The sequence below is a fragment of the Euprymna scolopes genome, chromosome 9 (assembly GCF_053919585.1).
Source record: "Euprymna scolopes isolate OS-2025 chromosome 9, ASM5391958v1, whole genome shotgun sequence".
NCBI classification, from domain to species: Eukaryota; Metazoa; Mollusca; class Cephalopoda; order Sepiida; family Sepiolidae; genus Euprymna; species Euprymna scolopes.
Window position 1 is genome coordinate 18,614,351 of NC_136490.1, and position 72,089 is coordinate 18,686,439.

The following is a 72,089-nucleotide window of genomic DNA, read 5'->3' on the forward strand; positions in this document are numbered from 1 at the left end:
CACAAATTTGATTGCTCTTATGATTGAGATCTTCCTAAGATTCAAGTCGTACTTAAGACCTTGGTACTTCCTTATCTTTTCCGTGTCAGCTCTGCTTAAACAAACATCATTAGTGATAGTCTTTTTCTCAATCTGTGTTAATTCAAGTGAATAAACATAATTCATAACGTCGTCTTTTCCATTACAAAATTTCTTGTTGTATTCTTCCAATCTATTTCATTTTGATGTTCGTAAAATGAATAAACGGATGCCAAGACTGTATGTTGTATTACTTGTTCCTCTATTGTTGCTTTTTGATAGGAATAATAAGATTTTCCAATAAGATTTTAATAAGTAGGTAAAAAACATCAAGATGAGAAATTTAAACGCTTTATTCACAAATGGTGATTATTAAAAGTACAATAACAAAAATCTCTTTAAGTTTATAGCAGATTAAGAAATGAGAATTACTGACGAGAAGACTCATAACCAGCAACCTTGTGCTGGATTAGTGTAGGTGCAAACAAAAAATAAAATATTAACATGCAGTCAGAGTTCTTGAACAAAAACAAAAAAGTAAACAGATTAAAAAAAAGTCGAATGGCAGTCAGACTGCACGAATAGAAGGAAAAAAAACAATGTTGGTCTTTTTTTTTTTCGCAGATGGATATCAAAATCTATGTCCTCTATCATCTTAGCCTGCATACAGATCAGCAAAAATAAACAGAATGATGCAATGAAAAGATTTCTGTGATATTTCTATTTGACACACAAGTTGATATTTGATAACAGGTTTAACAAAAGTAAAAGAAAATTGGACCAAATGTTTTGGTTTTGTGATTTGAAAATTCATTTTAATCATTTAATTTAATTTTTTTTTTTTTTTTTTAGTGAAAGGCAAAAAATTTTTTTTCTTTTTAACAAAAATTTCCAAAATATATTTTTGCAATAAGGTAATAGTAAAAAAAAATGTTCAATTTATATTTACCAGAATAAAATATGAATCTAGAAAAATAAGTAAAAAGACGGCAGTGTAAAAGACACAAATGGTCGCTCCTTGATTAGGACAAAGAAACATTTTTTTTTTTTAGTCTGGAGGAAGAACTAAAAAGACATGAACCTGTAACAAGAGTGACAACATTTTTGTTTAATATCACACAAGTTTGATTTTACTGTTTAATGGCAAATCAATTCCTTTTAGGTTATTTAATACTGAAAGACATACCTATTGAGAACGATTTAATGTGTATAATTAATTAAATACAAGTTACTTTTACACAGAGGGGAAATTGGTGGTTCATACTTCTAATAGTGTTAGTGCATAAATGACCAGGACATACTGATTGGATTTGAGCTTGACATGTCCTATTCTGTAGTCTACAGCAGTATCCATTAGGCCAATCGGACACTTCATGCATACACACACATAAGATTAGAATTTAATCAAACTTGTATAAATGCAGCAAGAAAAAAAGCTCAATATAATGAGTTTAATATTAGAAGAAGAAAAATGGTGGGGGGCAGCTTAGGTATGTTTAAGAGGTTTCCATTAGATTGCCACAACACATTTTATTGTCAGATACCCCCCCCCCACTCGGCAAAAAAAAAAAAAGTCCTTAATTCACCAACAAATTCCTGTTGTATAAGTTTTTGAGTATTGACAAAATAAAACATTGTTTCATTTCAATTTCTTTATCACATCTGACAATCATTTTCTTTGGGTTTTTTTAATCCAAACACACATTTAGTCTCAAGAAGAGAAGGAAAGACAGATATGCTGACCTACACACACTATATATATCTCACACACAAATATACAAGAAAAAATTTACACAAAGAAAATACAAGGCAAGGCTCTGCTTATATCAGCATGGATATGGCAATCCTACAAAGTGACCCCAATTCAAAGTCTGGTAGTATCATGAGATACTGCTGGGGTGTTCTGTGCTAGTGGTTATGATGCTTCCCTTCCCAAACCATGCCTGAACTTAGTCATTTGATAAAGGCTTTGTTGGAAGCAATGCTTCTGTACAAACAACAGTTAAAATTTGAATTTCTTGGTGCCAGCATAAATTGAAACTGCATTATATGAAAACTAATCATATATGCATAAAAGTTAGTGGAAAGAGTTTATGAAATGCCAAAAAGAAATGAAAAATGCAAATGAAAGGATATACAGTAATCAGGTAGGTTCATAAGATATAATGCTCACATAAGTAGTAATCAGAGTTATAATAGCGATCCAGATTAAGAACCCAAAAATGTGAACAATCCAATTATTCAGCATATATTATGCGTATATGATTAGTTTCATATGATGCAGTTTCAATTTGTGCTAGTATTAGAAAACTCAGCTGCGCTAGAACAATCATTTGCTAATACCTTTTCCTCTGATGAAAAGAAGACATTCTTTGAAACTGCGAATTAAGGAATTCTTAATATTTTATTGAGTATCCTGTCGAATAATAAATTCTTATAAACTATAATTTACAGTCTTTGTGTTTTTTTATACATATCCTCATGAATGGCATGTGCTGACTAGGCTTTACAAGGCAATGATTTGTCCCCACTTGGAATACAGGTCCCTAGTGTTCGTTGGAGTTGGCAAAATGTTCCGATTCTCTTGAGCATCTACAGCATTGTGCGAACAGATATATACTACATATTCCCTGCCGTGATTTTGTTCCCTCTGGAGTATATGATCTGTTTTGATTATATTTGCTGTCTACTTGCCAGAATGTAACACTTGCTTTTTGTTGCCTACGGATTATTTCATGGTTCTTTCCCTGCCACAATGCTTAAATTCCGCCCTGTGCTGCAGCTGAACAGACCAAACCTGTGACGATATACATTAACATTAGACTCTCTGCATAATCAATGTTTGCTCAGAGACATAGCGATTTCCTTTCATATTGTGTTCTGCAGTCCTGAATGTGCTGCCTCAGAATTGTATTAATAAACATATATCACTGTCACATTCTCTGAGTTCTGTATTGTCTATCGTGATGTTCCTAAATTTTATGCATTCCCTAGTTTAGCAACCTGTCTATTGCTAAAGGTTTTATGACCATGACTTAAAGGAATATTATATATATATATATATATATATATATATACACACACACACACACACACACCCACCCACTAGATATCAATAAAAAGATATTAGATTATTTGTGTATTTTAGAGTTTGGATTTGCCAACAAGTTTAACAAGTTGGATAAAAAGTTACTTTTTTTATTTGAAATTATTTTCATTGCTAAATGTAAATTTGATTTTAATGGATGAGGAACAAATTTTTAAGCAATTGTTTAAAAAATGTAACCAACCAAAAACATTTAATAAATATAACTCTAGTTTGGCATCGTTCTTTCCATTTCATTGAATGAGACATTCCATGTCTATTTTATCTGTTATTTAAATTCTAACACTTTTACTATCAGCCAAAAATGTTTTTATTCAACTTAGAGTCTGAATGATATGAAAAGTTGTTAGAATTTTTGAAAGACTTATCAAAATACCAAAGAGACAGAATGGTTGTCTTACTCAATGAATTATATGGAAAATAGGTTCTTTCTCAGAATTCCCGTAATATTAAAAAACAAAAATAAAGAAAAATCTGTATGATGTACATACTTATGATTAAACAAAAATATCATGTTCCAAAAATTATGTAAATGGATTAAGTAGTTTATTTTTAAATAAGCAAATCAAATTTTCTGATTAAAAAAAAAAACTGGCTGTCTTGTCCACCAATTTGAAAACAATCTAAAAAAATAAATAAATAAAAGAGGCGATAACTCAATCATTCACCTTGCTGTAATGCCTAAAAATTCCCATTAATTGCTTAAAAATGATTTTTCTTTAGTAAAAAAAGCTATCAGATCAAATTACGTAATTTTTGGAATATATTTTCCTTTCATCATGGTATAGGGGATTCGAGACGAGAACCGGAAAATATATTATGCTATTCTTTTTTTTTTTTTTTGATACTCATGTTTGCATGGGTAATATTCCATTAAATAAGCGATTTATTTAATGATATTAATTGTACAAACAAACATAAAAAATCAAAAAATATATTGTCAGAAATAAATTCCAATTCAGATAATTTTAGAATAAAATCATGAATCAACAAATTTCATAAAATGAAAAAGCAAAACTTTTTTTATTTAACATCTAAATAAAAGTTGATATGGCAAATTTATTTTTTAAATTACTTTTAAATAATAAACTTTGTTTTATTGTTTAAAAAAAAAAATGAGAAATAAGTATTAAATCAGTTTTAACAAAACAAAATCTATATTTTTCTGTTCTAATGACAAAGCGAATGACATTCAAAAGCTTGCTGCAAAACCATCAAAATTACATTTTTTGGCATAAGAAATTAACTTTTACATAACTTGTTCTTGCTAATAGCACTTTTTTTTAATGCTTGCCATAGATTTGAAACTTTATAAAAAAGAGTTTATAGCAATTCAAAGTATAGAACATAACAATTGTTGCTCACACATAATTTTACTGGTACTCAAAATATTTTTTTAATTGCTCCAGACAAGGCATGAAGCCACTAAATATAAGGAACTAAAAAAAACAAAAAAACACTACTTCAAGGTCAAAAACTAGACAAGAAAAATTGTTAGATGGGTAGATTCCAACCCAAAAAACAGCAATTCTTTTGTTAGAAAAATCGCTCATGGAATGTGAGGACTAAAGGACAAAATAAGCAAAGTGAGACTTATTTACTGAAGATTATTTGATAGCATTTGAGACATTTTATATATATACTAGCACGGCTGGCCAGCATTGCCTGGGGTCATTAAAAAACAAAAAAACAAAATAGATGTTAAATAATGTGTGTAACATCTGTGCCTCCAAAGCGCTAAATCAATGCCCCCCCCCACCACCACCCCATAGAAGAGAACTTTGAAATTACATAAAATAAAAATAACAGTTTTGAGTTACGATCTGCTCTTTGCTGGATATTGGACACTATGGATTACAGCTTCCGGGTAACACCAACAAAAGGACAGAAGTCCTTTATCCAGGTAACACAATGTTTAAACACATGAAATTAAGGCAACCTCCAGAGCATTACTAAAACGAAGCCTCCCCTTCCTCCCAATAGAAGAGAAAACTTATCTCTAAACCATAATTTGAAAAAAATGTTTCCTATATGATAACATGAAAAATCATGTTTGATAACAGAAAGAATCTTTACTAGGGTTATATGCTTACTCTATTTTTTTTTTTTTTTTTTTTTTTTTTTACAAAGGAATCACCACTTATCAAGGCCCAGAGACCACTCGAGGATATGGGTTAAAAAATGTACAGTGGTCTTTATTTAATGGATTACTTCAGCACAGCCCATAAACAGCGGAAAAGCTTTTTGTTTTGTTTTTCTAACTTGGTTCCTTTCAAGTTTTTTTTTTTTTTTGTTTTTTTTACAAGGGAGTTATCATTTATCAAGGCCCAAAGGCCACTCGAAATATGGATTAATAAATGTAAAATGGTAGTTTTTTTAGTAATCATTAATGGTGTAGATTGGGCAGAATTTGAATTATTTAAGGGGACAACTCAACAAGAATTTGTTTAAATTGGACATGAAGGCTACCATATTGTAATCGGTCAGGAAGTACACCAGTTCCACATGTGGGCAGTTCCAAGAAAGAAGCTTATTTCATGGAATCTGTGTTTAGATTTAACAACAGATATAGAGTGGGAGAAATTGTTGATAGTGGTTGTAGCTAGTCATGTGTTTTTTTTTGCGAAATTCTGATATATATATATATATATATATATATATATATATATATATATATATATATATACATACACATATTAGAATTTAAAAGGAAACCAAACTTTCACATATATATATATATATATATATATATGAGCAAACAGTTAATGAAATATGTTAAACACTTTGAAATGAGTTAAAAACATATTTAATCTGAAAAGGAAACACTAGATAAATGGATAGTCCTTAATCCGTGGAGTTTCGAAGAAATACTCTCCTTCTCATCAGAGGGTAGGAATTAGCAAAATGCAGGATCGGATTTTGCATGCAGAAGTATTTGATGAAACAACAAATAAGTCAAAGATCTTACTTGAAAACAAAATAAGTTAAGCAGAGGAAATATGGTAAAGAAAAAGGTGATTACACATTAATGGATAGTCTGGTGGAAGATAAAAAAATCCAGTGACGGTAAAATCCAAATGTAAAACTTCAAGAAAGTTAAAAGAATTTCCATTTGTACAAGTAAAATCCAAAGAAATCCCGTAATTGGAAGAAGATGGTCCATAATAATCCAAACGCAGAAATCCATGGAATAATTCACAAAAAAGTGTGTACAAGGAAAAAATAATATTAATAAAAGAAAAATAAGATGTGCTTTTCACTCTACTTCCGAGACATAACTATAACTGTATATATATATATATATATATATATATATATATATATATATATATATATACAGTAAAATTATGTTTTTAGAGTATATATATATATATATATACACACAGTAAAATTATGTTTTTAGAGTTATTTGTGACAAAAATCAGAAATGTAACAATGTTCTCCCTTAAGAATACAAACAAATGTCTGTAAATTGTATCTGATTGTCAATCTAACTTTTAATCTAATTTGCTTGCATATTTTTAATGTTAACGGAACATATTGTTGCAAAATGTTGCACAGCTGAAAATCAGTTTTTTTAATTTTTTTTAAGAGTGCAATCATTTTTGCTGCTCAATTTTAAGATTTTAGAAACTACTAACCACAACTAGATATTCTCCTTTACATGAAAAAATTATCATTCAAATGTTAAAAATAAAGAATTATTATCTAAATGTTTAAAATGAAAAATAATTATTTAAATCTTAAAAATAAAAGAATTATCATTCAAATATTACAAATGAAAAAAATATTATTTGTTAAAAAAATATTATTTAAATGTTAAAAATGAAAAAATAATTATCATTCAAATGTTAAAAATAAAAATTTATTATTCAATAGTTAAATATTATTCAAATGTAAAAAATTATCATCCAAATGTTAAAAATATTCAAATATTAAAATAATTATCATTCAAATGTTAAATTTTTTTAAATTATCATTTAAATATTAAAAATTAAAAAAATATTATTCAAATATTAAAAATGAAAAATTATCATTCAAATCTTAAAAATAGAAACATTATCATTCAAATGTTAAAAAAAAAAACTATCATTCGAAGGTTGAAAATAAAAACTTATTATTCAATAGTTAAAATAATATTCAAATATTAAAAAAATTATCATTCACATGTTAAAAATAAACTATTATTCAAATATTAAAAATTAAAAAAATCATCATTCAAATGTTAAAAATAAAAAATTATTATTTGAATATTAAAATGATCATTTACAATTTAACAATTTAGGAAAAAAAAAACACATTTTGGAACTCCAAAAAAAGAAACGTCTTTTTCTTTTTCATTAGATTAAAATGTAGCAAATAAAAACAGAATACATTGATTATAATCTTTTATTTTCATAAAGCTCCAAAAAATCACCTCTGATTGTCAACAAAAAAGCAAATTAAATTTTTTTAAACAAGACAAGAGTATTTTGTTTAAAAGAAATTATTTTCATGGATTGTCTCCCTTCCTTCTGACTCCGTAAAATATCTGTACATTTCTTTGTAAAGTTTTAAGTAGTTTTCATTTTTCTTTTAGTACTAAAAACATGACAAAAAGAAAATACTCATTTGTCAATCATTTTTATACAAATTAAAAATAATAAAGATTTTTAAAACTGTATTTTTTTAAATCATAAATTGTAGCTTTGTTTTATTTTTGTGGTTGTTGTTCCATATTTATTTGAGGAAAAAGAAAATGATTAATTATGACCCTTTTGTTTTAAATCAACCTTAATTCGAAAATAAGTACAGTGATTTCATAGGAAGATCCTTCAAGAATGCACTAAGGGGTTTTCACAATAAAAGTAATCGAAAATTATAAAATATATTGTTATTTGTACATTATTTAGTATCTGTTTAACAGTGTCGTTCATAATAAGTATTTAGCTCTCTCCCATAATGAGAAATGTGACACAAAGGTTGGAAATATGGGATTCAAGAGTCAGCACTCCTAAGGAAGAGCACTCCGACCTGCAAAAAATGCTTAGACAGCCCTATCAGCGTTTTCCGGTAGGGGCGTCTCAAGTGATTAGCAATAAACTAACCCCTCAAAAAGATAAGGAGGGTAGACCTCCTAGAATTGCACAGGACCAGCATCATACTGCTATTAACAGAGAAAAGGCCAATAGGGGTAGACTGTTGATTTTGGTATGGAAGGAACACGTTCTGAGGCGAATGTTGTTCATAATGATTAGGTGTTTTATAGAAAGTAATGTTGAAAAAGAAACAAAAAATCAAGATGGCAGACAGAGAACTGAACCACACCAGGATGAGAGCTAAATTTAAAATTATGAGTTACAACAAAGAAAATTAATTATTTAAAAAAACCTCCATTCGAGTAAAGACTGACAATTTGGTCTCAATTATAAAAATGAGCAATCTCTTAGTAATATGAATATAAATACAAAAAATATGTTTCTCAATAACATACAAATTTGTAGGGGTGGGTGGTGAGTAATCATACACCAACGAGAAAACATTGTTAACCAATCAAAAACATGTTGAATTTTAAGAATAAAATCCAATAATTTTCTTACAGTTTGATCATTTCCATATATGGTAATACCATATATGGTAATACATACTGAAATGAAAACTTTCTGCCTAAATCATTATGTAGTTGTCTGATTTGTAAGGCATATTTTTCATATATTGATATTTCTTAAATATCAGATATTAAGTCATTTAAAATAATAGTAGAAGCGGCAAGATGTTCATCATGGAAATCAACCAAATTATCAAACTCATGTTTTGTTTTGTTGTTTTTAACATAAACCAAACACTGATCTCAAATGGCAATCGTGAACTTATCATCTGTGCCAATATGTTGGCCTTTAAGAAGATGTGGAGATAAAACTGAATCATGTTTGAATATTTTGATTATTCATCACACTGTTAAAAAAGACATGGTCCTTTAAAATGATCAACATTATACCAGTTGTGACAGGAGCAACTGGCCTAATGAAAAAAATCTTAAATACTTAGAAATAATCCCTGGAAGACCAAACTGTAATGAAATACAGATAGCAACCATAAAAGGAACAGTGTCTATTCTTAAAAACCCTCTGCTAGAAATTTAAATCATAATGAAATCAAGTGTTAGCTGGCTTTCTTCGAAGGAGGAAGTTTCTAGGGAATATTAAATTCAGAAGTGGTTCTCAGTTGCATGTATATTCCAGACAAAGAAGATGTTAAATTTTGCAGGTCTTGCAAGATGTCACTTTGAATTTTTAAAGGGTCACCCATCTGGTACTGGCCAGACTCAATGTGACTTAACTTTATTGATTGAACAAGAAGTGGAGTTTTAATGTTATTATGCCATACTAAAAAAAAGGAAAATATCAATTACAGGATATTATCTATGATGGAAATTATGCTGGATGTTGAGGTTTATGTCAACTTTTATTGGATTATTTTATGTTGCAATCAAATTTGTAATTTTTAGACGTTTGAAAATATTATAGAGATTGAATTTCTTCAGAAAGTTTAAATGATATTGGAATTAACCTCATTTGATAGAAACCAAAACAGTCATGACAGCTGGAAGCTAGTACAGCTAGTAACTAGAACGAGGTTGCTTTCTCAATCAGAATCCATGGACTTTGGATTAGATTTCCAAGAGATGTAATAAATGCACCAATAATGTAGAAATTTAAGGTGTTATTAAACAGGTGATGTGCCACAGCTTTTCTGTGTAAATTTCTACCCCCTCCCATATCCTATATGGCAACAGAAATATACTTGTTTTATATTTTCTGCCAAATTTATTGAATTGGATTAAAGTCTCCTGAATAATAATAATAATAATAAAAAAAGGTACTGGAATTGACCTTATTTGATATAGCCTAAAATGATCACTACATTTAGTAATAAGAGGAGGGTAGATATTTCGATCAGGATCTTTGAATTTTGGAATAAACTTTTAAGAGATGAAATAAATACACCAACAATGCAACAATTCAAGATGAATTTGACCAGGTGCTGGACTACTGTATCCTCTTTTGTGTAAATTTCTACCACTCTTTCCTTATGTGGTAATTGAAGTATGTTTTATTTTTATTTTTTGTCAAATTTATGGAACTGAATGTAAAAGTTTCTAGTTAAAAATAAATTGATTAAAAAAAAAAAAAAGATACTTTTCTGGTACAACTAAATTCCTGGAACTTCAATAGAATGTATAAGAAAATTTGTATATTTATTCAGACATGACAGAAAAAAAAACAGTCATCATTGCCCAAACAAAACTTGCAAATTTATCAAATCGTTAAAGATGAAAATCGTTCTCGTCACCAGATGAGATATTTTGAAGCTTCACAAAAATATACATTCACATAAGTCTGGCACAGCTCAACCAGATATCATGATCTTGTTTTCTTTTCTTTCATCTCATTTTCTTTCTTGTTAAATTCATCCACTCATCTCTAGAAGACAGTCTGTCCATCTGTCGTACTTCAATTTGAAATAGCATTTTCATAGATAACTGCATAGACTGAATGGGTTTACCTAGCATAACTCAGACAAATGTAAGAATTTTTTTTTTTTTTTTTTTTGAAATGAAAGAGCCGGCAGGAGTGAAGATTATGATAAAATGCTATGCAGTTGCCCAATTCGTTTCCACATTGCATCAATTTTACTAAAACAAAAACGAGCAATCAACGTTCATAATAATTCTACTTTTGGAAGTTCAATATTTCTGTTTTCTATAAAAATAGAATTCGATTTTTTTTTGTTTTGTTTTTTAAGAATTTCACAATTTCAGTTTTCTCAATAATTCGAAAATGATTATTTGCTCTCACTATGTGCATCCCAAATCTTTTTTATAATGTTGTAACCGACGCCTATCGCAAGGGCACCCACGACCATTCCTTGTGCTTTCACACGCAAATGCATCAAATACACAGATGTTGACATATCCCCTCGCTTCTTGAAATTATAGAAGCCATATGCAACTGCACCAACACAACCAGCAATTCCTGAAAAATAAAATAAAAACACAAAGTTTTTTAAGATCTAAAACATTTTTGAGAAAAAAAAATTATTTATTAATGTAGTTTTTTTTTTTTAATTTTTCAGCTAGCTTTTTTTTTTAAAACTCAACTACATATTAGGTTGACAAGAAGGTTCTTGCGAAATTTTTAATTTTGCTTTCAAATGATGTATTTTCAAATAAGTTTCTGTTATAATACCTTTACTTTGCTTTTCGCTCTATCTAATCGTTTAAATTACCATAGTTTTAAAACAATTATGTCTTCTTTTCAGAATGTTGAATCCAAGATGGGAAAAAAAACAAATTCGCACAATTTTCTTATTTCAATTCAAACTAGGCTGAAAAGTTGCTGAAACAGCTTGCAATATAAATGAAACATATGGCACACTACTGAATGCACAGCACAATGGTGGTTTAAGAAATTTCATGACGGCGACAAGAGTCTTGAAGATAATGAGCATAGTGGTTGGCCATCTGGATGTCGACAATGATCAATTAAGAACCTAAGTTGAAGCCAATCGACGCACAAATGTTCAAGAACTTGCTTCTGAATAAGATGTAAAGGATACGATTTCCAACCACTTGCGGAAGATTGGAAAGACAAAAAACTTGATAAATGGGTACCTCACGAATTGAACGACAACTTAAAGAAATGCTTTTATGAAGTGTCATCTCTTCCCTTTTTTTATGCAACAAGAATGACCAATGTCTTGACCAGATTGTGACTTGCGATGAAAAGTGGATTCTTTACGACAACAGGCGATGCTCAGCTTAAACGCCAATGAAACTCTACAACACTTCCTGAAGCCAGAGTTGTACCAAAAGAAGGCCATGCTGACTGGTGGTCTGCGACTGGTCCCATCTATTAGTTTTTTGAATGCAGGCGAAACCATTATGGCAGTGAAGTATTGTCAACAAATGGATGAAATCATCAAAACCTTCAACAACACCCAGCATTAGGCAACAGAAAAGGCCCAATTCCCTCCACGATAATGCCCAACCACACGTTGCTAAACCGACTCTGCAGAAGTTGAACAAATTGGGCTACAAAACTCTGCCTCATTTGCCATACTCTCCAGACCTGTTACCTACCGACTACCACTTTTTCAAGCATCTAGACAACTTTTTACATGAGAAATGCTTAAAAAACGTAAGCGATATCAAAAACACCCTCAGCGCCACCAGAATGCAAGATTTTTACGCTATTTTTTATGTTGTTTTGCGTTGACAAAAGTGTGTTGATTCTGATGGTGCTTATTCCGATCAATAAATTTTTGTTGGAGCCAAGATATGTTCATCTGAATTTAAAAGTTAAAAACTGCAAGAACTTTCTTGTCAACCTGATATTAACTTTAGAGAAATTCAATAAAGTGTTGCTTGATATCATTTCAAAGCAACTTATTTGATAAAACCATTATGTTTAATGTCTTTTAGATAAAAAAAATATGTTAAATATAATTTGATAAAATATTACAACTGATGATTGTTACATAATTGGAAGCCATTTTCAAAATTGAGTTTTGTCTTTTTTTGGGGTTTTTTAAAATTTTATTTTGAGAGAGAGCACATAAGTACACTTTCATCCTAACAATTTAAAAAAAATTGTTTGAAAACTTTTGTGTTTAGGGTAATATTTTTAAAGTAAAATGAAAAAAAAATTAAAACAAGCCCATGGTGCTTTAATCAGAATGGAAAACAAAATAAGATAAAGCATCTTTATTATTAAAATAGTTTTCATTTTTGTGACAAACATTGATTGTAATTTTTTCATATTAAAACATATTACACCTATTTTTTTTTTTTTTTGTCAAAACAGAAAAAAAACATTAAATAGTTTTATAAAATAATGAGTTATTTTGAAATAATGATTTTTTATGATTTCCCTTCAAGTTAATATTTACCAACTTTTTTAGTTCCAGTAAAGCAATGAAAGTGATAGATTTGACATTCTCAGAAACAACAATCTCAAGTAATTACATTAAATCCAACCATATGTCTTTTGTTATGAGGATATTTTATTGTTTAGAAAAGAAATATTTCAAATTTAATGAAAAAAAGTTTTTTTATTTTTTCTTCTTAGTTTCAGAAATCTTTGAATCTGAAGTCGAGCAGTCATTTTGAAGATTAAATCAGGATTTAGTCTAACTGAGTTATCTTTTCTTGCCAATTGTATTTGCCTCATTCAAAATAGTAATCATTTACAAAGACTTTTCTGAAAATTTTTTAAATTTGCCAAAACTTGAAATATTATCTTTTTTACACAATGTATTATTTGGATTCTTTGGACTAATGATCTCATCTTAAGTGCTATATCACAACGTTTCGGTCGGTGTAATCTACAAACTTCTACAAGTTTATTTGGAATCTGCACAGAATTTTCAACAGAATCGTTTATTTAATTCATTGAGGTAGCATGCACTCCTTCTGTAAGCCCAAGTAGAAGTTCCAAGTAATTTGCAATTGTATTTTGAGTGTCGTCAAACCTTCAACCTCCAGAAGATTGTAACTTACAACTGAATTTTATCAAGTACATTATCCACTGCACCATAAGTTTTTGTAGACAATTCTAGCATAAATTATAAGATCCTTAAACCTCTATTTTTTTTAATTAAAAAATTCATAAAATCTATATAATACAAATATTAAACTTGTAGTTACTGAGGATTATTATAGAAAGAAAACTTGTAAGGTTGTTATAGAAAGAAAACTTGTAAGGTTGTTATAGAAAGAAAACTTGTAAGGTTTTAATGTAGTGAGTCTGGGGGATGCATATGTATCAATTTTAATGATTTAAAGTTCTGATTTTTTTAGATGAGGGGCTGATTGTTTGCATTACTTGCTTTGATTGGACTATTGTTCTCATCATGAGTGTTATTTGTATGTTTCAGTTAATGTAGCCTTTGACCTGCGTCAGACATGTTGGTCACCATCTTGAAAAAGGAGAAAAGTTACTGGTTCCATAGATGGTTTTGTATTCTTGGAGTTGTTTTTTTTTTTTTTTTTTTGCTGTGCTTTCGTATGAGTGAAAAAAATATTTGATTGATAAAGGGAGGTAACTCTAATAAAAAAGTGACAGGGGATTATCTCCCTTTTATTGTTGAAATTTTAAGCGGGGTTGTACAATTATTTTTTTTCATAATTAGGTCTCATATATTGTTGATCTCCATGCTCAGTAATTTTTCTTTTTTTAGCATATGTGCAACTTCTTTAAGTCATCTAACACTCCATCTTGCATGCTTGTCAATTATTTTGACTTCGTTCCATAAAGGGAAGTGTGTTCTTTCCATGTGATCAGTTAGTCCTGACTTTTCAAATGATTTACTAACAAATTTAGTTGCTCCTAAAAGTTTCTTAACAAATTGTAGTATTGAATGTAGAACTTGAAGCACATTTTTTTATCATTATCTTAAAAAAATATTTTAATCATTTTAAATTACTTCAATGAACAGATTTTTCCCCTTATCTATATAAAGAAAACAATAGATGTATGTTTATGTGTGCGTCTGTGTGAAAATATTTAACCAATAAACTTTTAAACTACTGGTCACATAACACTGAAATTAACAGGAAACAGTAATCATACACCAAGGAGATGTTATAATAGATAAAATCTTTGTTTTAGATGAATGAATACCGTGTACAGACATATATTGGCAAGTTGAAATGCAAAATGTTCATTTCAACTTGCTAACATATTCCTATTTTATGCATGAGCAAATTCATTCATTGCTTGAATTGATTTAATTTTAAATCTTATCTGTCATTGGTAAGGAACATGGCTGAAGCGTTAAATGTTTTGGTTTTAAGTCTAGCTGATGGCACCCAAGTCGATTTTTTTAACTTTTGAAATCAGTACTATATATATAATATTCAATAGAGAATTGGCTCTGTAATAGTAAATACGAAATCTGTGTGAATTAAAATATATTTAAAGCGTGACTGGGCAGTTAAAAAAATATATATCAAACCTCAATTCAAAATAAAAGCAACCATGTCACAATTCACTCAAGCAACTTTTTTTTCTTTTTTAAATAATAAAATTTTTTGTCAGACAATAAGAACAAACCAAGGTGTGGTTCAAACACAAAAATGCGGAAATCCTTCAGATATATTTCAGAGTTAATTTAAGAAAAGGAAAACCTATTTGATTTGATTTTTCTTTTCCATTTCACCCCACCTTTTTTTTATTTTTTTTTTTAAGTTTCTAACATTAAATTCGCTAGTTGTGGTTAAGATAACAAATTACTATTCCAGTTTTCTTTTTTTTTCTAAATTTTAACTCAATCTCAAGTTTAGAGGGGGCACATTGCTATATAATCTTAACATGAAATAAACACCTCTATTACTTATTCCAAAGACTAACTCGAAAAAAGAAGGAACTAAACATTCTGACAACACGAAGTGGAATAAATACATAAAAGATGCTGCCGAGTCTGTTGTCAAGAAGGTAGGCTTCCTCTATCAGGCTAGAAAACTTCTCATAAATATCAGTATCCTATACCTTTATAAAGCCACCATTTGCCCATCTACAGAGTATTGCTGTCTGGGGTATAGGCAGGTGCACAAACTATTAGTCTCTCTCTCTCTCTTGACAGGGCTGAAAAAGGAATTCCTAACCTAATAGATCCTGCACTGTCTATCAAGCTACAGTACCTGTTGCATCTCTGTGTTCATTTTACAAGTATTTAAAAGAAAATAAAAAGCTATAAAATCACTCTGACAGAACTAGAAATATAAAACATATTCCTAGTTCTTGGCATAACAGTAACTCCAGCAACACATAATGCTGACAATTAAACTTGGCAAAAAATTCCTTAATCTTATTGAAAAAACACTTTCTTCCTTGCACAAGATATTCAATAAAAATAACTCACAGTTGTCGTTAAAACTGATAACCAAAGCACACATTTATATATATATATATATATATATATATATATATATATATATGAGAATATAAGAGAAATAAATGGATAAGAAAGTGATAAATAATAATATAGAGAATAATAATATAACTACTAGAAATAATAACTCAAATTCTAATAATAATAACCCAAACAGAAATAAAAAAAATTAATCATAAAAAGAAAAAACTGTAACTGTAAAACTTGTGCACTTTATCCACTATAAAATAACTGCTTAACCAAAGCCACAATATTTCTCAAAAAATAAAAATAAAAAAGAAACTCGAATAACAAAAAATACTTTTTAGGTAGATGGAGATGTGAAATCAAAATGAAACTTAGTGGTATAAATTCCCCCCCCCCAACTGGCATCTATTGGACCGAAAAATATTTATATTATTTAATTGTAATTTATTATTGCAGACTATTATCCTCATCTTTTTTTTTTATTTGTTGTTTCACAACGTTTCGGCCAACTATTCCTCTGGCCTTCATCAGGTGGTGACTACGACAGGATAGGAACTCCGAATCTCCTAACTACATCCTCAGCTACTGCCTTCCATAGTTGCTATCTTCTCACCACGTTTTGCCTAAGTAAGCCTCTGCCTGGCTTGGGGTAGGATTGAAATGGCTATCTTCAGACAATGCTCACCTGGAACTGTAGAGCTTCAATGTATCTATCCACTGCGCCACAGGCTCCGAAGAGCGATCAAGGTTGGACAAAGACCAGAGGAATCATTGGCCAAAACGTGAAACAGCAATTAGAAAAATATTTGTTTGAATGAAACAATATTTAGACACTAGAATGAACGATTAACCAATGAAAACGAATAAACTTTCCTAATCTGAAAATAATGAAACATTCTAGCCTTAATATAAATCAACATTTTAGTATTTTTTAAAATTTATTAACTCAATTGATCATGCAGTTGAGCACTCACTACTAAATTCTATAGAAGTAATTATATTTTAAAACCAGATATAATAACTACAAAAGCACATACAGTACTGAAATTTATTCTGCAGCACAAAAGGTTGTTCATTTTAATGGTACCACACCTGTATACGTAGCTCTTCAACTTTTTAAGTTAAAAAAAGGCTTTAGTTTTGGAATGAGCCTCGTATGTGTGTATGTGTATATATATATATATATATATATATATATATATATATATATATATTTATTTATTTATTTTACTTTATTATCTATGATGTGAGGTTACACTTCATAGTAGTTTGCTCCAAATCTAAAAACACGCCAAATCCTTACTTAGAAAGAAGACAATCGTTTCAAGTGAAAATATATTTTAAGCTGGAATGCCCATCTGGTCTTCCTTCTTCAAAAAGATCCCATCTGCCTGAAAGAGCTCCCTCCCCCTCCTTTAATGACTGGCCAAACATGTAATGAGATCGCCAATTACCCAAGCAGCATCTTTACAGAGAATTGTACAGAGTTAAGCACACAAGAGGGGACGTCTGTTTTTATGTATGTAATGATTGTTAAGTTCAGATAAAGTTTGTAAGCGAAAATAAAAATGTGGTGTGTTTGTTTTTTTTTCAATTGCATTGACGTTTGACCTAAAACATTGCTGGGGACGATTTTTTCGCATACACCGCCATGTTCACAGTCTCGCAGAAACAACGGGGATGCCAAAGTAAAACAAAACAAAGCTGTAAATCACATTGTGTGCAAGTTGTTAAAGCAAGCAAATTATTTGAATTATTCAGACGACTGTTCTCAACTTGAATGTTATTTTCACAGCGTTTCAACTGATGTAACCTCCTTCATTCACAGACACATTTAATACCCAAACAATTAGTGTGAGACATAATGATCACATGTTGAAAGCAGATGTTTTGGATTTCCATTTATCTTTGAAAATCCAACAAGTATATTTTCAAATATTGTACTGGTATTTTATTTTCTTCAATTTAATCAAATTGAGGAAGTCCTGAAATAACGACGAAACATTGATGAACATATAATTTGGTTTGTTCCTTTTTTATCTCTCCATAGGTATACGTAATTACATTTATACAAGTGACCTTGTCTGGTTATCTGTCTGAGGAACAATCTCTACCAAACTCCTCTTTCAATTTTTGGTCTACAGACTGGAAACTTGATATAGAGGAAATTTGGACCTGTGGAACAAATTTGATTTGATTTGATTTTTAGCCGGTAAAAACAGCTGCTAAGGGATCAAAATTGAAAAAAATTGAAATTTGGCAGACATAAATTGACTTAAAGTGCTTCTGTATGCACACTCAAATATATATTTATATGTTCAAGTCAGTTCATTTATAATTTTTTTTTTAATTCATCTAATGAAAGCTCAAACGGTAATGACTAAAGCTGGAGCGCTAAATGTTATGCTTTCGATTCTAACTGATTGCATCCAAATGATTTTTTTCTTTTTAACTTTTGAAAGCATTACTACATATTAGGTACAATATAATATTCAATAGAGAATTGGCTTAATAATAATAATAATAAATATGAAATTTGAATGAATTAAAATATATTTAAGCATATTTTATGATTGGGTAACACCCGGCAGCCTGCTAGTATATATATATATATATATGAGTTACATTTCAATGATAAAAAAAAAACAACAGAATCAGTCTACAAGCATAACTTGTTTATTTTTTTATATTTCATTTTTTTTTTAATTTAAAAACAATTTTTTTTTTTTCAAATCATTTTACTTATATGTGAATACCTATATTTTTTCATAAGTACCTGACATGTGTTCTGTTGTATTGATAAGAGGTATGGTTCATTGTGTCACCAAACAACCCATCAGAGATAAATAGATATTACAAATTGCATGAAACAGACTAAACAAAAATGATTAAGTAAATCGAAAGTAAGACTGGAGATTTGAAAAACTTACGAAAAGACAACTCCATCAATAAGATATATCCGATCGAATGAATGTTGGTGTTAGGCGATCATTTTTAATTTATTATTATAGAAGAGGTAGAAGCGTAGATTTTTGTTTTAGAATCAGAGAAAAATCACTAGAGATTGGAAGAGTCTAATTATAAAATACTAGTAGGAAGACCCAACGTTGCCCGGGATTGATTGGATCTCAACAAATGTTCCACACTTCTAATACTTTTTTGTCAAAATCGGTGAAATTACCCATTTTTCGATTAAATCAATTAGTTGTCTGCTCTAGTCCATGGTGCACTGAGAGGAAGCTTCACATTCCTCTCTCCAATAACTTAGTCCATAATATATTGTAGTCTTCATTGTACTGTCCAGAACCTACTGTTGATTTTATAAAATTATTTTTATATAATGGCTTGAATTAAAGTTTAAAATAAAAAAGTCAAGTATCATGGTTTAATTGTGTTCTAAACAGAAACATTCATTTTGAATGTGCTTCTGTCTTATCAGAGAACCCACTGTTGACACTGGGGCCTTCTGTTTGTATGGTGATAAAACTTTTCAAATACTTTTGTGATGTTAAGCTGTATAAGAACACTCCCAAACACAAAGTACGTTTATGTGAAATTTTTTAAAAATCGATCCACCTGGTTCAGAGATCATAGGGAACAAATTTACACATATACACACATGCCTTTTTATATAAGTAGATAGATTTATTAGAAAAACACTTTATATTATTCATTTAATCAAATTTTTATTCTAATTCTGTGTGTGTGTATGTATATATATATATATAAAAAGGGTAACATATTTGGATTATCTCACCTATTGGCATAAATGGCGACTCTCTTATTTTTCTCATCAATTTGGATTCCTGTGGTACTTCCTCCAAAATGACGGGCTCCTGAATATCCTTCATTTTCAAAAGCTAAAAAAAAATAAAAATAAAAAAATAAAAATATACAAATTACTTAGAAGAGGGAGGAGAGGTCTGAGAGAAATTAAAGGTATTGATTGGTTCAGTAAGATTACATGTAAGGAGAGAAGTCATATTTTGAAATAGCTAAAACCATTGGGTGTTTAGCAGTGATTGTGTACAAAGTATCAGATGGGCTTCTATAGTAAAGAAATAGGTGTTTATGTAGATTGGTGAGCTTTTAAACCAACCTGATTTCAGGTGAAAGCATTATTACATACTTAACTGTCATGTCGAAATTAGTATAAATTCCAAAAATCATGAAAAACGACCCAGTAAAAGATGTGCTAGATATATTTTAAACAAAAAAAAATCCTCCACAAATACGTTGTGAGATTTTGGACTGAAAAATGGTGGACCCTTAAGTCAAGGGAGATAAATCAGTTTGTCATATTGAATTGGTCGCAGAACTCTTCCACATCAAAACATCCGATAACTCAATAAATTCTACTTTTACATGTAATTATTTTTCTACTGGATCATTTTTTGTAATTTATACTGATTTCAATATAACATGTAAGTACGTAATAACGTTTTCATCTGAAATGCATTTCATTGACCATTTCTGCAGAACCGTATTGCTGAAAAAAGAGGATCTGTTTCTGATTTAAGAAATGATTAAAAGAAAAAAATTAGAAATGTTCTGATGGTGATACAACTAATATGTTAAGTTTCCTGTTTTTCACCATGTTTCACATGATCTTTTGTTGTTTTAATGAGTTAAGGTGTGTAAGCCCTCAAGATTTAACTGTGACTTTTTACTGAGGACGAAATACTCAAACATCAATGTTTATTTCAATTTTTGCAACAAAATGAATGGAGTATTAGAATTCTAGGTTAGACATCCACCAAAACTGCCTCAACCATTTACAGTATTTCTTCAAAATAGCTAAAATATTGAATTTTCAGGATCTTATACTGCATTTTAAATTTGTATTCTCCATTTGATTTTGGTTTAGAAATGTGTATAATGAAGAGTAGCTCATGATCTTTCAAAATCATTAATTTTTTTCGGTCATGAATTTTGGTCATTTGTTGTGTTAACTTGGAAATACCAATTTTAGGACTTTATTTTGTCTTGAAATGCCAGAATTTTAATTCTTTGTGAATTTTTTGTCTAGAAACATGTCTAATAAAGGGCATGTCATGACCTTTTAAAATGACCAAATTTTGTCACAAAATATGACCAATGTTTTTAGCCAATTTTTTGGTATTTGTCATCTGAAGAGTCGAGCTTCCAAACGATACTGATCTTGTGAAAATTTATCGCCTCTATTAAAAGTTTTAGGCAGACATGCAAACATACATTTATATATTGGTAGCTCAAATTTTCGACCCAAACCAATTAAAAAGCTTGCCCTATCTCAGAATACACTTTATGTAAAATTTCAAATGTTTAGACCAGAAATTGTCTGAGTAATTTGGTAGAAAACGAAGAGGTCAATATCTTTAAAACTTTGACCCCTATTATGACTCCTTAAAATTTATTGTTTCGGGCTCAAATCAAGTTAAGTTAGATTCATGTCCAAGGAACCTATATCTAAAGTTTCAAGTGTTTAGACCCAAAATTGGCAGAGGAGTTTGGTAGAGTTCTCCAAGGTCAAATCGTTGAACTTTGACCCCTTAACAGCCAAATTTCTGGCCGAAAACGGATTGCAAAGATTTTCCCAAATCTCAATACCCTGTATATAAAATCTCGAGTCTGCAGACTGAAAATTGACAGAGTTATTGCATAGGGAAATGTACACAGACACACACACACACTTTCACAGATATACTAGCATTTCAGCCCAGCGTTGCCCGGGTGTTTGGATGTGTATATTGAGCAAAAAAAAGAAAATAGTAGTAGAAAGGCAGGCTTAAACCCGTACCGCAAAGGAGGAAAAGAATGTGGAAAAAAAAAAAAAAAAACTTATGTCTATGCTGTTACGACAACTGCCAAACCGGAAGTGACATTTTTTTAAATTAAGGCTAGACAATCGAAAGGAGAGGATGGCTTTCAAAAATATCAGTGAAAAAAGCGACCCCCCCCCCCCCGTAGAAAAGTGCCCGGTTTAAGCTGAAGATACTAATGTTTTTAGCCAAGTTTTCAATATTTGTTGTCTGAAAGGTCGAACTTCAAAACGATACTGATCTTGAGAAAATATGTCGCCTCTGTCGAAAGTGTTGGGCAGACATGTAAACATACATACATTTATATATTGGAAAAAGCTTGCCCTATTTCTGAATACACTTTATGTAAAATTTCAAATGTTTAGACCAGAAATTGTTTGAGTAATTTGGTAGAGACCACAGAGGTCAATTTTTTTTTTTAACTTTGACCCCTGTTATGACTCCTTAACATTTGTTTTGGGCTCAAATCAAGTTATTAAGTTAGATCTATGTCCAAGGAAACTATATCTAAAGTTTCAAGTGTTTAGACCCAAAATTATCGGAAGAGTTTGGTAGAGTTCTCAAAGGTCAAATCGTTGAACTTTGACCCCTTAACAGCCAAATTTCTGGCCACAAACCGATCACATCGATTTTCCCAAATCTCAGTACCCTGTATACCAAATTTCGAGTCCGTAGACTAAAAATTGACAGAGTTATTGCGTAGGGAAATGTAGATACACAGACACTTTCACTTTTATAGATATAGAGGAAGTCCAGCAGACTTTGCAGTATCTTCTATGTATTTATTTCAATTCATGTTGCTAGCGAATATTAGATTATTGAGTTTGAACATGGAAATCTCAAAAAAGGTACTATTAATCATGGCAATCAGTGGTTGGAAAGGTTTCTTATAATTGTTGAAAGAATAGATCTTTGTTTTGGTCGCATCAAATGTAACCCATCCATCTATGACCCCATTCTACAAAATTCAGATTTTTCCATTGTTTTAAAAAATTTGCAACAGAAGTTTCAATTAAGTAACTGTAATTTGTAAACTCATAATCCGACTGTGCTCCAATTTTTACATATACCATTTTAGGGTTAAAAAAAAAATTGGAAACAGCTCTAACCTTATGTGGGTTTAGCAGACTTCCTCCAAAGGAGGAAGTTCCATGGAAGTATGAAATTCACAAGCGGTCCCCAGTCGTATGTATATTCTTGCTAGAAGAGATGACAATGTTGGAATTTTGCAATTTTTGAAAGGAGGTTGCGACGTCCTCCTACATACAGCCCCTGGAATTCCCAAATTGGTCACCCATCTTGTACTGACCAGGCTCAATGTTGCTTGACATCGGTGATCCAACGAGAACCGGTGTGTGAACGTGTTTATGCCATACTTTTATATGTCAGATCCGAGAATTATTGAGCTATGTCTTAAATATAGCTCGCATTACTCTTTGTTTAGTAGCCGTGTTCCAAAATTCATAATTGGTTAATGAGTTTAGGAGTAAAACCTATACATATAGATATACACATGCCTAAACATGTGCATACCCCTCTCTCAACAACATCGCCAACCCCAATATTTTTTCCGTGGTCTTCTTCATTTTCTCTTCTGGCCATGTCATCGTCTTTCACATTCGCAGCTATCGAGGGGGTGCACTGGCTCACAAATATAAAAAATTAAACAACTCAAAAGGAAAACACTTGTAACACTTTCTGTAAATATTAGTTGTCTTCAAACATAGCAAACCAAAGAGTCCAGCAAACCGCTCCCAACCATTGTAAAACTCAATGCTAATGCTAAAACTAACTCTAAATATATCTCAGGTCCTTTTGTTCACCACACCCTGAATAGCAATACCATTCAGCTTCCTTTATCTACTCCGATGAACAAATTCCTATCTATTGTTTTGCCAATAAACCTATTTCCTATACTTTTTTTCTCATTATAAACTCATTTCCTCTTGTCTTTTTTCATACTTTTTCTCTTTTTCTTCCTTGCTTTTTTTTTTGGTCTTTTACTTAGGCATCACCACTTATCAAGGCTCAAAGGCCACTTAAGGATAAGGGTTAATGAATGTAAGGTGGTAGTGTAGTAATCGTTAACTGCTATTTATTAAAAATAAAATTGAATTTTATTTTTAAAATTTTTTAATAATATTCATCTTAAGGAAATTGGACATTTGTTCATTTGTTTTTTTTTGTTGTTTTTTTTATTACTGTCATATATGTCAAACATTTTTAAAAAAAAATTCAATTTTATTTTTAATAAATAACAATATTTAATAAAAACAATTTCACATTAGTCTGGTCTTTCTAACCGTTAAACACTAACTATTATTTCTTAATAATGAATGAAAAAAATTCTTGTTGAGCTGCCTTCAATAAGAATCAAATTCTGTCCATTTTCTACAATTGTTACCAATCATTAGAAATTTATCTCACGATTCACCTGACACTCATTAAACCTTTATCCTCAAGTGGTCTTTGGGTCTTGATATGTGGAGACTAGTTAAAAAAAAATCAAATAAATAGTATTCTCACTGAAATTAAATACTATCACCACAGGTGCAACACTGATTTTCCAGCATCCTTGCTTTCAAAGTCAAAATTGTTTTGCCGGACTATCCGATTTCATCATAATAATTCATCAAAACATCCAGTAACATTCCAACTATACACCTACAAGGTTTCTCACCCATCAAGCATTGTTAGAAACGTCAACAAGCATTAAATGTAATTACTAGTGTTGGGTGATTAATTGGAATCGGGAAAATCTGAACATTTTGAGTTATCAGAATCAGTATTGGAAAAAATATGCGCATTTTCACCGATGCCAATAATGATTCTATTGTTTATTATTTCTTTTGTTTTTATTTAAAACTTCATTTCTCATTGCTCGTACTAAAGATTGAATTGTAAATATGTACCGATTTTATGCTACAAACAGAATTAAACTCTATAAAGCACCCACACAAGTGTAGTTTTTAGGTTTGCAAAACTATAGATCTTAAATCACCTAGGTTTTACTGTCATTTAAAAAAAAAAATGACTATATAGTTTAATATCTCATGATTTTAAAAAGAATCGGCACCAGTAATTGGATTGGAATTGAGAAATTAAATCAGAATTGGTAATTGTATCGTGATCGGGAAAAATTTTGGAATCATTCCATCACAAGTAATTACACATTTTTCTTTGACGGAAATAGACAGGTGTTTATGTTTTATACGATGGCCTTCATATAAATTTACCTGAGAGACCATGATTAAAGTTGAACCTTTATGACGTGAATTATAATATAGAGGATTAAAAAAATATTTGTTAATTTTAGTTAGTTTAAAGGGTAATGCTACTATGATTGTCTTCAAACTGGAAAAATTATGAAGTTCAATAGTTAAACTACCACTGAGATTTTTTGCATTTCATAAAGTTAACTTGATTATTATCCAGTGCTTGTAAAAAGAAAAGTGTGTTTATGACAACAAACAAAATCCTCCACTCTCTGAAACAGATTTTCCTTAACCAAGCAGTGGACTCCCTATTTGTTGGGCTGAATGCAAAAATCCTTTATTCTCTATCTTTTCTGAATGTGAAACAGTCCAGTAAACAAGAAACCTTCCTCCTTGATTTGAATACAACTATCTTACTTTGAACATTCAGAGGACCAGCTGTTTCTCGGATGTAAAAGAACTTTGTAGTTGGAGTTCTAAATCCGCAAACAAAATCAGTTTTGCAAGGATTTTTTATTGTTCAATTTAATAATTCAATACATATATTACCCTTATCTCAATCGTTTGTCTTCTATACCTTTTTCTTTCAGCATTTTCCAATTTTGGCAAAAGAGAAGTGAAGCATTCCTTTGCCAAAACATTTTAATATTTGCCAGATTTTTTTTTTTTTTTCATGAGTTTGGTTGCTCCTAGAATTACTGAAATGATTGAGACCTTTCTAAGATTCAATTTTAATTAGTTATTCATTTAATTGTGCAGTGTTAAGGTTTTCAAATATCAGGTTTTATACGCAAACAATGCTTTAAGTAAACCATGACACTTTATTAAATCTTTACTGAACCTGAACATATTTTCCATCTTTGAAGAATTGCTTCAGTAATAGACGAATTGACAAAAAAAAAAAAGTGGCCAAGAAACAAATATATAAGAAATAAATGTTACTAAAAAGCAAAATAAGTTACTCTTCTACCTAACTGAATATTTTTTTGTGTGTTTTAACTTACTTTAAAAATAAGTAACATGTTTAAGTTAGAAGGACAACAAAATAGTTGATATAAAACTGTCATCTTCAGAGTCTTAATAATTGGTAAAAAAAATTGAAAATAAAACAAAATACTAATAGAAATACATTTATTGGAAACTTGATACGTGTCAGATGGAAACTTGATACAAATAGGAACCCAAATAACAGCAGATGCAGAGTGGGGGGCAGGGGAGAAAGAAAATCATGACCGACCGTTACAAGTTCCCTGTAAAAAGAGAACCCATTTACAAATATTGGAAAAAGCCAACAAGTATTAACATCTGTGTTATTTACTCCAAAATGTATACTACTAAGACCCTCAAGCATTCAAGAATATTCACACACATACATACATACATAATGGTTCCAGCAAACCTCAAAATGTACAACTTAATACCACATAGATTGAGATTGTCAGACTGACTTCCTCATCTTGGTTGTTATTGTCACAATGTTTCGGCCGTTTTACCCTCCGGCCTTCGTCAGGTGTCAATGAAAACACCTCATCTCAAAAATACAGACAATTAATACCACATACTTTAAAAATAACATTAGATGTGGAGAAATAAAACCATAAAAACTATATTATTTGGATTATTTCTACTGCTGTTCTCATCTTGAGTTTTAATTCTCACAATGTCTCAGCCGACCTTCTCTAGGTGTAATACTCGGGAATCTGTATGGAATTTTGAATGGAACCCTTTATTTAATCAGAGGTAACATGCTCTCATTCTATCAGCCATGAAATCTTAAGAAATTTGCAATTATATTCTTAATATCACCCACACTGAAGATTGAACATTCAACCTCTAGAAGTGTGCCATTTACAACTGAATTTTACGTAGTACTAGCACATACACACAAGCTTAGTATGTGACGTACATACCCATGTGATCTATAAAAACTTAAATCTAGACTAGCTTGTGGTCTACATTCAAAATGTTCTGAATGGGCATTATAATATCAGCAGCTGCTTTAATTGTTAGCAATGTCAAGGTTAGTCCCGGGTTCTAGATTCCACACACTCTAGCTATGCTGTTGCAGTTGAAGCTCTGTAAGGCTCGGAACTTATCAATATTCTCATGAGTAGCAAGCAGTAGGTTTCTTTAGACTTTACCCCTCTCCATTACACTTACTTCCCCAGAATCAATTCTTTACACCCTACTTCCCTCAATGGTGACCTTTCCACCACCAGCCGCCATGATTAGAAGAATTGTTTTAAAAAAAATTCCTGACTACAAATAAGTGATTTAACCAGTGGATTGCAAAGTCATTATCCCAACATATGTGTTGACCTTTGACCTCTCAACCGATCACCAGATGTATTTATCACAGAAAATAAAAACTCTTTCTAACTTACACCGTTTCCCCTGTATTTTGTTCTCAGGTTCACTATATTAATGTTTATTTTCATTCATATATTTTTACTAAAGAAGGTAAGTAATAGTATACTTTTTTTTTTTTTTTTTTTTCTTACTTACTCATATTCCCCCCAAACAAAGCACATTGTCACTGAGATGTAAAAGACTTCTGTGAATTAAGGACCATACCTGCAGAGACTCTAAAAAGGGAGTTGAGCAGCGAGATCTGTTTATATTACATTTAACTCTCTGCATATTATCACAGTGGAGAGAGTGGAGCAGGAAACGGAGAAGCTATTTACAGCTAAAGTATCTCAGGCATCGTGAGAGGGGGGTGGTGTCTACAGTGAGTCCAGTGAAGGATTTTGCTGCTTGTTGAGGAGGGGGTGTATTTATGTCAGCGGAGGGGGGGGCAATACTTGTTGGGGCTCATTGTGTTTCTCAACTTAACCTTATTCTGGTTATGTCCTCCTTCAACCCAATTATTCAAATTCTTTATGGCCCCTTTCATATCAATTTGAGTCCTTATCACTTCCATCCACCCACACATGCACGCCCCTCAACTCTTAAGACATGTAGGAAAGCAGTTAAGATAGAACTATGTCATCAAAACTCCAGTTACAAATCAAAGAATATTTGGATATTTTAAACACATTTATTTACTCAATGAAAACTTTATTACAATTAAATGTGACAATTACAGAAAAAAATTGAAAGGCAAAGGTATCTCCAAAGCGCACCATAGAATTACCCCCCCCCCGATATATAACACAATGTAACTAAGTTAATATTAATCATCATAATTTTGTACCATTTAAAAGAAGCAGATTAAAATAAACTAGTAATAATTCTTTAAAATGTTTTTCAGCATACGAAAATAATGAAAATTTGAGGCTGAAGTCGTGTTTATATTATTGACGCCTTAAAACAAAGTTCCTATGTATTCGTTATTTCTAACGCACAAACGCATGTTTAATAAATCTAACAAATTCAACTTACGTTCAGATTTTCATGAAATTTTCAATACTTATACACTTTTGAATTAATTTATATTTAAAATACAGTTTTTGTAAAATATATGAAGGGAAATTTTTTTGGTACGTGTCTCCCCCCCCCCTTTTCAGTTTATGAAATCTGAACAAAATAGATTAGAATTAAGCAAAATTTCAACATTTAACAAAGCTAAAGAATTTTTAAAATTTAAAAACGTATTTCTATGTATAAACAGTATACCGTTGTTGCATGTCTGAATACCCTTTATGTAAAATTTCAAATGTTTAGACTCAAAATTGGCTGAACAGTTTGTTAGAGATTGCAAAGGTCAAATCTATAAACTTTTACCCCTTGGCAGCCAAATTTTCGGCCAAAAACCGATTAAATGCTTGCCCTATGTCTGAATACACTTTATTTAAAATGTCAAATGTTTAGACCAAAAATTGGCTGAGTAATTTGGTAGAGATCGCAGAGGTCAATTTTTTTTTTTATCTTTGACACCTTAATATTTATTTTGGACTCAAATCAAATAGTTTGATCCATGTCCAAGTAACCTACATCTAAAATTTCAAGTGTTTAGACCTAAAATTGGTGTAGGAGTTCGGTAGAGTTTTTAATGGTCAAATTATTGAACTCTGACTCTCTGACAGCCAAATTTCTGGCCGAAAACCGATTTAAAAGATTTTCCCAAATCTCAATACTCCTTATGTCAAATCTCAAATCTGTAGTTTGAAAATTGACAGAGTAGTTTGGTAGGGAAATGTACAGACAGACAGACACGTTCACTTTTATAGATATACTAGCATGGGTGCCCAGCGTTGCCCGGGTGTTTGGAGGTGTAGGCTGAGCAAAAAAAAAAAAAAAAAAAAAGGTAAATTTTTTAAACTTTGACCCCTATTATGATCCCTTAACATTTATTGTTTTGGGCTCAAATCAAGTTATTAAGTTAGATCTATGTCCAAGGAAACTATATCTAAAGTTTCAAGTGTTTAGCCCCAAAATTGTCGGAAGAGTTTGGTAGAGTTCTCAAAGGTCAAATCGTTGAACTTTGACCCCTTAACAGCCAAATTTCTGGCCCAAAACCGATCACATCGATTTTCCAAAATCTCAGTAACCTGTATATCAAATTTCGAGTCTGTAGACTAAAAATTGACAGATTTATTTAGGGAAAATGCACACAGACAGACACACACCTTCACTTTTGTAGATATATAGACAGATAGAGAAAACATGAACATAAAGATTATGTAACACATTTCTGGAATTAAAATAAATATAAGAAACTTATAAAACAAGATAGATTTTTTTTTAACAAAATAAACATTTTTTTATTTTTAATAAAACATGGTCATGCGTCTAAATTTTAAGAAAACTATTTTTTTTTTTTTCCAAATGAATAATAATAATTAAAAAAAAAACATTATTTTCGATTCGGTTTTGAAATTGCATTTATCTTCCCCTGTTATTCATTCTTCCACAGGTCCCAACTGAAATCAAAAAAGTGATTCCGTCCAAGCAGTGCAGGCAGAAGTGCCCAAAATACCGATAGAAATCAATCCACCCAATAAATATCACGGTGATCATCCAAGTGCTCAAATAATTATTCAGATAGGTGATTTTTTATTTTTTAATTTTTTTTTAATAATATAATAAAATATTTTTGTTTTTTAAATAAATTAATTTTGAAAAGTAAGTTATCAAATAGATCACTTGGTTTGGGGGGAAAATATAACATTTTATTTTAACCATCGAGATGGATGAAGTTTAACATCAAGAATTAAATCTGATCAGGCATCGTTTACTGCCGACTTTGAGTCCACATCCTTCTGGTTTGCCAACATAATTTTTTTTTTTTTTTTTTTTTTTGTGTGTGGAAGGAGTATCCAGCCCCGAAACCAAGGTATTTCAGATTAGGGCAAAGTAAAAAGAAAATGCCCCAGTAGAGACGAATTTCTCCCCCTCCTCCACCTACCAACGAGAACGGGACAGATACTAGACATTGATCGTAGCCCAATCATTAAAAGTCCATCTAGAAGGTAATCCAACACTGTTTATCTGCCCCAATTGAAACAGAACAAGACAAGGAAGCTCTTGTTAAGTGATAAGGCGAACTAAACAGTTGTCATGGTTACATAAACGTCATCGTGCTAGGTACTGGAACAGGAAGTGTTTATGTAGGTGTCTGTCTTTAAGAGCTGTTTATTGGATGTAGAATAAAGTAAAAACAAGCACCTGTTGAATTTCTTCGCTCGTTTTTCTGATTGGGAATTGAAAATGCTTACTTTAAGACGTCGTAAAAAAATTTTAAGAAAATGAAATGGTTTTAAGTTGGGAGTTTTATTATTTGTTGTTTTACTGAATCAATTTTTACAAACTATATTATTAAAATAAAGTTGGGGATTCTAATTATTTTTTTTTTTTAGGTAATGGCATGTGAACACTCACCAAACCTGGCGAAAAGGGAAACATAAAATAAAATTTATATATAAACTAGAAGTGGGAGATCAGTTTCACAAATAAAATTAACAAAATGATTCCTCTTTTCGGTCCATCCTAGCATTTTTAGGAGATTATATATGGTTTTACGACTTGGTTGGACTTAAAGTTAACGATAAAATAATTAACTGCTCTAAAATATTATTTGAGTGGCCTGGAAAAGAGGGATCAGTTTACCTTAAATTTATCGCATCCTCCACTCTAAAAGCTTTCATTTGTTTTTTCTTTCTTTCTTCCCAACTTAAAAAAAAAAGTAGAATCTCAATTTTACTTGGAGGGGGTGAGTCCGCTGAAATGTACTAATTTATCAACATTTTGGCACTTCTGCATTACATGGACAGCGCCATTTTTTTTGTGCGTTTCACTAAACCGTCGCCAGGTGACACTTTTCAACCTGATTCAAAAGTAAACAATAAGTCGACCAAGTTTATTCATTTCATTTAAATTGTTTAACACGTACATCAAGTCAGTTGCCAAGGTCGCTGGGAAAATAGTGAGATCCTTCTACCGTTCCAGAAGAAATCTCACTGCTGATGCAATTCTCTATCTATATATAAAAGCCAAGTACGTCCAAGGATGGAGTACTGCTGCAACATCTGGGAAGGAGCTGCTAAAAACAGCCTATCCTGCCTTGGAAGAGTACAAAATAGACTTCGTGGCTTAGTGGGGGATGCCCTTTTCTCTTCCCTGCAACTTCTCTCTCACAGAAGAGATGTGAGCCTGCCTTTGTTTTATCGTTACTTCCATGGCAAGTGCTCATCTGAGCTCCAATCCCTGGTCCCCCCTCGCCAATCTTTCACGATAAACACCCGTCTAGATGAAACCACTGTCAAAAATTTTCCCCACTCTTTAACTGTGCCAAAATCAAAACGTAAATTCCATGAACAAAGCTTCTTTTTTAAAAGTGCACGCCAGTGGAACTCTTCCGTCTGCCTGTTTCCCACGTGACTACTTGGATATCTTCAAGTCCAATATAAACAAATTCCTGATGAACCGCCCCCTTAAGACACTTTATCAAATCTCCAATACTAACGATTACTACAATACTATCCCATTGATTACTGTACACGCAATAACCCTTATCCACGAGTGGCTTCCGGGCCTTGATAAGTGGTGACTTCCATTTTGTTACAGTGACAATTTTACTTTCATTTTTTTTTTTGCATTTTCACTCCAAACGAGGCACAGTGCCACTTTGATCTATTGGGCTACTGTCTGAGACATAATTTGCAATGGTACTATGTAGGGAGTTGAGCAGCAAGATGTCTGCTTTACACTTAAACTTTTGCATGTCAGTACAGTCAGGGAAGCAGAGATCCGAAAGGGAATTCCAAAGTCTAGCAGTTCTAGGGAAAAAATTATTAGAATAGAAGGCTTTCTTACATCGAAGGATTTCTACTGCGGCTTGTTGGATTTGTTGGGTGTATTTCCGTCGAGAGGGCACAAGGGCTTGTAGCTCATCAGAGCATCTGTAACAGGATCCCGGGCGACGCCGGGACCCTATTCAGATAGATGAGAATGAGAGCGGATGAGGTATGATTAGTGGAGGGGGGGGGTATGCTGACATTTGGTCAAGGAAAGACAGACGTCCATGAAATTCTGTCCATCAGAAAAATAATGTTTCAATGAAAGGAAAAAATAAATCTAATAATGGGATTCTTTGGAACAAGGGAGCTGGGGAGAGAGATTGTTTTTCTTGTAAGGTTTGATAAAAATGGATTTTAAATAACTAATGAGGGCAGACAAGTACAATAACTTAGATTCAAAAAAGCCTGTTTTGGTATCTAGGAAATGTTGTCATTTAGTCAACCGTCATTATTAAGTGCTGGACCACCAAGTAAGTGATGGGAATTGAACATTGGAAGATAATACAGTTTCTTTGAGGGAAAAGTAATTTGAGTTGAAGAGAAAGAAAGAAAGAAAGAGGGAAAAAGAGAATTAAAGAGAGATATGGTTACGAAAGAGAAAGAAGAGATTCACATGAAAAGAGAAAAGAAAGAAAAATGAAAAGTAATCTTCAAATGACAGAGGGGAAAGAAGCCGATTTAATAAAAACGATTGTGTTTTTAGAAATAAGAGACTTTGCTGGCTGGCATCGAATGCACATCGCCTTGGGCCCCTGCCCGGTGAGTGAGAGGGGGGGGGGGACAACCGACCCCCTCCCCCCCCAAAAAAAGCTAAGTTAAAAGCTCTTGTTCCTAGCCGGGAAATTGTCTAAACGAACTTAAGTTGTACAACCTGCATCACGAAGCCGTTAAGAACTCAACTTTATACAAATGTACCATGTATATCTTAAAAATATTTAGAAATAATTATTTTGTTTGCTTATAAGAAAATGATCCCAAGTTTTTCTTTACTTCTCGATTGCCGGCCTAAATGAAGATGCAGTTTATTTCAGATATGCCCTGACGCCATACGATGGAAGACACAGACCAGATTCAGCACAAAGTCAAATCGATGGCCGAAGTAGACAGTGTTGCCACACAGGCTTAGGGTTATGCACGTTTCGCGTACCCTGAGCAGCAGAGCAGTATTTTCAAGTGACCAGTGAGAGTCTGGTCACCCTTGAAGATGACACAACTAGTTAAGAGTGTAGCCCTGCTGGCTTGCATCTATGGTCCTGTGAGCCGAGGCTCCCATCAATAGATTCACTGATCCCGTGTGATATAACAGTCAGCAAATCAGATGTTGATCTAATAGGACGAAATCCATATTGTTTGTTACTGTATAAGCTGTTTTGAAACTTGAAATTCTTAAATAATTATATAAAAAAAAATACTAAATTGTTTTCTGTAAATTATAGTGACCGCTAATATTTTACAAATTTACTAAAGTATTACTGTTATTACATTTTTAACTACCATATTTACATTGGATGTCGTCCTGGACAAGAAGTGGGATCCCACTTCTTGTCTCTCATGGGTTGGTAGGTTGTTTTTGTTTTACGGCATATCAATCCTTTTCAGGTTATTTAATGCCGAATCCAAAGAATTTGAAGAAAATGTTTTTAATAGAATATATTTGTTGTTTTCAAGTCGGTTTCTATTTAACCCATAGTTGGGACCCTAACAGGTACTACCACTCCGGGTCAGAGTGGACCTGGGAGCAATGGCAATTAATGGATGGCTCCACACTCTCCAAAGCCTGCAAGCTCGGGCTTCACCACTGGATATAGTTTAAGTTCATATCCAGGACCGTCTTTTTTTTTATTTTTATTACATTTTCACCTCAAACAAGAAAAATTGCCACTTTGGTGTAGGGGGCTACTATCAGGGGCAACAACTACTATGTAGGGATTTGGGCAGCAAGATGTCGGTTCACATTACACTTGAACTTCTGCATGTCAGTACTGTTGGGGAAGCAGGGATCTGGAATGGAATTCCAAAGTCTAGCGGTTCTGGGGAAGAAACTATTGGAGTAAAAAGATCTTTTACATCAAGGGATCTCTACAGTGTGGGGGTGGGATTTAGCAGCCTGTCGGGTTTGTCGAGGGTGCTCACGTCGTGGGGGCACAAGTGATTGCAGTTCGTCAGAGCATTCACCATTAAAATACTTGTAGAACAGGCAGAGGGATGCAACATTTCGTCGATGGGACAGAGGCTGAAGCTTAGATGCCAGTTCAGGGCCTATCAGGTTTGCGACTCTTTTTTGAACCTTGTCAAGGAGCGAGAGACTAGTAGCAGATGCACCAGCCCAGATGTGACAGCAATACTCCATACATGGGCGAATGGTGGCCTTATAGAGGTACAGGATACTTTCGGGTGTTAGTAGTTGTCTAGTACGGTAGAGAGAGCCCACCTTTCTTGCAGCGGCCCTGGCAATGCCTTCAATGTAATTGTTCCAACTCATGTTTCCTATGAACGTTAGGCCAAGGAGTTTGAAAGATGTACTCTCAGATAAAGAGTCCTTGGCCATTACTATAGGTGGTAGAGAGGGTTTCTTGTAATTATTGAAGGAAACCAGTTTAGTCTTGGCAGCATTGAACGCGACCAACCACTTTTGTCCCCATTCCACCACAGATTGGAGGTCTTCCTCTAGTGTTTCTGCCATTTCTTTAGAAATGTGTTCATTCGTCTTCCTGTCGTGCCTGCCATAGAGTGTAGTGTCACCAGCATATATACCCATCTCAGAGGCAATTTTGTCGGGGAGGTCATTTATGAATATTAGGAACAATAGAGGTCCAACGATAGAACCCTGGGGCACCCCCGCATTTATATCATATTGTTTAGATGTACGACCGTCAAGGACAACCATGGAGGTGAGAGTTCCAAGTTAAATAAGAAAAAAAAAAAACTTATAAACTCATCAGATCAATAAAGAAGACAAAAATACTTCTTTAGCTCATGGTATTTCGAAGCTAAATGTTTCTCATCAGAAGAGGAGAAAAAGCCAGTGGATGGCATAGAGAGAAAAAGTAATTTAAAATAGTCATGTTTATATTCTTTTAATAAGTCCATTCAAGTTTTTCCCTATTTTTAATTACAATTAATTGCGTGATAAAGGAGCCCCAAACATTATCTGTCGAGGCTGAATTGTTGGTTGATTGGTTCCCTCATCTGCTAAAATTCTCTCTGATCTTCCAGAGCCACAAATTGTCATCAACTCCTGTAAATTGAAAACTGTCATAAACTAACTTAAAACTTCTAAATATATTGACTTCAGGATCGGAAATCCTATGTCCAGTTCTTTTGTCTTAATCTAACTTACCCTCTGACTTACTCTTACCCTCTTGGCTACTCCCAGCTGCCTACTCATTCTACTTCTGACATACATCCTACTGCCTTCATAAATTCTTTCTAAACATTGTCCTGGATCATTTATTTCCAACAACTATTCCTCAATTTTTTTTTTTTTCAAGAGTCACTTCTTAGCTCTACCCCAGGTGATAACTCACTGGGGAGTATGCATAGATTTAAACTCAGTCGAGCACCTACACGTGCCATGAAAATAAGGATAGATCAGAAAAAAACTAGCAACCTCTCTTCTGTGAGGTAGAGGCTTAAGAGTGGAAAAGAGAACACTGCCCACGAAGTTTAATTGAAAAACTATGTATTATTGGATAAAAGAACACTGCTCAGTAGGTTTAATTAATTTTTAATTACAATTAATTGTAATTAAAAATAATGGTACAAGTGCAGAATTCAATTTAACTAAAAACAAAAACATAGAAAAATCTTTATGTACGGAACGAAAATGTCATATTCCAAAAATCACATAAATTGATATAGTAGTTTTATATTTTTTTAACTAAGAAAATCAAATTTGATGAGAAAGTGAAAACAGTGTCTTGATTTGCTTCATTTAATAAAGGGAGACAAGTCAATTTGAACCAATGAGAATTTAAAATCAGCCTTGTAATGGCTACAATATACTATTAATCACTAAAAATCCTAAATAAAACTACTTGATCAATTTAAGCGATTTTTAGAATATAACATTTTCGTTCCGTGACAAATATGTACATCATAACGATTTAAAAAAACATTTTTTTTTTCATTAGTTGAATTCTGGATAAGAACCAAAATAATGCATATTTATCAAAGTTGCTTATAAGTATTTATTTCTCTCACATAGTGGCAAATGTGATACATGGGTTGGAAAGTGGGATTGAAAAATCAGTGCCCCTGAAGAGGAGCATTCTGACCTGTAAAAAGTGCATGGACAGCCCCGTCGGCATTCCTCAGTAGAGACGCCTCAGGCGATTAGCAATAAACTAACCCCTTCTCAAAGAAGGCAATGCCTGGGAGGATGGACCTCCTAGAACTGCACAGGACCAGCACTACACCGCAATCAATAGAAAAAAAAAGTAATTACAGGAATAGTCTAATCTTTGTTGATTTTAGGGGCCAAGGGACAGATGAGAAAAATGAATTTAGGAAGACTCGTCCACGGAAAATTTGTCCATTTTTGTTAGGTTGGAAAACTTGTCAATTATTGAATAAATATCGATTGAAAACATTTTATGACCGTTCTTGGAGACATTGTTTTGAAAGAGACTACATCTCCATAATATTTAAAAGAAAATATTTTTGTTTACTGTTGTTTTAAAAAACAAGTAGTGTAGAGTGTTAATTTAGAACAAAAAATGTCTGATATGATAGGATCACATTTTGGAAATCTCGATAATGGCTTAAAAATAGAAAATTAAAGAAAATACTGAGGTAAATATAATTTTGAAAAATAACCCACCTCCTTCCCAAATAAAATAAATTTTGATATTTTTTAAATATAATTTAGGGATGGAGAGAGTTTTTTAAAAACTATATCTCCCGTTCCGTGGACGAGTTTCCCCGGCAACAGAAAAATGCGAACACACGAGATCTTGTTTTATTGATATACAACGAATGCCAATGTTTTGTAAGCACTTTCAAGTACCTGAAAAATAAAACTAATAAAAATAATGATGTAGTTTAAAATAAAATGTGTTTAAATAATAAAACGAACTAATTTTTTTTGTGGCCAATAATTTCTTTCTACAACGTTTAAAAATGTTTTGTAACAGATATAAAAAGAGAGGACGTGCTGCGAGTCAGTGGCTAAGTTTTTAAGGTCAAGTTCGTTTCAAAAGGAATTCACTCATTACTTTTTTTTCCATTACGAATTCAATGTTGCTACCATTCTTAAAATTACCGAAATAGGTTAAATAGAAAATTCCTACTTCGTCATGACCGCCACACATTAAATTGTAAGTAAAAAATAAAATAAAAGAATCCCATCAGGATTTTGCTCCTTTTCTTTTGCAAATGTTTTCAACAATTTGTCTTATTGTTCTATCTATAAAAGTGAGTGTGTGTGTGTGAGAGAGAGAGAGAACGAACTCTCAACCTATATACTGAACGGATTTTTGATCTGCAGATTTTAAATTTGGTGTACAGAGTATTCAGAAATCTGAAAAACTTTTAATCGGTCTTCATTCGGAAAAAAAAAAATGGGCTGCTAAGGGATACAAATTGAAAAATTGGTACGTGGGTGGCATCGGATTTTTATATTTTTGTCAACTGTTTCACGAATGCGCATGCATGAATGGTTCACATGACATGTTAAGAATAAGTAGGTTTGAAAACACTTTTTAAAGATCGTATGAAGCTGGCCTAATGGTTATCATACTTGACTCACTGTCTTTAGGTTTCGATCTCAGCTCGAATATTTTTTTTTTTTACTTACAAAAAGTGAACTATGCAGAAAAAACGGCAAATGTGTATTTCAGCGGCGTAAATTATTTGACAGACAAAAATTTATAAAAATTATTTATTGTATATAAAACACATTATTAGACCCTAAGGCTGAAATAAAACCCGAAAAAATTTAATTTTTATTATTTTTTCCAACATTTTTTATTAAACTAAATGTACGACAATCGAACCTGCCAACTTGTTTTGAAAATTTGACCTTTCTAAGGATTGCCAGATTGGCCTTTTTGAGGCCAAATTTGGCCTTTTTACGCTCTTGCATGGACAATGGTTCCACGCAAGAGCGTAAAAAAAGACGAATTTGTTCCCAAAATGGCCAATCTGGCAGTGGTAAATGAGTTATAAATAAAAAACTAGATAAAATACTCTTAAAAACCTGCCGAATATATGTCAGCCTATGTCATGGTAACATATATTGAGCGAGTTTCTAAAAGTTTTTGTCTAATTTTTTATTTTTAACTCATTTTCTTAAACTTACCATGTCAAGGAGAGTCAGGCGCCATTTTTAAGTTTCCAATACATCGGTAAACACTGTTTTTCAAGCTGAATAAACATGTTACATTAAATAAAAACACTAAAAAAATTATCCAGTTTGGTAGAAAAGTAACTTATCTTGCCTTTGATAACATTTATTTGTTCTATATTTGTTTTGTGACAACTATTTCGAATATATGTGTATATTAAAATAAACCCCAAGAACTTGTGCGCCAATGTTTATTTCCTCTGAAGTGTCACGGAGCAATGGCTCGAATGAGTTAAATGCGTAATGTCAAATCGTTACTAAATTGTTATGTTGCAGTGTTGAACATATTCAGAAATTACGAAAAACGATAAGGTAGAAAATTATTTATGAATGAAAACAGTTTTCGAAGATAATTAGCAAAAAATGAGTTTTGCTAAATTGTCCAAAGGGTGAAGCCTCGTTCTGACATTCGGAAAATTTCGGTTAACAACCGTTGAAGCTACCGAAAAGTAACCCTTTTGAATGAAGATGGATATAAACAATATTTTTAAAATTAATTTCTTAATTTTACTTAAAAACAAAATATAAACGGTATCCTTGGACGTTGAGTTCCATGGTGACCATCAGAATTATTTAATGGTCGCTCCCTTAGCCCCCCCCTTAGTCAAGGCTAATGCATGCGCTAGCAGTGTCAGAAATCGTCAGTAAAAATTTGCAGTAAACACTGGAATATTTAGACTGTTTTTCGAAGCTTATAACTTCTTGAAAAATGTAATTCAAACCCTAATTTTGTTTTAATTAAAGGAGCAAAGACCAAAAATTAAAAAAAAAAATATAACAGGTTTAATAGCAAACTAGGCAATATTTGTTTTTTTTAAATCGGTTTTCCTTAAAAATGATTAAAAAAAAAAAAAAAAAAAAAAAACTTTACTTCCTTCGATTATAAAAAATATATAAATTCCAAAAAATTACTTACCTATAAAAACTAGTATTCGATGAGTAGTTCAATTGTTCATTGTTAAGAATTTATCCATATTTATACTTATATTCCATGTCCTTTTTAAATAAAATAGTTTTTAAACAAGGATTAAAAAAAAAAACAAAAAAACGTGAACTCAGATTTTTTTTTTTTTAACTGTTCAAATCTGATTTTATTTGCCTTTATATTCCAGCGCTTTGAAGGGACATAATTTATGTCTTTTTAATGAGTGCTGTAAACCAAATTTAGTATTTCGGTCCTCCATACTTAAAAACTGAACATATTCACTTATAAGTTTTTATTGTTAAACAAAAAAAACAGTTGACCGATTTTTTATTTCTTTTTTATTCTCTTAATGAAATACATGAGAATTTGATTGATATATTTTAATACTTCTTTATTGACTGAACTTTGTTTTTTTTTCATATATCTAAAAAAAAAAAAAAAAAAAAAGAAAACATTGAATGAAATAGAAAAAATTGTTGTAAGCATCCCATATTTACTTAACATTCTAAACATAACAAAACAAATTCAACACTTTGGACTTTACAGGTAAATGTCCAAAAAATATTCTTTTTTGTTGTTGTTTTAAATTAGAATATTTTATTTATTGATCTTTATCTTCAATTTGTGATGCATAAAACTTTGGTACATAAATTAATTATTAAAATTTTAATAGACATTTCAAAATGGGGAGGGGGTGAATAAGGAAAAACAAAACAACTTTGTCCAAAATATTATATTTGGTTTATTGGAAAGAGCATAAATTTTCACATTGACCCTGAAAATAAGGTAAAAATTGAACCAATAAAAAAAATGGTAGATTTTTGAAGTTTAAAAATTGAAAAATATTTAATTTGTAAAATTCAATTGATTTCATTACGTAAAAAAAATGGCTGCATGAAGGTGCGCCGGCACTTTGTAAACACTTTTTTAAAAAATAAAAAATAGACATATTTTTTAAACACCTTTCATAGTTTATTTTGGAAGTATATTCCATAAAGAAAATAAACAGCCCACTTTAAAAAGAGAAATTACGAGTTTTTTTATATTTTATTTGCAATTTTGTGTGAGGGGGTGTCAAAAATTCCCCCCAAATTTTGATACACTTATGCATGCGCACGTAACATTTTTTAAAATTTTATTGACTGACGTTGGCTTAGTAACTAAAGGATTTATTGATAATTTCGCAGCCCTTAAACGCATGCCGGAAGATTTAAATTGGTTCATTATTGTTGTAATGAAAAAAAAAAAAAAAAAAGAAAAGTTTCATTCAACACAAAACCAAAAACATATTAATGATAAATGATTTATTATTCTATTCATTGAAATTTACTAATTTTTAAGTGAAAAAAGTCAATAAAAAATAGTTGTTTATGTGCGCATGTAAAACTGTAAAATTATTTTAATATTCATTTTAAAAAAAATGGGTATTTTTTTTTTTTTTTTTTTTTTTTAGATTAGGTCCACCTTATAAACACCCCCAACCTTTCGGAATAAACACCATTTTTGGAGGGGGGTGGGGGTGAAAAAATATTTGCAAAATTTAACGGATATTTGTTGTCAGCATACCCATCCGCAAATACTATAAAAAAAAAAATAAAAAAAAGGAGGGGTTCAGTGCCCGTTGCAGAGAAGTAGATTTATTTATCAATAAAAGTCGTCTTTTAAAAAGAAAATTGTGGAGGTGGACCTAAATGTAAATATTTACCCAAAAATTATCCGCTCCTCCTCATGTAAATCAAAAATGTCTGTAAAAGTGAGAAATTATCAATACATGATTTAGTTTTTTTTTTTTCATATTCATGAAAAGAGTTAAGCCAACGTAAGTAAATAAATAAATGTTTGTAAAAGTGACAAATTATCAATAAATGGTTTAGTTACTTTTTTTATTCATGAAAAGAGTTAAGTCAACGTAAATAATATTTGTAAAAGTGCGAAAGGCAACATAAGTAAATAAATGATAAATGTTACGTGCGCATGCGTTAGCCTTGACTAAGGGGGGCCTAAGGGAGCGGCCATTAAATAATTCTGCTGGTCGCCATGGAACTCAACGCCCAAAGAGTGTGGGGGTCGTCAGGCCTTTTTAGGAACTAACTTCCTCCAAAAATAAATAAAAATAAAAAGAAGAAGACTTACATGCAAAACAAACGGAGGTTTATTCACAGAAACCAACCATTAACAAATAAAATATAATTCTCTTTATAATGAGTTCAGAAGTCCTTTTTAAGTGTTCGTATAAAAAAAAGGAGAATGTCTTTTTTTGTTGAACTGTTCATATGTTAAAACATGGTAAGAGAGGCAATAGGTAATGTTCGCCTGTGAAATTGTATGAAACGCGCGGAGCGGTGAAAATGGAAGAGTGAGAGTAACACGCGTGGAACGTCCAAATGAGAATGCGGTTGAGAGAGCAGTTGAGAGAGAGATTGATGTTTGTGTGTGCTTAAATACTATTTGGACCGGCTCTCAGCGAGCTTAAAAAGAAAAGTTTAGAAAAATGTCCCTGGAGAAATCCCATTGGACGGAAACATCACGTGGAGTGCTCTGTACTACGTCCGCTCGTTTTGAGTCGATTTAATATATAACGCCACGCCGGAATTTGCGTGGGAGTTATTTTTTATTTTTCACGCGCCAACATAATCATAATCATATATATATATGTTATAGAAATAAATTGTATTTATTTCTATAACAATTTTTAATCCGAATCTTAACCGTGTCAACTGGCACTAGAGTACCCTTATTTTAAATAAAAATTGATTGTAAAGAATTAAAAAAAATAATTATTGAAAAATATTGCAAAGTGTTTACATAGCGTGTTCTTTGGGATAATAGGGGCGCCTGAAACCTCCCTTCCAAAACGAAAAAAGCTTTAGTGTTTTTACTATTTTAAAGCGTTTTTTTTTAAAGTTTGAAACAAGTAATGACTAGTTAACTTAGAACAACAAGGGCGCGTGGCGGAAATTCTTCAGGGTTTAAATGTATTTAAATGCTTTTATGGTGGCCGAAAAACGTTTTTCAACCGTCATATCACTGACTATTTATTTGCTCCCCCCCCCCCACGAGGGCAGAGTTAGACACAAGGTCGGTTTTTAATGTAAAGAAGCATTTATTACTAAAAAACGAAATGGTGAAATATAAAAGCAGTTACGCTAAAAGTAAAAAAAAAAAAAAAAAAAAAATTTAATTCAAAGAATTAAAGAAAGAAAGAAAAAAAATTCAAAGAAATTTCGAACATTTATTACTATAAACATAAGGAAGAAGTGAAAATAAAAAATAAATAATTGCAACCAAAGGCATCAATCAAAGGGCCAATAATGGTAGAAGCACCGGTATCACATTTCACGTGACCTAACTGTTCAGATTTTTCAGAATGAGGTTCGTCTGCTGGGCCTACTTATCTCAACTGCACCCAAATATCAACAAAGCGATAATGTTTTACTTTTTTTTTCTCGATAAACTTTCATTGTGGCCAGAATTTGTTTTTCTGTTCGTTAATTAAAAAGCTTCAAAATCACTTTCGAATAATTAGAGTTAAAAAAAACAAAAAAAAAAAACGACCGTCAATGAAAGGTGGCCGGAAGAAATCGAAAGTGCCTTTGGAGACTTTAAACTGTTTATAACACAAAGTCAAGTATTACATTTTAATTTAGACGGTTTGACAGCAAGCACACTAAATATAAATAAATTTTAAAATAATATCTAAAAAAAAAAAAAAAATTCAATTTTGGATTTGTATTACAATCCACAGAGGTACGCAGAAATATATATATATATATAGGTACTTCCAAAATGTTGTGTACTACGTCATCAAACTAAACAAAAACACGACGTCATCAGTTCGTGTGTTTATTGTAATTTCTATGGAAGAGCATTAGCATTATAAAATTTGCAAATAACGTTATTTTACTATCGTTATAATTTTAGAACGGTAAAATAAGTGTATAAGTTCACAAAAAAATAATTTCTCATATATTACGAAAAACCACTAGTCATTGTTAATGATTTGAAGAAAAAAGCTCGCAAAGAATTCAAAATTTATACATTAAATCAGAAATTCCTGAATAAATAAAATATACAATAAAAAAAAAAATGAACAATAAAAATGTATAAAAAATAATATAAGACTTACCTTTTGTAAAGTAAATAGATTTTTAATAACGAACTAGACATACGATAAAATTAATTTTAACCTGTTACATGTATCTACAAATGCTTGTCCTTACAGGGTTCCGTATATTTTTGAAAAAATAAGCCAAATTCTGATTTTAACTTCTGTCATTTTAAATAATCAAATCGAAACGAATTTTTGTTTTGGTCGATTTTTCTTTTGCAATTTTTATTATCTCAAGAGTCATATATTATATAAAAAGAGCCATATATGTTATATAAAAAATCGGTTTAACCTTCATATCGCGTAATATTTGAATTTAATATCATTTAAAGCTTTTTTAAAAATAATTTTTTAGAATTCGTTTTGTTGTTGTTGTTGTAATTCAAATAATTATATTACAGAGAAGAAAAGAAACAAGAAAAATTATTCATTTTATTTTTTTTAACATAATATTAATGATTTTATGTCGAATTTCGGTACTGGTCACGATTTGAGTTCCCTGCCGAACACCATAAAAAAAACACTGACTTCTCCCTACGCATGAGCAAAGGACATGTTTTAGTTGCCATAGTAACTAAACGATCATGAATTTTTATAAGTTTTACTGTTTATGAATATTGAAATAAAAGAAATTACTACACATTTATTAATAATATCTCACTTTTATTGCCTTTGTTTTTAATCACTTTTATCAACTTTTTTTTACTGTTTATGTGTCACTTTTATCGACTTTTTCTTTTCTTTTTTAAATAGCATCAGACAAAGCCAAACTCTTTGTCAAGAACTTTACAGCTAATTCTACCCTTTGCAACCAAGGCCGCCAACCCCCAATATTTCCTCCTGTATCAGAAAACACGCTATGTGATATACGTATATCTGTATGTGATGTTGCCAAGCTAATCAAAAACCTTGATTCCAGTAAAGCAACTGGCCCTGACGGTATTCCAATTATAGTACTCAAAAAACTTCAACCTGAACTAGCGCCCATACTTACAAAACTGTTTAAACGTTGTCTTAAGGAGAATAGTTTCCCATCTCCCTGGAAAATTTCATCAGTATGCCCTGTATTTAAGAATTCAGGTGATCGCTCATCCCCCTCTCAGTACAGGCCAATAAGTTTCCTGTGCGTCATGAGTAAGTTGCTAGAATCTGTGTTAAATACAGAAGTAATCAACCATCTCAACAAAAATAACCTTCTTAGAGACACTCAATATGGTTTCCGTTCTGCTAGATCTACAGCAGATGTGCTTACAGTTATATCTCATAGGATTAGCAAATCTCTCGATGGAGGCCACCTTTCTAGGGCAATTGCTCTTGACATATCTAAGGCCTTTGATAGGGTATGGCATAAAGGTTTAGTTCATAAGATCTCTAGTTATGGTATAGCTGGAAATGTCTTCTCAGTTATTGAATCATTTCTTTCTTTCTGATAGGTTCATAAGAGTAGTAGTTGAGGGGCAAAAATCAGAAGCTCACAGTATTAATGCCGGTGTCCCTCAGGGGTCCATCCTGGGCCCAACTCTTTTCCTGATCTATATTAATGATCTTCCAAATCACATGCTTACATCATTTGTAGACATTTATGCTGACGACACTACCATTTATGGTAGCACATCTAAGACAGTAAACAACCAAGTTCTCTCCAATTCTCTCTCCTCTGATCTTGAGCACGTAGTACAATGGGGAAAGGAGTGGCTGGTTACTTTTAATGCATCTAAAACCAAGTTTCTCTCTTTACACCAACATTCTGATCCACATCTGGCATCAATTGAAATGAATGGCTTTCGTCTTCAGGAGGCCTCAAGTTTTGACAAGCTTCTGGGCTTGACCATTACTCCTGATCTGAAATGGAACACGTACATCAAATCTGTTGCCAAGGCCACTGGAAAAATGGTGGGATCTTTCTATCGATCCGGTAAATATCTCACTGCTGATGCTATTCTCTATCTATATAAGAGTCAGGTACGTCCAAGGATGGAATATTGTTGCCACATCTGGGCAGGAGCTGCTAGAAAGGACTTGTCCTGCCTTGATAGAGTTCAAAATAGACTTCGTAGCCTCGTAGGAGATGTCCTTTTCTCTTCCTTGCAACCTCTATCTCACAGAAGAGATGTTGCGAGTTTGTCTCTGATGTATCGATATTTTCATGGAAGGTGTTCAACTGCGCTTCAATCCATGGTCCCCCCTCGCCAAACTTTCACAAGAAACACTCGTCTAGCTGTACACACTATCAATAATTCCCCCCACTCTTTATCTGTGCCTAAACCTAAACGTAGATTCCATGAACAAAGCTTCTTTCTTAGAACTGCTCGCCTGTGGAATTGTCTTCCGTTTTCCTTCTTTGCGGCTGACTACAATATGGTTGTGTTCAAGTCTAACGTAAACAAGTTCTTGATGAGCCGTTCTATATAAGTTATCAAATTTACCAAATTTTCATTACTAATGATTACTATATTGTCCAATGTCTACTGTACACTCTTTAACCCTTATCCTTGAGTGGCCTCTTGGCGATAAAATGTTTCATTAATTTTTTTTATTTTTAAAAATAAAAAAAAACTTTATTTTATAAAAAAATCCAATGGTACTTTAATTATGAAATTGTTTTATTAAAATTATATTTTTTTACGCAGACTTTTCCATAAATATCTTTACAATTACATTTTGACACATTTATACAATGTTTTGGTTTTCAAATGGCGCTCGCATACTGCAGGCAGAAGTGCCAAAATATGTATTTTTTTCCTGTTACCGAAATTTATTGCAAATTAAACAAACAAAAAATACATCCAGTTAATTATGAATGTCCTTTTCATTTTCTGTTATATATATATATATATACGTTTCATGAAAAACTTTGTCGTTTTCATAAATTACATCCAAACATTTCCAATTCAATAATTACCTATATATGTTCTTTCACTTTCTTTATTTACTTTTTTCATAGTTTTTTTTTCCCCCCGGAAGTAATCATTATCCAGTTTTTTATTTATTTATTTCATACTTCGGTTATAAAAACTGATTTCTCCCTCTGATTCTAATGACAGATGGCCGAAAAAATGGCGTCTCCATTTTCGGCAATAAACTGTAGTAGTACCAAAGTAATGACCATTATACATTAACTTAATATTCTTCCATAGGTACGTTCGATTCGAGGGAATCACTACAAAATCAACCAGCAGAATTAAAGATGCCCGCAATACAACCGATTTATCAAGTTTAAAAATAGTTTGACCTACGGGAGAAATCGAGGTGCTGGTACAAAGGCGACATATTGATTTTTAAAAAATAACATTGCAGAAACAGGGGACATAACTCAAATTGCTTATTTTACAAATGTTGGTACTTGTGCACTTTTGCCACCGTGCTGAAATAACATTTTGAAAGCCATTCTTAACATGGGAGGGGAGGATGTTTTCTGTTTACAAACAATTTAATCATAAAAAAAAAAAAAAAAAAAAAAAAGATATCGCGAAGCTTGAATTTAACCTGAAACAACTATTTGGTACTTCACGGGGCCAGCGTAAACTTTTTTTTTTTTTTTTTTAATGACGGCTCCCTGAAATGCGCAAAAAGGGTTTGCTTTCACTTTCGTGTACATCTCATACACTTTTTTTTTTTTTTTTTTTTTTTTTTTTAAATCAAGCGTGTATTTTATTTTTTTTTTAATTTCTTTGAGTAAATTTGATTCATACTTTTATTTCGTGGTTGTTTTTATTTTATTTTATTTTATTTCCTCTAAATATTTTCATTTTGTGTTACATTTATTTTTTCATACATATTCAAGTAATGCTGTCACCCCCCCCTTTTCAGGTGGGGGCCTCAAATAGTACTTCAAAAAAATTTGTGATTAAATATTCTAAAAAAAAAAAAAAAACTGTCAAAACAAATATATAACAAATAAATGTTATCAAAGGCAAGATAAGTTACTTTTCTGCCTAATTGGATATGTTTTTAGTGTCTTTATTTAATGTAACATGTTTATTCAGCTAAAAAAAAAACATACAGTTTACCGATGTATTGGAAAATTTAAAATGGCGCCCGACTCTTTTTGATACGGTAAGTTTGAGAAAAGGAGTTAAAAATAAAAAAATATGCACGATACTGTTAAAAACCCACCAAATATATTTCAGCCTATGTCACGGTAACATATATTGAACCAGTTTCTAACCGTATTTTGTCTAGTTTTTTTTTTTTTTTTTTTTTTTTTTTTTATAACTCCTTTTCCCAAACTTATCGTGTCAAAGAGATGTTCCGGCGCGATTTTAAATTTTCCAATACATCGGTAAACATTGTTTTTCGAGCTGAATAAACAGATTACATTAAATAAAAACACAAAAAACATATCCAGTTAGGTAGAAAAGATCTTAGTTGGGTAGAAAAGTGACTTATCTTGCATAACATTTGTCATATGTTTTTGGTGCTAATGCAAATGCACTTACTGATCCGGATCCGCGCTATTTTTTAAATCGTATTTTCAAGTTTAATTTAAGTTTTATGTTCTTTTTATTATTATTATTATTCAATTGTAAGATTAAAGTACAGATTAGGTACAAACCACTCCCCTCCCCATGTTAAGAATGGCTTTTTAAATAATAACGTTATTTCAGTGCGAGTACTTTGTTTTGTTTTTTTTTGTTAACTTTTTCGAATCTATGTGTACAGTAATACAAACTCAAATTCAAAAAACGTTTGGGCAGAGTCCACGTTCCCTGCGAAGGACCAATTATTTAAAAATAGCACGGTGGCAAAAGTGCACAACTAACTGCACAAGCACCAAAAAATTATATAAATTTACGAAAACAGAACTGAAAATTATTCAAATTTTAATTAAAGTTTTTGCTGTTCGTTAATTTAACAAAAATTGGTACTTATACATTTATTGTACCGCGCTAAAATAATGAGGTTATTTAGAAAGCCATTCTTAACATGGGGAGGGAGGTGTTTTGTAACTATTCTGTACTTTCACCTTGCAATTTAATAATAATAAAAATTCTCCCTTGTTTGATCTGTCGCCTTTCTTTGTACAAGCACCGAAATCGACCACATTTCGTATCTTGTTGGTTGTGTTTTGTGAAACCGCAGGTATCGATAGGAGATTCACTTGTCCATTGAATATATATATATATATATATATATATATATATATATATATATATACACACTCTTGTACAAGTATTCCAGCACCCTTGTCCTATAACATTAAATTATACAAAACAGAGAAAGATTGTTCTACGTACTGTGTGTGTGTTCACCTGAAAAATCCAACAAGAAAACAATTCTTTCGTCTGCTTTGCCGGCAAGCTTGGGATGACCTTCACTTTTCAAAAACTGATGACAAATATGCAAGACACTTTTTGCAGGTTTAGTTTCGTATTTAGATAATATGTATTTTTAAAATTATAAGATTACTGTGTGTATAAAGATTGATTTTTACTTTTAAAATATATAAATATTATTTATCTAGGTTAGGCTTTTTTTTAAACATTATTTAACGAAAAAATTTAGTTATTGCAAACTGTCTGCTTATTGCTGTTAGTTTAGTTACGTATTTACTCGTAATGTCAATTTTCACTGCTTTTTCTCTTTGACATTTAAATCCTTCACCATGTTACAAACTGATGCCAGATAGTATTCCTATCATTTATTTATTTATTTATTTATTAGACTATAAACTTGAATTTTAATCATATTTTATGGAATGTTTCCGGGACTGGAATTTGTGGAGGATCTATAAAATTTGAGGATCTGTAGGGATCTTCAACGCGCGCCACAGATTTATTTACCCCCCCCCCCTATGTAACACAATATAACTGCAATCTAATTTAATATTATCGTCATAAGTTTTGTACCATTTGAAAGAAGACGCTTAAAATAAACTAGTTATATTTTTTCCAAAAAAATTTTCAGCGTACGAAAATAATGAAGATGAGAGACCAAAATCATGTTTACATTATCGACGCCTTAAAACAATGTTCTTATGTAGTGATTGATCATTTCGAAAGCGTAAACATATTGGCGTTTAATAAATCTAGCAAAAATCAACTAATGGCTAGATTTTCAAAGAATTTTCGATGCTTATTCATTTTTAGATAAACGCACATTTTCTCTGCAGTTTTCGTTAAATATATAAGGGAAAATATTTTTTTAGATGTTCTAACCTCCACCCATATTTCATGTTACGAAAACTAAAAAAAAAACAAATTTTGGTCTATAAAACTTTAAACATTTTATAAAACTAACGGATTTAAATAGTGTGTGTGTGTGTGTGTGTGTGTGTGTGTGTGTGTGTGTGTGTTTAGGCAGCATGTATTCATTCAGACAGATATTGTTAAATAGCACAGTGTTTTTGCTTAATATTTTTTTTTGTAATTTTTCCATTTTTTGAATGGTCATTCCATTCTTATGTCTCGGTCGAATTTGTGTAGGAAAGTTCCATATTCGTTTTCGTCTATCTGTTTATATTTATTTTTTGTTTTTATTTGCAAGTACTTTCAGTTGGTTTTCTTCAGTCGTCTTCAGGCAGTTTTTGGATTACTGTTTTGTTTAAAATCTGGGTGCCTTTATATGCTGCAATGAGTTCTTTTGCACAGCAGCTAAGAAGGCTAGCATGCTTGCCAGTCGGTTTGCCTCAAACTCGACATTGGACCCAGCAAACCACTCCCTTCCTGATCTTCCTTTGCGGACATATACTATGCTAGACGATCTGAAAATCACCTATTCTCAAGTGCATGAATGAATACATATCTAAAGCAATGGCGCAAACCCTAGAGGAAAACCTCCAATTTGTAGCAGAATGGGGACAAAAATCTTTAATAATTAAAAAAGCCTTCTCAACCACCAATAGCTGTAGTTAATGATGCATTACCTGAAAGTACTTTGTTCAAACTCCTTGGCTTAACGTTCACAGAGAACAGGAGTTGGAACCGATACATCAAGAGCATTGCCAAGGCTGCTGCAAAAAAGGTAGGCTCTGTCTACAGTGCCAAAAAGTTACTTATGCCTGAAAGTATCCTGTACCTCTACAAGGACACCATTTGCCCATGTATTGAGTATTGTTATCACATTTGGCTGGTGCATCTGCTACTAGTCTCTCGCTCCTGAACAAGGTTCAAAAGAGAGTTGCTAACCTAATTGGTCCTGAACTGTCAGCTAGACTTCAGCCTCTGTCCCATAAATGAAATGTTGCATCCTTCTGCCTGTTTTACAAGTATTTTAATTGTAGATGCTTCGATGAAATACAAGCCCTTGTACCCCCTTGACATAAATACTCCCGACAAGCAGCAAAATCCCACCCCTACATAGTAGAGATCCCCAGATGCCAGAAAGCCTACTCTAATAGTTTCTTCTCCAGAACTGCTAGACTTCTCGGTTCCTGTTTCCCAACTGTACTGACATGCAGAAGTTCAAGTGTAATGTAAACAGTCATCTTGCTGCTAAACTCCCAACATAGTGACCCTGCAATTAGTAGCTCCCTATATCAAAGTGGCACCGTGTCTTGTTTGGGGTGAAAATACAATTTAAAAAAAAAATGTTAATTACATTTAAATTAGTTGAAGTAGTGAAACGTCTCATGCGTAAAAAAAAAAAAATGTTTTAATGTTGCTAAAATAAATGTGCAATGGTTTAAAAGTGTGATTTACAAAATGGTATGGAATTTACAATTTTTTTTTTTTGGGGGGGGGGGGGTTAAACAGCCAAAAATTAACAATGTAAATTTTAATAACAGTAATAACATTTTAAAGTGCCTGGGTACGTAACAATCCAATATATATATATATAATATAAAGCTGAATGTTTGTGTGTGTGTGTGTGTGTGTGTGTGTGTGTGTGTCTGGTCACGAATAGGCTCCTATATGGTTGAATATTTAAAAAAACTGATTACATATAATGATAGAAGATGTATCGAGACACAGGAATGGATATGTTTGATCTGGCAGAATCGTGGTTCATTAAAATTGTGGGGTCTGCGTTCGCGCCTGATTCACAAAGTATGGAAATAAAAAAATTTAAAATAAAAAAAAACATTTACAAGGGTTTTTTATATAGATGTACATAATAATACTTTCATAAGTATGTTTTAACTTAAATAGGGACGGTATAATAACATTGTGGGGTCTGCGTTCGCGCCTGGCCTCCATAACATGGAAATAGGCACAAACTTTAATAAAGACTTTTCATATCTATCTGCGTAAGTATACTTTGATAATTATGTTTCAGTTTGAAGAAATATGGTATAATAAAATTATAGGGTGTTTGTTCGCGCCTGACCTCCATAGAATGTAAATATGTCACAAAGTTTAACAAGGTTTTTTAATATAGATCCACAGAATGTTGTGATAAGTGTTTCAGTGTGAACAGATATGGTATAATAAATTATGGGGTTAATCTATTTTATTTTTACTTTCATCATATGTTGCTTAGGTTTTGATACAAGTAATTTAAATGTAATTTGAACTGAAGCATATAAATGTTTAGCGTGGTCTGTTTGTTGAATGAACTACAAGTCCTTGTACGCCCTCGGTGTAAATACACCCAACAAACCCAACAAGCAGCAAAGTCCCACCCCTACAGTAGAAATCTTTAAATATAAGAAAGCCTTCTGCTCTAATAATTTCTTCCCTAGGACTGCTAGACTTTGGAATTCCCTTCCGGGTTCCTGCTTCTCTTACTGTACTGACATGCAAAAATTAAAGTGTAATGTAAGCAGATATCTTGCTGCTCAACTCCCTACATAGTATCCCTGCAAATTATGTCTCAGATAGTAGCCCCCTACATTAAAGTGGCACTGTGCCTTATTTAAAAAAAAATCAATTTGCATATAAAGGGAATAGAAGCTATAAGAAGGACGAATTGGAGAGCACAGGTGTCAAGTTTTTGTCAGCCAATAGAGATAGAGTATAGATGTTGAGAGTTCCTATTTACAATGCCTCCCCACAGGACAGAGTTAGACACGAGGGTCGTTTTTTAATGTGGAGAAAAGGAAAGAAGATAATAATTGTCTCAGTCGGGAAAGATTTCTCTTCCACTGATAGAGAACAAGAAATTGAAGTGCAGCATCTGAAGAACAGATACTACACTTTGATTTTTCACGAAGATGTTGAGAGTTGATATTGTGAATTATGGTTAAATTTAAAAAGAGTTGGCACAAATTGCGGTGTTGTTGAGAAAGAAGTCTGAGAATTTTTTTCTTTTTTATTACACTTAGTCTATTATTGTACCTATTTACTATGCCTCCCCACGGGACAGAGTTAGACACCAGGGTCGTTTTTTAACGTGGAGAAAAGGTACAAAAATAAAAATTGTCTCAGTCGTGAAGGATTTCTCCTCCACTGAAAGAGAACAAGAAATAGAAGTGCAGCATCTGAAGAACAGATACTACACTTTGATCCTGACCAGAGGAATGTTGTCGGCTACAACCATTTGCTACCAAAAAGAGTTAAAGGGATGTAAAATTAAAATATAGGATCATCCATTTTATACATTTTTCAGGGTGATATAACAGCATGTGGACCCACCAAGTTGCCGACCTCACCATTGATTGCCATGGATTTTTCGTTCATATTCTTATCATCTTATAACTGCATCATCATTTTCTCACTGGCGACCATTGATGGGGATGCATGGGTCCACAAGTAGAAAAATAAAACAAAACACAGACGCCAATATTTCATATATATATGGACTATGTGTGCGTCTGTGTGTGTCTTCATCAACCCTCTATGCACTGAGGCCAACTTCTACGTCCTGTTGAGGCTGGGTGCATCTATTACCATCCCTCATCTCCCTCGGGAACCTCCAAGCGACCAACTGCTCTCGGCCACACCCAAAATCCAACTGTCCATTTTGGAGTTCAGGTCTCAACTCACTAAACAGTCCGACTGATTCTCCCACTCCATCAAATGTTGTTACTATTATTCCTCTGATTCACAGTACCCCCCACCCCCTGCAAAATGCCTACTGTCCCATTACTCTCTACCTATTGGTCATTCTGTCACCCAGTCACGTGTCACTTGTCATACCCTGATTTAAACCCTACCCTTATTTCTCTTTGCCCACGTTAAAAACAAATTCCTATCCATTGTCTGTTGATAAATTCTTTTATTACTCGCTAAACCTACTTCCTTTTCTTTTGTCATCCTTTGTTCTTTTCCTACCCCCCCCCCCCAGCATTCAACGACATCAGTCAAACATAGTGTCACAGTGATGCATGTGGTCGACACCTGCACCATAATGGGCGCCACTGTATTTTCTTGTGTCAGCATGATGGTCGCAATAAGCAGAAAAGAAGACAATGGTAAAAAAAAAAAAATGTTAATGATGAGGACATGTATTTATTCTCACACAGAAAGTTTATCAAAGACATAATACAAAAAAGTTTATGCTTGCAGTCCACAATCGCGAATATGCATGAATTGCCAGAGTAAACACAGAGAATCTTGAGCATGTAAAATAATATATAACTTTTTTGTACAGAGAAAGCGACATGTTGACATGGCTAGCTATGTGAGAAGCCCCATCTTATCACCCAGAAACCATTTCTATCTATAGAAAGCCAATTAGGGCAATGATCCACTGGCCTCATAGTATGTAACCATGTATAAACAGAGCGTTGGACCAGAAGCATCTGGCCAGTCTCAGCTCAAGACATGGAAAAAGAGAGAGTACTCCAATTTCCAATCTCACACTATGTATTTGCAATATTTTTATGTTTCAAAACTAAAGATTCATTTCTCACAGTTGACAGTATAGATCAAGGGGGGTAGTTTTAAATTGATCCAAGGAGCATGATTGGTGAATATACAGAACCAATAGGAAGAAGAACCTGTGAATTTTTATTTTTGTAGGTGCTACTAATTATGTCTTGTAACTTACAAATGTGTCTCAGTGGTAGTTCCATTCTCATCATAGACTAATGTATCTATCAACAATAAACTAACTCTATTCTCAAAAAGAGAAGGCAAAGCCTGGGAGGGTAGACCTCTTAGAACTACACAGGGCTAAATTTTACACCACAATAAACAGGGAACAGGTCATTACAGGAATGGTTTAATCTCTGTTGATTTTAGGGGCTCAATCACCAGCTAAGTTGCCAAATTCATTAACCCTCAAGTTCTCATTCGGCACAGATAAATGATTGCTTGTTAATAGATTAAAAAAAAAAAATGCACAATCGAATTCTGCTGTTTTAACCATCTGTACCAATCCTCTGGACCAACTTATTAACTTTTATCTTCAAGTATTATTTGGGCCTTAATAAGCTATGACTTGTGACTCATTAATACATGAAAAGGTGGGGGAGGGGAGCTCCACAGAGTGTGAGGGTGTAGAAACTGGGACAAGGTGAAGGTTGAATAGAGATGTAGGTCAAGTCATATTTTGTTCTGTTTTAGGGGGGTGTCAGTTACATTTTGTCCTCTTATGAGCATATATATCTTCTGTAAATGTGTACAAGCACACACATACACACAATACACACACACATATATACATAGATACACACACAGATACACAGGCACAGATACAAATATGTACACGCACATGTTTGAATGTTTAACTTTCTTCAAATTGTTAGCTTAAATGTAAGTAGTTTATTCTTAAAACTTCAAGATAATCTTAGATGTCTATAAGCATCATCAATTAATAATTTAAAGAAATACCGATGGAAAAATAGTCAAAAACAATTTATTTTGCTATACTTGTTCATATGTTGCCCTATTTGTGTAAAAAAAAAAATTTAATAATAGTTATAGACATTTTAAGTTCTGAGCAAAGTATCCATCTTTGTTTAGTCAGTTAGTAACGTAAACAAAGATGGCTACTTTTTTTTAGAACTAAAGATTATGGAATTTAAATTCATTAAAACTTCTTTTAAATATTGAATAATTACTTTTTTTTAATACAAATAGGTCACAAATCAGAAGGTAAAATTAAAATAAATTGTTTTCAGCAATTTTCTCAAATGTATTGCCAGACTTGTCGACCGAGTTTTAGTCATAAACGTACGTTCAACAGTCTTTGTTTTATTGTCATTCAATGCTATACTCTAAATGTGCACCTCTGCATTGGTAAAGTTCATTGTTGCAATACTTTTGGTATCACTGTGGGGCTATGGTTACAAAATATTGGAAGGTTATATATGAATATGTGGGCAATAAGAACGGTCAGTTGATTGAATCTTGCTCTGCTACTATTTAATCAGAAACCAGAATCACTCCACAAACTATACTGAATCTCTTAGGAATTCCAGTACATAACTTTTCATCTTCACATGAGAAGGAACTCTGATCTTTGTCTCAAGAATTCTTCAGATTGGCTACCTACCGAAAACTCTATTCTTCGTCTTTGTCTGCAAGATTTTACAATTCAGCTTCTCTGGATTAATACTTCCATTTTGTTTGGAACAATACTTTTTTTCTCTTCTGAAACTAAAATGGCTGACAATTTAAAACTTATTTTCTGTTTTAGTGAACCTGTGTAGTCAAAGATTAACGGAATTGTCAGCAGCTAAAGTGTTTAATTAAAATTGCATTTTCAAAATTTTTACATTTAATTTGGAAAAAAATAATTTCAAAACAAAACGATGTGTTCAAAAACAAGCAAAGTCGCGGTGGTAAGAAGAGGGACAATATTAATAACTACTGATAATTTATAGAATGTTTATAACAATTTGAAAATATGCTAGATTGTAAGAAGGAATACCGAAAAACAAGATGCAGTTTGTTTTTAATTTTGTTTCTTTATTTTACTTATTTGTTTCCAATTTTCACTTTGTTCATTTGAGTTGTATGTGTGGAGCCAGAATATTACAATATTTCTAGCAAACCTCACCCTTACTGACTCGCCTGTTCACACTTATCTGTTATCCTTAGATCATCCACATAGCTGCAGTCGAATAACATAACTCTTAATACCATAGGACTATTGATCTGCTAGAGATTCATCTTCCTCTTCCATGGCCATCTAACGTCCTGCTGCTGACATCATTACAGTTACCTTCTCCTACATGCATGTTTTAGCTAAGACTAAGAGTGCATCTCTTTCAGTGAATTAATGTGCCTCCAGATACCAACTGGGAAATTTCTTCTGACGGCGCGATACATACAGCACCTAGCCTTCTCAAATAGACACCCATCTCGTACTGGCCAGTCTCATCGTTGATTAACTTGGGTGATCTGTCGGGAACTGGTGTGTCCACATGATTGTGCCGTACGTAAAATATGTTGTACATTTATTTAAATTAATAAAGATTTTAAATCCACTTAAGCAACATGTAAGTACCTCTGGTTTAATATAAATGTTTTATAAAGAGACAACTATTTACAACAGCAGTTAAAAAATAAATCAATAAATATCCATTATCATCAGCAACAGTAGTAGCGGCGGCAGCAGCAGCAGCAGCAATAGCAGGAGTAATGGTAGCTAAATGATTCACGATATGAACTGACAGTTTCGGTGTGCCAAGTTCGAATCTAGTTCCTTCTCACAAAATTTTCACTAAGGGATGTTGGCAACCTTCATTGGTCCCTCCAATAAGTAAGAAAGGATTCTAACTAGAAAGATATTGGGGAAACAAATGCCAACAGTAATTATTTGATTCATTAAAAATAAATGAATGATGCACAACAAAACAACAGCAGAAGTTGTTTCAAGTCTGTTTTACATGCTAGCGTGTGTTTGACAGCATTTAGAAATTGACCTCTCTAACTAACCTATGTGGTCAGATCTTTACATATCTCGCTTGCTCTCAAGTCCAATCTTATAACTTACGCTCACGTTTCCCTATCAAACTGACTTTGTGTTAAGTTTTGAGACATTGTGTTGAACAAAGATGGCGGCGTAGTTCAGATCAGTAACCAAAATAGCGGCGTAGTTCAGATCAGTAACCAAGATGGCGGCCAAGAATTAAATGCAGTCCGTGACGTAGTAAATAGTGAACTGATTGAATCCAAAATTCGACAATTTTTATAGTAATTTTGGGACGTTTTCATTGGTTGTTTAGCACAGCCGTAGGTTATGAAAATGATTGGCGAATCCATTCATCTCATACCCCCATTACAAGTCAAAAACATTTTACACTCTGCTTCCCCAACATCTACTTATCAAAGAACTTTCAGCCATTCTTTCAATGTTACCATACCATCAGTCTCCTCTTCTGTACACATCTTCATATACTGTCCAGATATAATTTTTCCCAGACGTCATCAAATCTAAGCTTGTCTTTAAAACTCGCATTACACAACCATCATATATCATTCTCATCTAATTTTTTTCCCATCCAAAGCATGTCATTAATGATGCATATTAATATATTTCGTGGAGAGCCCTGGTTGGCACATTATAGTTATATTGTCTATTCTGGTATTAGATGTTCTTGAAAACTAAGTATTATTAGTCTTATAGTAGATGAGCCTCTCCTTAAGAAATCCAATTTACCAAATTTCCACTACTAATGATTAATACGATATTATCCAATTGACTACTGCACACTCATTAACTCTTATCCTCGAGTGGCCTCCGAGCCTTGGTAAGTGGTGACTTTTTTGTAAAAAGAAAAAAGAAATACGCCCTTGAATATAGACACCTTGTTTATTTTGTCCCTATGTTCCCATATAAACGGGGTCAGAATTTGTTTTGTAAAATGAGACCTTGCACAAAATTTCTGGTATTTCTCTCAAAATGGAAATTTGTTTTTTCCTTAGTGAACTTTGTTTTTCAAGTATTAAATAGGTTAAGGCAATTCAAGAGAAAAAAGTGAACCTTGGGTTTATTTTTTACACCCTCATAAGTCTTGTAATTAGCACTTCCCTTATGTCCTTTTGTCCTCAAATTTCATGAGCCATGTTTCTGATAAAAGGGTAAAAAATTGTTGTTTTCTGGTTCTGAATCTATGTACCGAATACTTATTTTTGGCTAGTTTTTGACTTTGAAATATATTTTCTTAAAACTTCTTACATCAAGTGGCTTTATACCTTATCTGGAGCGATTTCCATTAAAAAAAATGAAATTTCTAAAAACCAAAACCCAAAATTGTAAACTACCATAAGATATTTATGTGATTTCACCATGACCTGGATCCAGAAAATTAAGTTAGTAATGTTGATATTGGTGATGTTTGAAGCAGCAGCAGTAGCAGCAAATGTTGTTTTTATATATGGAATATTGATTCGACGAAAGCTCAAATCAGCAATTTCTTTCAACCAATCACAGCAGAAGAGATATTCACTCCCAGATTTTACATGTAGCATAAAAATTCAAACACTGTTTTTTTTTTGTTCTTTTTTTACGTTTTTCTCCTACAGATAACACATGATCACGTCACAATCCAGCCTCGCCTCATGAAGCCAGAAGGACCTTCAATAAACAGGTACATGACAAGGGACATGAATACTCACAATTTACTTAATTTTTCCTTAAATATAAAACACTTTCTTTCACTTGGAACGTTCCTTGAACCTTTTTAACTGTTAATCATTGTGAAACACCTTATTTTGCATTGTCTTAGCAAGTGTCAATAAAAATCAATTATTTTGTATGGATAATCTTTGTCATTCTTTCATCCAATCTTCAACATTGATAACCTGAATGCAGTCTCTTCAACAGGTACATATACTAGTAGATGTTAAATCTTATTAGTATTAGCGCTATTTTCATGGCAAGTGCTCGTCTGAGCTTCAATCTATGCCCCCTTGCCAAACTTTCATAAAAAAACACTCGTCTAATTGCCACAACTATCAACAGTTTTCCTCACTCACTATCTGTACCTAAATCTAAACACAGATTCCATGAACAAAGTTTCTTTCCTAGAACTAACCACCTGTGGAATTCTGTTCCAATGATCTGCTTTCCAGCTGACTACAATATGGTCGTCTTCAAGTCCAATGTAAACAAGTTCTTGTTGAGTCGCCATCCTAAATAACCCATTTCTACTCTTTCTCCACCACAAACTATTATTACACTGTTGTCTCAGAGACTACCGTAAACTCATTAACCCTTATTCTCAAGTGACTTTTGGGCCTTGATAAGTGGTGACTATCATGCATATAAAAGAAAAGGTGCATGTATGGAAACGGTACCCCATCTATATCTTTTTAATTTTCATCTTTTTTTTTCATTTTCTCCAGCGGATTACTATCAAATGGACACTAATCTACCAGATCCTCAGAGAAAAATTTTTTGAAGTCAATATTTAAATATTTGTAGAGGGTGCTCAGATTCTGATGCAACGTTCTAGTAAATCGATCACCCATTTTAGAACCACTTGATTTTTTTTGGCTAAATTTCATGAATTTAGCCTTTTTTTAAAGCAGTTTAGCCCTTTTTTAAGCAGTTTAGCCCTTTTTTTAGAAGATTATTTTAAAAAGTGAAATTTAAAAAAAAGCCAAACTGCTTAAAAAAGACTAAATTTAATGTAGATTCGTTTTAAAATGGATGATCGATTTACTAGAATGTTGCATTATAAACTGAGCACCCCCTCCTCCGTTTCTGTCTTATCATTCTTTTTTATGCGATATAACAATAGGCCTCCTTCAACTAGGATTGGGTCTCTGTAAGAGGGTTAAAATAGCTGCTAATTTTAGCATAATGCAATGTTCCAGCTTCTGCTATTGAACATTTTCTTATTAGCTTCATGTGTTTGTCTGCTTATCTCAACATTATATATAGAGCTTTATTTTGTTTCCTTTTACGTGATAATTCTTAATGGCCTGGGAGTTGAATCAAAGTTGTCTTTGTGATTGGGTTCAAATCCTTTGATCGGTAGTAATTATCATTTCCTACACTGATGATTGTGTAAGCATGAAAAACTAATGTTTGTAGGTTAAACTAATTAATATTTATTTATATAAATATTATTATTATTCTCTCTATATATATATAGATGTGTGTGTGTGTGTGTGTGTGTGTGTATATATATATATATATATATATATATATATAATTTGTAAATAATTCCAATAGCACAAGTATATTTATGTAAGATTCATATTATTCTATTAGTTCCGTGGTACGTTTTACACGCATTTCGTTGAATGGTGTAGAGTGACCAAACAATTCATCAGAGACTCATATAAATCCATAAGAAAAAATACAGCTTTTTTTTAAAGGACCAATATCTATATATATAAAAATGTAAAGTTGGTTCGTTCTAAAGAAATAAAACCATGTTTATACGTTACCAATTTATTTGAAATTTTCAGACAACCCATTTTTAGAGTCGAGGTATGTTTTTATGTTATTAAAATAAATTTACCTAATTAAAATTAAAATATTAAATAAAATAAATATATTTATTTATCGTTTCTGCGAATCTGTTCTGTTGATAAAACTGAACTTCCGGTTCGATTCATTTCACAGCCACGAATTGACGAAAGGTTTAATTTTCTGTTAACTCGATAAGTAAAAAAAAAAAAAAAAAAAAAAAACATATTTCATTTGTTTATCTTCCAAATTTTTTAATTTACACATCTTTTCTTTATTATATAAGGCAAAAAAAAAAAAGTTTGTTGCTTGCTTTTGAGTTTTTTTTTTTTTCTATATAAGATTACTCATGCAGAGAGTGATCCGTGCTGAAATAATGTTATTATTTAAAAAGTCATTCTTAACATGGGGAGGTAAGGATGTTTTGTACCTATTCTGTACTTTAACCTTACAATTGAATAAATAAAAATAAAAACATATTGTAAAACGTTATTTAAACGTGGAAATATGATTTAAAAAATAGCGCGGCTCTCTGCATTAGCACCGTTTTTATTTATTGTTGTTGTTTCACGAATTTTCGGCCAACTATTCCTCTGGCCTTCATGAAAAGAAGTCCTTTTATAAATGTTCAGTAACTTTTTCCTTTTATTATTCTTAAAGAGTAAAACTTTTCTTATTCATGAAAGGAGTTAAGCCTACGTAAATAAATAAATGTTTGTACACGTGACAAATTATCAATAAATGGTTTAGTTACTTTTTTTAAAAAATGTTTGTAAAAGTGCGAAAGGCGACGTTACGTTGTTGTACAAACATTACTCCCATGCTTAATTTCTATACTTATAGGTTTTTGGAATTTTTTTTCACTGGATTATTATTGATTGGACACTAATTAAACAGATTATTAAAAAAAAAAAAAAATGTAAAAAAGAAATCATTATTTCGACATTTGAAAGTGGTGCTCACTTTTTAGTTACAACGTTCTGATAAATCAGTCACCCATTTTGTAAGCAATAAAAACGCGGTATATCAAAACCATAGAAAGTAAAAATAATGAGTCTCTACCGCATTTGTAAGTCAGAAATATATTTGTTTCTCAAAGAAAAAAAAAATAGAGAGAACAGGACTTTTTTTTATTGTTTTCATGAAAATAAAGTTTCGAGATTTTTAATTATTTTTTTTTTTTACTTATTTAGTCAGTTTGTGTTTTTTTTTTTTAAATTGTTTTTGTGAAAGGTGAGTTTTTTTTCAAAACTTTTGTTTTGTTTCTTTTTAATTTTTTTAAAGTATTATAAATTTCACTAACATGCTGAAGAAATGTTTAATGATTTGGTATTTTTTTAGATTAGGTCCACCTCCACAATTTTCCTTACAATGACGACATTTATAGGTTTCCGAGTATGCTGAACACGCAAATTGCATTGAAATTTTTGCGGAAATAAATAGTTGTATTATGCATTGTATTCTTCGGCGGCCATCTTTTTACGTGCACACGCGCCATAAACAAATACGCACACGTAAAAAAGATGGCCGCCAAAGATTACAATGCATAATACAACTTTTTATATCTTGATAACTACTTATTTCTGCAAAATTTCGATGCGATTTTCGTATTCAGCATAGTCGAAAACCATTTCAAGTCGTCATTTAAAAGAAAATTGAGGAGGTGGACCTAATCTAAAAATTTACCAATAATTTTTAATCCCGTACGCCTCCCGATACATTGCTTCGTCAACATGCGACCATTTTATATCTCCCGAAGACACTTCCGTATTTAGAAAAAAAATAAATAGATAAATAAAAAGTGACCGATTTACCAGAACGTGGTAACTAAAAAGTGAGTATCCCTTTCAAATGTTGAAATGATTTTTTTTTTTTTTTCAATTTTTTTTCATAATCTGGTTAGTGTTCAATCAATAATAATCCAGTGAAAAAATTTCAAAAAACCTATCAGTATAGAAACTCCACCACGTAAGTAAATAAATAAAAAATGTTACATGCGCATGCGTTAGCCTTGACTAGGGGGGTACTAAGGGAACGACCATTAAATAATTCTGCGGGTCGCCATGGAACTCAACGCCCAAGGAGTATCAAAATAGTTTTCATGATCTGAAGAAATTTTTTTTTTCCGAAAAGTGGGTGATCACTTTTCCATCTAAATTTAACTTAAAATGAGCACCCACTTTCTGGCCACCTGAGGAAGGGGCATTTATTTTCGTGTTTATTGGCTTAAAGGTTTTTTTGACAAGGCAGTTTGGTACGCGAATGCATATTTAACAGTTTTCGTTTATGCTCACGCATAGCATAAACAAAGGCTACGTCTGTGAAATGGAAAATAGTCCCAGAGTTCAGGGGTTAATACCATGCAAAAGAAATCAAACAAAAAGACTTTTAAGCCAAGAAACACACAGAAAGAAAAAAAAAAAATAGCATCCATTCCATATCGAATTCATTTGCTGTTTTTATTGAAAACTATTTTCCCCCGGATTTTTGATATAATTTTCCATTAAGGGCTGTGCGTCTCATGTTCGTAAATAACAAAATTTTTTTTGTAGATTTTGGTGTGCTAAAAACGAATCTGCAAACCGTTTCTGTCACAAAAAAATAGTTTTTATGATATGAAGAAATTACTTTTTCGAAAAAGTGGCGATCACTTTTCCATGTAAATTTAACTTAAAATGAGCATCCACTTTCTAGCCACCTGAGAGAGGGGGGATTTTTTCCCATGTTTATTGGCTAAACAGCTTTCGTTTATGCTTACGCATAGCGTAAACGAAGGCTACGGCTGTTAAATGGAAAATAGTCCCAGAGTTCAGGGGTTATTACCATGCAAAAGAAATCAAACAAAACCTTTTTAGGCAAGAAACAGAAAAATGCCCCTCTCTCAGGTGGCCAGAAAGTGGGTGCTCATTCTAAGTTAAATTTACATTGAAAAGTGATCACCCACTTTTCGAAAAAGTAATTTCATGAATGTCATGAAAACTTTTTTTTTGCTACGTAAACGGTTTGCAGATTCGTTTTTAGCACACCGAAATCTACAATAAAATATTTCGTTATATATGAACGTGAAACGTGCCTTAAAGTAAAATAATACCGGATTTTTTTGAGCAGATTTGCCGTTTAGTTGTACAAATATCCTCACACCAGGTAATCACTAAAAGGGATTTTTAAAAGTTGTCACCTGTATCGAGCAAAAGTTTAAAACCACCGATTATATGCCAGCCTACATCATGGTAACATATATTGAGTGAGTTCCTAACAGTATTTTTAGTTTAAACTCATTTTCCCAAAATTTCCCCAAACTTAACATGTTCGATACAGTCTGCCGCCATTTGTATTTTTCAGATATACCGATAAACATTGAATGTTTTTGAACCGATTATACATTACATAAAAACACTAAAATCTTATCCAGTTAGGTAGAACACTTACTTTTCTTGCCTTTGATAACATTTATTTGTTATATATTTATTTTTTGACAACTTCTTTGTATCTGTGTTTAGTAATATAAACCCTTTTCATTTAATGTAACGTTTAGTCGGCTCGAAAAACAGTGTTTATTGGTGTATTTGAAAGCTACAAATGGTGGTGGACACTGTTGATTACTTTAAGTTAGAGAAAGTGAGTTAAAACTAAAAAAACTATACAAAATACTGTCAGAAACCTATCCATTATGCCAGCCTATGTCATGGTAACATATGTTCGGTGAGTTTCAGACACTGTTTTGTATAGTTTTTAGTTTTCAACTTACTTTCCCAAACTTAACGTATTCAACAGAATTCGCGACCATTTCTGTTTTTTGAGCCAATTAAACATTTTACATTACATAAAAACACTAAACAATTATCCAGTTAGGTAGAAACGTAAATTACCTTACCTTTGCTTTCATTTATTTGTTTTTGGACGACTTTTTCGAATCTGTGTATAGTACCCCCCCTCCCCCCACCATCAACCAAATATTAATTACTAAATCACATTTTTTAAAACAACAACAAAAAAAAAGCATTTAGCGTTTCAACATTTTTGCTACGTTCGGCTTCATCCACTGATTGTTGGTCAAGTCCAAAACATGAATGATTGACAGAAACTCTCGAGGATCCAGATCAAATTCTGCAAGAGCACCATTTTTTTCAGTTTCGCCTTCTTTTTCACTTTTTGCAGTGGATTGCTGTACTAATATAAGAAACATGCATTTTCTCTTTTATTAAATTTTTCCATTACACCAAATTGAGCCACTGCAACGCGTGGCAGGGTACAGCTAGTATATATATATATATATATATATATATATATATATATATATATATAGGTTTAATGAATTATATTGAGAAACACTTTAGCAAGAGTTTAAAACATATTTATTATTCAGAAAGAAAACACATATTAAGGTTATAGTCCTTATTCCGTGGAGTTTCAAAGAATATAAGAATTCTTCTCTTCATAGGAAAGTTCGCAAAACGTATAGATAGTGGTGCTAGAAGATTTGCTGGTTTTATCATTTCTGAAACTGTATTCATAGAATGTAAAATCTAAAATACTGTTTGTAAAAGAAGTGTGTATAAATTGTTTGTGTAAAAATAGAGGAAGGGGGAGGAAAGAAAAAGAAAAGTCAAACCGCTTTTGGATAAATCCAAGCCTGAAATGTCATTTGTAAATATCCTGGAGTCCTGGACTCTCGAAAACACAAAACAAATAAAACTACATAAGATCAAAGTAGGATAAAAGTTAGAACTAAATATTAGCTTTAAAGTTAAATAAAAAGTAAAAATAAAATAAAATTAAAAATGGCTAAAATTGCAAAATTAATTAAGTGAAATATTAAATATCAATATTATATTAAAGTTAAAAAAAATTTTAATTAAAAAATGTTAAAATTACATTTAGAAATTAAAAAAAAGAAAGAAATTCAATTTTTTTTTTTAAAGTTAAATATCAAATTATATTTTAGTTTTTTTGGGTGTGAAATGAGAGATAAGAAAAATTAAAATTTAATGTTTTTAAAATTGTAAAAGAATAAGTAAATAGAGCTAAAGTTCAATAAAATATTAGATAAGAATTTTTTTAAATATTAAATTGAAAACAAATTGATGGCTAAAATAAAATGAAATGAAAGTGAAACTAAAAGTTTGGAGGAATTAGAAAACTAGACATGAAATATTGAATTTTAAATATTATAGGGAGTAGGTACACTAGCTGTTCCCAGGATTGGGTACGAGGGCGAGGGCGTGGGTGTGCTTTGGAACTGGAGTGAAGTAGAGGCTGAAAAGGAATGTAGGTCAGGTACATTCTTTTCCCCTTTTTTAGGGGCTGCTTAGTCATGTTTTGTTCTGTCATGGGCATCTTTTGTAAACACACACACACAAACACACACACACACACAAACACACACACACACACACACACACACACACACACAAGCACACACACACACACTTATTTATTTATTTATTTGTACTAACATTTAGTTGTGCATCCCTCCCCCATCCCCCCCACACACATACGAGCATGTTTCCTTAATGCCGCCAAATATTTAAGTAGTTTATTCACAAAACTTTTAGATAAACAGTTTCTATTTATTTCCCCCCCCCCCCCACAATGAATGGCAAAACTAGGCACGAGTTAGGTTTTTAATGTGGGGGGAAATATACCTCCCCAAAAAGGGGCACTCTGGATTGGAACAAGAATAAAAATTGTCTCCATGTAGAAATATTTCTACTTTAGTAATCCAGGACAAAAGAGATGAAGTGTAGTATCAGAACAGATGCAACACTTTGCTCCTAAACCACCGACAATATCTTTAGTTTCATAAAAGATTCGTCTCTCAATATAGACATCTTGTTTCTGCTTTTTAATATACTCTATAGAAATGCTCAAAAGTTGTTTTGTAATAAGAGACTGCACAAAATGATTTTTTTTAATTTCCTTTTTCAAGTATTAAATAGGTCAAGGCAACTTTTCTCCATGACCTGTTGTTGTCATTAGACACCATTTTGTATTAGTGACGATGCTGATTTCATCATTTTTTATTTATCCCTGACCAAAGTAAGCTAAGAATAACTCTGCCTCCCCCCCAAAATACCACCTATGTAATTTATAAAATTGGAAATGATTTTTCGCTTGTAACATTCAACATTATTATTTTTTTTTTTTTATGAAAATCGCTTGATGTAAAGAGCTAACAAGACCGAAAGCTGATTAATGCAAAGAGATGCCTGTTGACTTTAGTCTTGAAAAAAACCAAGGATGTAGATAGAAGGAAAACAGTTAGCAGGAAGAGAGTTCCATAACCTTGCAGTCTTTGGAAAGAAGTGACAGGAATAGGAAGCTGTATTGCGTCTAAACCAATGAGTCAAACGAGCTGGAACAAAGGAAACAGGGAATTCTGAGGAACGCATGCCATAATAGTTTTTGTAGCGAAGACTGAGATTGGCAACATCTGTGAGAGAGAAGTTGAAGTGAAGAATTATAGATGTGTTTCTACAATTTATCAAGAACTCTCAAATGAGACAGAGATTCACTAGCCCAAATATGACAACAATACTCCATACATGGTCTGATAATAGATTTGTAGAGACAGAGAATAGCCTGAGGTGTGAGAAAGTGTTTAGAACGATAGAGGGAACCGACTTTACGAGAAGCAGAGAGAGAGAGCAATGGATTTAATATATGGACTCCAAGAAAGATTTGATGAGAAAGACCAACAAGTTTTAGAGCAGAGTCACCCATAAAAATTTCATGAAGAACAGGGACACACTTATGACTGAAGGACAATAGTTGAGTCTTAACAAGATTAAATGAAACAAGCCATTTCTTACCCCAATCCATAATAGAACCCAAATCAATTTTTAGATCAAACTGCAGATTTCAACAGATCCGAAAAAGATGGGTGAAAAGCAATAGCAGAACAGAGGGTGGTGTCATCAGCATAAATGTGAATTCTCCTAATAATATTATCTGGGAGATCATTTATATAGAAAAGAAACAACGTTAGACCTAGAATAGAGCTCTGAGGAACACTGGCATTGATAGGAAAAAAAAATGAAGATACTCTATCAAGATTTACTTGCAAGCTTCGATCAGAAAGAAAAGACCTAACAACGTCAAGAACTTCACCACCATTACCATAAACCTCAAAGTTTAAGCAGAAGACCAGGATGCCACACTCTGTCAAACGCCTTTGAAATGACCCTACCCTCGCCTGAATTATCCATGAACTGACAAATCCATTCAATTACAACAGTTAATAGATCGGCTGTTGAATGAAAACCATAAAAGCCATATTAAACATTACTAAAGTGACCAAGACTTTCCAGAACATGGACAAGCCTGTTGCTGACCAACTTCTCAAAAACTTTGCTAATAACAGAGAACAAAACAATATTTCGTCGGATCAGACCAATCACTATCAATTTTAAAGATAGGGACACCAGAGGACTCCCTCCAACAAGAAGAAAAACAGGACTGAGACAAACAGTGATTGAATAATGTCAAGAGGATAGAAGAAAGTTCAAGTACACAACGTTTCAGAACAACAACAGGAATCAGATCAGTACCGGAAGCCTTAAACTGATCAAGACCAGTAAGAATTCTAGCAACCATCTTTGGAGTGATAATTACAGGATGAAGAGTCTGACCAGTTTTTGGAGGAAAATTCGGAAGAAAAGTATCAGAATCATCGATAGAAGAATTATCAACAAAAAGACGAGCAAAAAGATCAACCTTATCCTTAGAAGATGAAATGACTGGGAGACTATTTAAAAGAGAAAGAATAGCAGATTTTCCACTATTAATAACATTAGTATAAATTCTCCAAAAATCACAAGAGCCGGCTTTTTGAGATGAGATCGTCACGAATCCTTTGAAAGTAGCTACACTTCACCTCAGAAATTTCTCTCTTGCAGCCATTGCTAGCTCTTCTGTAGGAACCATCTCGACAATACTGATTGAAGTAATGGTTACGATGGGTAATTGCAAAAGTGCAAACAGATGAAAACCAGGGAGGAGAATGAGGTTTAGTTCGAAACTGATGATGAGGAATGAAGGTGTCAATTTCAACAAGAAGCCAGTCAATAACTTCCTTAGAAGCAGCATTCATAGACATATTAAAAATAGGACCCCGTGGAACATCAGATAGGAAGCTGTAGAAGCCCATCCACGTGGCCTTACTGTAGCTAAATGTTTTCCTATGGAGGGGGATGATCGATTGAAGACAACAGAAAAATCAATCTCAACACCAACAACAGCATGATGACAAGAATCCATGATTCAGGAACAGAAGTGAGAAAAGTGAGATGGTTGATGGAAGTCATTATCAAAAAAGCGTGTAAAGATGGTGACAATTTAGGACAAGTCATGAGACAGAGAAAAGTTAAGACAGATTTTACCATGATCTCGACTGCAGTCGCAAAATGATGATATGTTTTGTTTATTTATTTTTAAAATCTTACTTGCTTCTTGTGTTAACTTTGTCCATTAGAGTTGTACTTGTGAAGCCAGAATGTTACAATATTTCGAGGAGACTTCCCCCTTCTCAAGTGTTTCCTTTAGATTATGTTACTTTTTGCTTTGTGCAAATAATCATGACTGAGGTTGTTGAATTGGAATTGCAGTGAATGTTACGCTTCAGCAAAATAAAATTTAAACAATGCATAATAAAATCTGTGCGGCATGTGAATGCCATATACATTTCAACTATGTTATCAAATTTCTATAAATCATCTTTATGTATTATACACAATGCTTTGAGCAAACTACATCACCCTTTTAACAACTGACAGTATTTATCTAGTGTTAAATGAAGATAGAAATCAACTACATATTTTATTTTAATTAAAATTACTAACTTATCTGTTTAATCTTTTTCACATTAACAATCCTTTGGTTATTTGGTTCAGAACAAAATGTAGTATCTGTTTTGATGCTACACTTAGTCTTTTCTGTTCTCAGTCAAAGAAGGAGAAGTCCTTCTAAAGGGAGGCAACTTTTATTTTTGTTCCAATCTAGTTCTCCTTTTTGGAGAGCTGGATTTTTCTCATATTAAAAACCATACCTTGTACCTAACTTTTCCCTTGTGGAGAGGCAAATAAATAGGAACAATTAATAATTGTGACTAATAAAAAAAAGATAAATCAACTTACTATGCTAATTTAAAATAAGAATAAAGATTTTATATCCTGCCGATGAAATCTGGGTAAATACCAATATAATTTGAAAAATGTATTTATTTATAAAAACAAAAAACAAAAATAAATTAGGCACTAAGCTGTTCAAAAGTGTTGGGGAGGGGGGGAGTCTATGGTCATCCTTGTCACTGTACCTTATATATGTCTATCATTTTCCGAGCTAGAATCTTCAATCACCATAATACTATGTTCATTTCAAGGGTCATCCTACTTAAGATTCTCAAATCGATGTTTTTTTTTTTTTTTTTTTTTTTCAAATTAAATATAAACATCGTTTTTATTAAAATAATTTTATTGGTAAGCAGAATTTTTTTTTTTTTTAATCAGAAGTTTTTTTGTTTTGTTTTTTTTAATGAAATCTATATCAACGTTTTGTGGAGGCCCCTGGTAGCATGCTTCAGTTACATTGCTTTTTTCTGAGGTTAGGGTTAGGGTTGAAACTTAAGTGTTATTAGTCTTATAGTAAATACGCCCTTGAATATAGACATCTTGTTTATGTTGTCCCTATACTCCCATATAAACGGGGTCAGAATTTGTTTTGTAATATGAGACTTTGCACAAAACTTCTCAAGTGTCTTAAAACAAGAATTTGTTTTTTCTTCAATGTATTTGTTTTGTGGCATGGTCCCTGACTTTGGTAGACACCATTTTGGAACACCTTTGTGTACAGCCAAGAACCACACTGACATTTAATATGAATTGAGGTATAAAAGTTATTGCTTTAGTAAAGAAAGAAAATGAATGAATATATCTCTACTTATATGAAAGGCACTGTGTCTGTGTGCATGTGTGTGTGCATATGAGTTCATTCAATATGGACTTGGAAAGGCTGGGCTGATTGTTTTGAAATGTCACACATATATTTTCTGTGTCTGGGAAAGTTCTTAGATAGGTTTTGTATCGGAATCTCTCCGATAAGTATTGAAGATCGATAATCGAAAAAATCTGATTCAAGAAGGAACAGTTCAATTTTAACCAAAGTTAACACCTTTATGCAGCCTAACATCAAAAATGTATGTAAGAAGTTTTATCACCACACAAACAGAAGGTTCTTTGATATAATAAGGATGCACTTGAAATGAATGTTTCTGTTTAGAGCACAAATGAACCATAATATTTGGCTTTTGTATTTTAAACTTTAATTCAAGCCATTATATAAAAATATTTATGAAATCAATAGTAGGTTGTCTATAGTGCAATGTAGACTATAATGTATTATGGACTAAGTCACTGTAGGGAGGCATGTGAAGCTTCCACTCAATGCATCATGGTGGATTCCCGACTACAGCAAGCAATCAATCGATTTGATTGAAAAGTGATCAATTTTACCAATTTCGGTGACAATAAAAATTCACTGCTAGTTTATATGAATTTTACCAATTTCGGTGACAATAAAAATTCACTGCTAGTTTATATGAATTTTACCAATTTCGGTGACAATAAAAATTCACTGCTAGTTTATATGAATTTTACCAATTTCGGTGACAATAAAAATTCACTGCTAGTTTATATGAATTTTACCAATTTCGGTGACAATAAAAATTCACTGCTAGTTTATATGAATTTTACCAATTTCGGTGACAATAAAAATTCACTGCTAGTTTATATGAATTTTACCAATTTCGGTGACAATAAAAATTCACTGCTAGTTTATATGAATTTTACCAATTTCGGTGACAATAAAAATTCACTGCTAGTTTATATGAACAGGCATGCATAATAAAATAAAATAAAGCACTGAAATAAAAGAAGGGTCATCAGACAGCAAGTGCAAAGTAAAACATCAACAGAGTTTTATAAAAGAGAAATTGTGAAAAACAAAATTCGATAACAAAACATTCCATACAAGTAAAAGAATATAAAAAGTTATTTTTCAGTAATGAAAATATTCATAATTCAACGCGTGTTTAAATAAAGAGCTTGATGAATTGAAATTAAAAGTCAAAATATTCATTGTATGAATATGTGCACATTTGAGTATTTGGCAGCATGGTATTGCATATGTGAGTGCGTTACCTTTGTTCTTGATGAAGCTGGACTGTGAGTTGTAGAGT

General features: G+C 32.2%; 1 protein-coding gene across 3 annotated transcripts; it reads right to left on the bottom strand.

The window, feature by feature from the left end:
* Window positions 1-7,495: 7,495 nt before the first annotated feature.
* LOC145284450 (HIG1 domain family member 1A, mitochondrial-like) lies at window positions 7,496-49,025 on the bottom strand. Of its 3 annotated transcripts, none has more exons than XM_080133273.1 (3): window positions 48,898-49,025; window positions 19,782-19,884; window positions 7,496-11,139 (listed from the first exon to the last, which is right to left on the bottom strand). In XM_080133273.1, exons 2-3 carry the CDS (start codon window positions 19,873-19,875, stop codon window positions 10,949-10,951), a joined length of 285 nt encoding a protein of 94 aa, XP_079989399.1. In that variant the 5' UTR covers window positions 19,876-19,884; window positions 48,898-49,025; the 3' UTR covers window positions 7,496-10,948. The 3 variants fall into 3 exon arrangements, with proteins under 3 accessions (XP_079989399.1, XP_079989400.1, XP_079989398.1); XM_080133274.1 differs by lacking the exon at window positions 48,898-49,025 and adding an exon at window positions 41,686-41,957; XM_080133272.1 differs by lacking the exon at window positions 48,898-49,025 and adding an exon at window positions 36,559-36,688.
* Window positions 49,026-72,089: the final 23,064 nt, after the last annotated feature.

Bases quoted from the DNA above. Each gene is read 5' to 3' on its own strand.
- LOC145284450 (XM_080133272.1), bottom strand. From the start codon at position 36,591: ATGCCGACGGGGCTGTCCATGCACTTTTTACAG. The intron at 19,885-36,558 runs GTCAGAATGCTC...ATTTTTTTTTAG, and splicing joins TGTCCATGCACTTTTTACAG to CTTTTGAAAATGAAGGATAT. The intron at 11,140-19,781 runs GTGAGATAATCC...TTTATTTTTCAG, and splicing joins GTCGCCATTTATGCCAATAG to GAATTGCTGGTTGTGTTGGT.